General features: G+C 45.5%; 1 protein-coding gene across 1 annotated transcript; it reads left to right on the top strand.

Annotated features, from left to right (window-relative positions):
- Window positions 1-37,986: 37,986 nt before the first annotated feature.
- Window positions 37,987-63,337, top strand: PNOC (prepronociceptin). Its single transcript, XM_077811501.1, has 2 exons — window positions 37,987-38,112; window positions 62,771-63,337. The coding sequence occupies exons 1-2, from the start codon at window positions 37,987-37,989 to the stop codon at window positions 63,335-63,337; spliced, it is 693 nt and encodes a 230-aa protein (XP_077667627.1).
- The last annotated feature ends 8,752 nt before the right edge of the window (window positions 63,338-72,089 follow it).

Genomic DNA, 72,089 nt, shown 5'->3' with positions numbered 1-72,089 from the left:
AAATTGGGGTTGGGGTGCAGGAGGCGGTGAGGGCTCTGGCTGGGGGTGTGGGCTCTGGGGTGGGACCAGAAATGAGGAGTTCAGGATGCGGGAGGGGGCTCCGGGCTGGGGCATGTGGGTGGGTGGGGGATGAGGGCTCTGGCTAGAGGTGCTGGCTCTGGGGTGAGGCTGGGGGGATGAGAGGTTTGGGGTGAAGGAGGGTGCTCCAGGCTGGGACCGAGGGGTTCGGAGCATGGGAGGGGGATCAGGGCTGGGGTAGGGGGTTGGAATGTGGGAGGGGCTCAGGGGTAGAGGCTCCGGGCAGCGCTTACCTCAAGCAGCACCTGGAAGCAGCAGCATGTCCCACCTCTGGTTCCTATGTGGAGGCGCAGCCAGGTGGCTCTGCGCATTGCGCGCTGCCCCATCCACAGGCTCCGCCCCTGCAACTCCCATTGGCTGCAGTTCCTGGCCAATGGGAACTGTGGGGGTGGCTCTTGGGGCAGGGGCAGCATGTGGAGCCCCCTGGCTGCCCCTAAGCATAGGAGCCGGAGGGAGGACATGCTGCTGCTTCCAGGAGCCGTGCAGAGCAGCAGCATGTGCGTGCGGAACTGCCCCCGAGCCCGACAGGAGTGCAGGAGCAGGGCAAGCCCCAGACCCCACTCCCCAGCGGGAACTTGAGGGCCGGATAAAATCAGCTGGTGGGCCGGATATGGCCCGCAGGCCGTAGTTTGCCCACCTCTGTGCTAGACCCTGTAGAAGCAAGTAACAAAGACAGCCCCTGTTCCAGAGATGTTACAGCCTAGGGGTGGGAGAAGGGGGGGTTGAGAGACTTGGACTCCGGTGGGAGCTGCACAGAAGAGCCCAGGTAGAAGGGATAACACGCTCTGGGTACGTGTGGCGGCACCTGTGGGAGCTGATACACGGCTGTCGATCATTTCAGTAGAACATAAGGACTTTGTGAAGGAAACCCCCCCACTGAACTATTTTCTAGAATGCAGGAGAATGGGTTCGGGGGCATTCCGCATTATCCAGGAGAAGGAGCGCTGGCCTCTCCACTTCATTTGTTGCTTTAAAATCAATACAGAGATTCTTCATCCTGCTTAAGTCTAAATGGTGGGTTTTATAGGAAAAAGGAGGAAGACCCCCAGAGACATACCTTCCCTTGTGCAGGCTCTGCTACATACACATTTTCACTTAGCCAGCTACGGACTGCCTTAGGCATAAGACTTTTCAAACACAATTTTATGTCTTGTCCTCATTCTCTTCCACATGGTGTATCCCATCACCCAAAGTCCACCCAACGCTGCAGCCTTCCAGGACCTCTAGACCCGTCACGACAACCCACAGAACTGGCAAGTCCCGCTTCTGTTTTGAGCTATTTACACTACTGGGTCCACAGGAGCTTTGGTGATGGATGCTGAATCAGAGTTTCTCCTCTGGCTGCACCTGCCATGCCCCCTCCCAGCCAGCACTCCCGCTTTCTGGGCTGCACTTCCCCCCTTCTCCCCCGCAGACCTCCTGATGGCCTGGAGACTGGGACTGTTTTGCATCACTGCAGGCTCCCATCCCAGCTAATGTCCTAGCACCAGGGCCCTGCTGCTGGCTTATGGGGTTGAAACTGGCCCCGTGTGTCCCTTTCTGCATCACTGCCCATTTCCAATCCTGTGTATCAGGCTGCTACATGCTGCGTGGCCCTTTCGTTACAGCTCTCTCCCACAGTGCAGAGCTCTGGGTCTCAGCGTTCACTTTGCTCTCTGCATGTTGTTCCACGGAGAAGGGGATGTCTCTCCATTTCAATTTTTCCTCTGCCTGGTTAATGACACAGCCAGGCCTTCATGGCTCTCCTGTGTGCCTTCCACCGTCTGCCTTCTATTTCCAGGTTGTGATCATCACTGAGCTTATGTTTTGCTAAGAATCAGTCTGTCTCTTGCTCTTTTTTTTTTTTTTTTCAGGAATCCATAGTAATCTGACTCGGAGCGTTTGTGTTTTAATTGCCTTTCACCACCACCTCTCAGAGCATCTGCTTCTCTCTCCTCCAAAGCAGGTCGGTTTCCAGGCAACCCAAAGCATCCTCAGCATGACTTCAGTCATTTGTTTTGAATAAGTCCAGCTAATCTCCTAGGGCAAACGGAGCGGCCTCCAGGCCCCAGTTCCTTTTGCATGGACTTGAGTTAGACATCTTAGTTAAGACTCATCAATATCAGGAGCAGGGGAGGTAACACACAAAAAACAATCTGCTAAAGCTCTGCTCCTGCAAGTCCTTGCAGGTTGCTCAGCAGGGTGTGTAAAACTGTGGAGCTCCAGCAAAAGAGTGAGTGGAGGCTACCCTGTGGGTGCAACAGTCGTGCTACGTACTGGATGCAGCTGACACCACAGTCACAAGCCTTGCTTGTCCACATACTTACCCACTAGAGACCAGTACAAAAAGGGGCTGGGCAGCGGTGAGGATTTGTGGGTGTACGTCTGATCCCCATCATGCAAATGAGGCACATGCTATGTGATTTAGCTATCGTACACTGCTCGCTAGGTCTCTGCACTCCATTCCATTCCCATACCGTGCCTCTGCAGCAAATGGCAAAACTCCCATTGGCTTCAGTGGCACAGAACCAGAGAGAGTGAGAGAAAATCAAAGCCAACTGTTGCCTTCCAAGCGACATGCCAGAGGCACATATGCTAGTGAGATACTGCAAGGACAACATACTTACCAGGACATTGACTCTGTGACTAACTGGGATGCAGTGAAAGGAGGTTTTAAAAAAAGGTTTTGTAGGTTCCATTTCTATCACTCCAAAGCATCTTCCCCTTTCCCTGATCAATGGGGTGCCCTGGCAAAGGCATATCCCTCAGCCAAATCACTGTATCACTTCTGTGGTGTTTCTAAGTCCTAGGAATGAGCCACTTAGGGCTAGGGACTCAAACTTGGATTCCCCTGGTCAAGTGGTAACATGAATCAGTTCCAGACTGCATTGTAAAAGCCCTGTATGTTCACGAAAACAATGAACATCCCTCAGAAGGTCTGGCCAGTGTTTCACAATAATAATCTGGCTCCTATATATTGCTACTCAAAATAACTCAAGAGTTTCAGTTTCTTCCCCAGCAACATTGGATTGAAGAAGTCCGTTTCTACCTTCTGAGTTGGGCCACATGTGCAGAGCCCCGAGAATGTGTCACTAACCAATGCAAAGGACTTGTGCAACCCTTTTGTCTGCTTTCTGATGACAGAGCAATGAACACCTTGCCAGAGGATGTTGTGAGGGCCAACACTATAACAGGGTTCAAAAAAGAACTAGATAAATTCATGGAGGATAGGTCCATCAATGGTTGTTAACCAGGATGGGCAAGGATGGTGTCCCTAGCCTCTGTTTGCCAGAAGCTGGGAATGGGAGACAGGGGGTGGATCACTTGATGATTACCTGTTCTGTTCATTCCCTCTGGGGCACCTGGCATTGGCCACTGTCAGAAGACAGGATACTGGGCTAGATGGACCTTTGTTCTGACCCAGTATGGCTGTTCTTATGTTCTTATGTGATGCAAAGATACAAGGAAGTAAAGCAGTTTGCCTCTTTTTGAGAGAGAGAGAGAGTTCATTCAACATTTTTGAGCCTCAAAAAGAGAGAGGTGGCATTTAGGTCAGTCCTTACTGCAGCTGATCATGTCCACCCCTATCTAGAGACCCACTGCACTTACTTGAGAAACATATATAAAGCACATGAGACAGCTTCCTCCATGGGATGATGGGAGAATCACGGAGAGCCACCACTGCCCAAAGACAAAACCAAGGTCATTTCCCAGCACTGACCAGAAGGAATCTTACAAGGCCACCTCTCAGAAGTGACCCCTATAGTATATGGTAGGTTAAGTGGGAGCAGTTTCCTTCCCCATAAGACAGGTTGGCAGCTTCATCCTCCTGCATGAGTTAAAAAATATAATTTCATCACTGGAAAGCTCAAGCCTCGTATTTAATGTTGGAAGGTCTATGCAATGAGGGGCTCCCTTCAGGGTTGGAGATAATAAAACGGGCTGGATCATTGCTGGTAGAAACTGCATGACAAACAATACCAGCTAAGGAAAAGGAAGGGAAACTGATAAGACAGCAGCCATAAACCCCACACTGTCTCACTTATTCCCAGCCTGAGGCTTCAGGGTCGGCAGTGTTATGGGTGCCGCTCTCCAGGGGACTGCAGGGCTCCAATGGCCTTCTCTCACCTTGCTTGGCTAGCGCAGATTTGAAAGGGGGAATGAACTTTTTTCCATCACAATGGTAGAACTTGAGTCTCTCGAAGTCATCACCAACTGTGACTGCTGGGAAATGCTCCATCAGACCCTTTGCCATTGAATGCGTGGTGTGTGTCTTCACCTCCCAGTGCTGCTTGCTGCTCTGTGTTATACAGCTGTCAACAGGCTATTGCGGACACTGCAAGTGGCATCCAGTGGACCAAATTCCCCGCTCAGCAACACCACTGCAGCCTGTCACAGGATCTAACCCAGTCCAGTGCTGGACCTTGCTGCTGCCTCAGTTTCCCATGTTGGGGCATCTCAAAAATTGCACCCAGACTCTCTTGAGTCAAATGCTGCCCCTTCTTGGGAGAAATCTCATTTATTAAAGCAACATCATAGGTCAAAAGTCAGCTGAAATCAGAACAAGCCTTTCCCCCACTCCACATTTTCCTCAGCCCCTGGCTGGCTCAGCAGTTCTTTTCCAAAACCCAGGTTCTACTGCCTAGTGCTTCCTCCAGCCTCCTTTAATGGCTCCTGCCCCTCACTGCAGGTAACTCCAGCCTCTTCATGTGGCTGCTAAAAGGAGTGCATTCCCCACTCCTCTCTGACTGACCCTGGGTCATCGCATGTCTCTCTCCTCATTTATCCTTGTATCAGGGCTTCAGGGCCCAGCATTCTCTTCACTCCCTAAATGCTTCCGAGCAAGGGTGCTCTGCTGGGCTCACCCACATTCTGGGCTTCTCTAGAGCAATCTCTCCATGGTCTTTCTGAGACCCTCTCTCTCTTTCTTTGACGGAGCAGGCTCCCTCTTATAGGCCACCTCCACGTGATGCCTGGTCATCTGATCCAAACCACCAGCCCAAACCCATCAGCTGGGGTTGGATAACAAGGTACAGGTGCGGCAGAGCACAAATCTCTTAAAGGGCCAGCTTACCCTGACACACAGAACCATTAACATTAGTGAAATTACACCAGTTTCATCATAAGTAGAATTTGGCCCCCATCTAATCATTTCACTGAAAGGTTAATGTAAAACTCACCATCTCTAAGAGGAACTGCTGTATTTTAATAGGTTTCAGAGTAGCAGCCGTGTTAGTCTGTATTCCCAAAAAGAAAAGGAGTACTTGTGGCATCTTAGAGACCAACAAATTTATTTGAGCATAAGCTTTCGTGAGCTACAGCTCACTTCATCGGATGCTTATGCTCAAATAAAGTTGTTAATCTCTAAGGTGCCACAAGTACTCCGTTTCTTTTTGTATTTTAATAGGTTATTCTGACCACATGAAGAGTCTAGGAGCAGGATTTATACAGCCAACATTCATTGGGTAAAATAATTCTAGATGGAACAGAGAGGAGCAAATGCTCCAAGGAACGCTGCCCTATAAACCTGAATTTCAATACGTGGCGGACATAAGAACATAAGAACGGCCATACTGGGTCAGACCAAAGGTCCATCTAGACCAGAATCCTGTCTTCCAACAGTGGCCAACGCCAGCTGCCCCGGAGGGACGGAGTTAATAAAATCAACTAATGTTCCAGCTCAAGATATTTTTTCTTGGAAGGCACCTGGTTTTGTGCATATTTTAAATTCCTCTGGTTGACACATCTATAAGACCAACAGTCCCAGCTAGAGCCTTAAGAAAGGAACAACTTCTTATGCCTCACTTAATCAACTCCCTGCCATTGCAGTGGCCCAAGGCATTGGTGCACCTTAGTCCCACCTATTCTCTGCCTGTAGCGCATACTAGCTGAGCCACCCCAGGGCTGTAGTACTTCGGTCTAATTCGAATTGATGGGTTTGTTTGTCGGTTCTATGTGGACTGTGATGTACAGGAAGTCAGATGAGATACGCTGATGGTGCCGGGTCAGACCAATGGTACATTTAGCCTAGTATCCTGCCTTCTGGCAGTGGCCAGTATCAGGTACTTCAGAGGGAATGAACGGAACAAGGTAATTTCTAGTGATCCATCCCCTGTAATCCAGTCCAAGCTTCTGACAGTTGTACATTTAAGGGTATCCGGAGCATGGGGTTGTGTCCCTGACCATCTTGGCTAATAAGCTATTCAAGGACCTATCCTCTGTGGATTTATCTAAATTATTTTTTTAACACAGCTATACTTTTGGCCTTCACAACTTCTCATGGCAATGAATTCCACAGATTGTGCGTTATATGTATGGTTTTTTAAACCTGCCCCCTATCAGTTTCATCAGCTGACCCCTAGTTTTTGTGTTACATGAAGGGGATAAATAATGCTTCCCTGTTCACTTTCTCCACACCAGTCACGATTTTTTAGACTCTATCATATCCTCGCTTAGTTGTTTCTTTTCTAAACTGAACAGTGCAGGCTTTTTAATCTCTCCTTGAATTGAAGCTGTTCCATACCCTAGTAATTTTTGTTGCTGTTTTCTGTACTTTTTCCAATTCTAATATATCTTTTTTGAAATGGGGTGACCAGAACTGCATGCAGTATTCAAGGTGTGGGTGTACAATGGATTTATATAGTGACCTTATGATTTTTTGTCTTATTATCTATCTCTTTCCTAACATTCTGATAGCTTTTTGGTTTGCTGCTGCATATTGAGCAGATGTTTTCAGAGACCTATCCACAACGATTCCATGATCTCTTTCTTGAGTGGTAACAGCTAATTTAAACCCCATAATTTTATATGCATAGTTGAAATTATGTTTTCCATTACTTTGCACTTATCAACATTGAATTTCATCTGCCATTCTCTTGCCCAGTCACTCAGTTTAGTGAAATCCCTTTCATACTTCGCAGTCTGCTTGGAACTTAACTGTCTTGAGTAATTTTGTTCAGCTGCAAACTTTGCCACCTTGCTGTTCACCCCCTTTTTCAGATAATTAATTTTCTGATACTCGTAAGACAACTTAGGACATAGCACAGCCCTAGGTTGTTCCAGCTTCAGGCATCTCCAGTCTCAAGAATTTTCTGTCTCTCAAATCTTCCAGCTCTTGGAAGTGCAGCTTGTGGTTTTAATTGGCTGCTGACAGCCCTCTTTCATGTCCTCTCTCAGTTCATGCTGAGTTTCTTTCACCACTGAACGGCACAGAAAGGGCTCTCTACATTACACAAACGTGTCAGCAGAATAAGATAAACAATGAAAACAACCTTATAAAAATGATGTCAGATCACTCATATAACAGCCTTAAACCATTGTTCCAGACTCCATTTTTTTCACTAATGACTATTTTTCACTCAAATTATTCCGCAGTGTTATGTAGGGGATGGACTCTGTAGCAGGCACAGAGAGAATTCTCTTATGCCTCCTCCTCTGGAACAGCTTTAATGTAGCTGATCTTGCTGCTTGCAGAGCTCAGGGTTAACTCTTTGAGTGCATGTGACTTGTTCTGTCACAAACCGCTGAACTGAGTGCTGAGTGTTTTAATTGTTCTGCCAAATTCACTGAGGGATTAGCTGAGGGCTTGTCTACACTGAAAACGTTACAGTGGTGCAACTGTAGTGTTTCAGTGTAGATACTATCTATGCTGACAAGTGGGATTCTCCCACTGGCATAGGTAATCTACCTCCCCAAGAGGCGGTAGCTAGGTTGACAGAAGGATTCTTCCATCGACCTAGTGTTGTCTACACTAGGGGTTAGGACAATACAGCTTAGTCTTTCGGGGTGGATTTTTCACACCTCATAGCTATACCAATATAAAATACTAGAGTAGACCAGGCCGCAGTGTTTTAACCTATGCTACCTATGTTGTCTACACTAGGGGTTAGGACAATACAGCTTAGTCTTTCGGGGTGGATTTTTCACACCTCATAGCTATACCAATATAAAATACTAGAGTAGACCAGGCCGCAGTGTTTTAACCTATGCTACCACATTAATTGTAGAACTGAATGTTCTGAGGGCTTGACTATACTTGCGAGTTAGAGAACATTACAGGAGCCCCAGGCACCCTAGCTCACTACCCGTCCACACTGGCAAGGCACGTAGAGCGCTCTGACTCCACCTCAGCGAGAAGATTAATACTCGTTGCGCCTTGGCTGAAACGCCCGGGCGTCATTGTGAACGAGGTGTTGCATTACTGTGCTCCGATCAGCCTCCAGAAACATCCCATAATCCCCTTAAGTTAAGTGACCACTCTTCTCATTGTTTTGAACTCGCTGCAGGAATGCGGATATGCCCTTTGAAAGCTCCATTTCTGACAGCTGGCTGCTTATCTGCTGCAAAACAAAGCAACCATTACTGTGGAGTGCTGTGTGTGAGAGAGAGAGGCGGGGGACGGAGGGGGGTCTGGTGCTGTCTGAACTTACAAGACAGCATGCTGACATGCTCTCAGCCCCCCACAAAACCCACTCTCTCTCCCCCCACATACACACAACACACTCCCTGTCACACTCCACCCCACTCCCCACATTTGAAAAGCACGCTGCAGCCACCTGCATGCTGGGATAGCTACCACAATGCACTGCTCTCTGTGGCCACGCCCGTGTGCCCGTAGCTGTCAGTGTGGACAGACTGCAGCGCTTTCCCTACTGCGCTCTCCGAAGGCTGGTTTAACTCAAAGCGCGCTACATCTGCAAGTGTAGCCGTGCCCTCAGTTAGGTTTTCCTTCCATTTGTTCTCTCTCTCAAGAGTGGTTAGGTAAGGGTTAACAAATTTCCAGTAGTTGCTCTAGTTGATTGTTGTTAACTTGAATGTATCATTAAAGCTTGGCTCTCTCAGTGCAAGGATCATAGGAAAGTTATAAATAGTTAAGGGGGAGCTGAGTGACAGAAGGAAGAAAGATCAGCCTGAGGAAGGAAGATCTGGATGGTGGATCCCTTTCAGCTCACTGAGCTCCCCAGACATTGTAGGGTAAGACTTGCGTTGATTGTTACCGATAGCTAGCTTAGAGTCAGGAAAATGACTGTATGATTGCCCTTTGCTGTTAAATAAAGACATGAAAGAAGGCCTAGACTCTGTATATTCAGCCCATGCCACCACCAAAGGTTAAGTCTCTGGGAGAATCCTGAGTGAGTTGGTAAAGACTGAAATACTGATGCAAAATGGTTATTAATAAAATTATTATCATTTTATTCTTCTACGTTATTACAAACTTATCTTTGCCTTTTCTGAAACTTTTAAGAAATACTTAGTTACATTCATAGGCATGATGCTTGGAGAACATAACAACTTACATGCTTGTGTTCTAATTGCTTAATTAATTATATGAAAGATGTAAGCTAGGTACTTCCTAATTCCTAGGAGGTCTCTGCTTTCTGTCACCCGGGACAGGCTCATGGACACTATGTTTAGTACCCTCAGTGTGTTCACAAAGACTCTGAAATGCAGCTTTTATAACTTCCATTTTGTTTTAACTTTCTGATAGTTTGTAATATTCTTTGAAAAATGTACATGCACGTTGGTTATTGGGATTTGTGCTTTGTTGAGAATATTTGCTAGATGTCATCTTTAGTTGCAAATTGTAAATGTACCACACATAGCAGATTGTAAATCTACAAATCATTTGATCTAGAGCAAACAATTCATCAAGACTGGTGTTATGGATGACCAGAGCACACCCCTGTGGCATAAGATATCAGCTGGTATAGATATGAATTTATTTGACGAGAACAAACTTTATAAGATATTTATGTTTTAGAAAGGGTCCTAACTTAAAAAGAATGTAAGGAAGCCTTGTTCAGAATCAAATAGAAATAATGTTTCGTGATATGTTATCAAGAGCCACAAACTATGTCATAAAAGTGGGTTTTTCTTTACACCCCATCCCTACTTTCCCTTGCAAAAGGTGCTGGAGATTTCCTTATTAAAAGTGATTTCTCTTATAAGCACTGTATAGTCTCCATTCTTTAAACTTTTCAGAGAACACTGATGACTGGAAAAAGTTTTACAAAACATTTTTTTTTTTTTTTACATCCAACCCATCATTCCACTTTAAGGAACAACCAAAGTTTGCGCCTTTAAGGCTTGAGATAGTATGAGCTGCTTTTGAGATGTATATTGCAGACATTTTGTATGTAAATGCAAACCTTATAATACTTTTTTGATACCACTGGCTTATAAAAAACAAAATATTTTAGGTATCATTAGAGGAAGGTTATCTGATACCAGAACTAGTTGCTAAATAAGAAGCCACTTGAGTATGGACTATTTATACTGGAAAAAGAAAAGGAGTATTTGTGGCACCTTAAAAAGAAAAGGAGTACTTGTGGCACCTTAGAGACTAACCAATTTATTTGAGCATAAGCTTTCGTGAGCTACAGCTCACTTCATCGGATGCATCCGATGAAGTGAGCTGTTCACGAAAGCTTATGCTCAAATAAATTGGTTAGTCTCTAAGGTGCCACAAGTACTCCTTTTCTTTTTGTGAATACAGACTAACACGGCTGCTACTCTGAAACCTATTTATACTGGGGAATTAGTTAGTTACCTGGCAATGGTTAAACAACTCCTTGCCCAAGACAAGAACCATCTCTTTAAAGTTGTTAAGAAGGAGGGACAATAACTTCTTTGATGACTTTTTACATCAAAGACTCTCTTTAAGAAGTATTTAAGTTTTTTTTTTTAAATTATTTTGAGAGCTGAAAGACCTTTAATGGGACTTAAGAGTGTCTGGACTTGTTTGAAGCAGAATTTCATCTCCTATTAAACCATGATGGAACTAAAGGGAAACCTCAGAAACAGACTGAATAAAAGAAAGAATGTAAACTCTCAACTGTAAAGGTGTTCTAAGAGTTCCCACCACAAAAGTAAAGGCAATCAGAACTCTGTTGCATATGCATTAACAGATTGCATATGCATGAAGTGAAGATGCTTCCAAAATCAGCCCAGGAAGGTGCTGAGCCAATGAAAGGATGAAAGCAGCTGATCTCCAAATCCAGCCAACACCTGAAGGAAGTGTGCTTGCCTCCTCCAGTAAAACTGTGGAAGGAGAAGCATATCAAATCTCTGAATTCAGCAAACCAAACAGCCAATGCAATCTGCTCCTCTCTCCGCTGTAACAAGCTTATCTCATCTCAAGCTAACAAGTGGCAACAGCAGTAAAAAGGCAGCAAGAACAAAGACTCATCAACTTTCTAGTTCAGTACTGTTTCTGCAATATGATGACATCACCAAGACTTCAACATGCAAAAGAGAGATGGAGTTTGCAAAAGTGCTGCCAAGAGATTAGATTTAAAATTTTCTTGTAATGATTTTAATGGGATATCGAAATGCTTTTGTAATTTAAGATACTAACAGCTTCTTCTGGGACACATCAGATTGATAGACTATGTATTTCTGGAGAGCTAAAAAGAGAAAAATAGCAGATTTAATTTGAGTTTAAGAGTCTTAATATTCATTGTTTGTCTCAAGACCACTCCTGGAATGGCTTCTTTTAAGTAACTGAATTTAAATCCTTTTTTCAGTTTCATAGGACAAATTAAGTCCACTCACCTTTGCCCCTTTATAAACTGTTCAGGTTATCCATGAAAAACCAAATAGGACTCTCACCTGCCTGGAAATGAAATTCCCTTGTCTTGTTTCAGGTATCTATGATACACTGAGACAGAATTCACTTGTAATTTTGGTCCAAAGTTGTTTAGAGAAGAGAACCCTCACCAGGATAGACTCTCTCTTAAGGGGCAATCTGTTGCAAGTTCTCCACAAAGAAGAGATTACAATTGAAATAGCCATTGTTTGTGTTCTTTCTTTCTCTCTTTTTGTCATAGTTAATAATTGTGACTATTTTGCTTGTCTTTGCTCGTTCTTGGGCCTGGCAAAGAATTCCATGTGGCCAAAATAGCAGGAGTCACATCCCTGAACTGGCCTTGAAAGACGATTATTGAGATTTGGCCTCCCATTTCTTGTTTCTTCAGACTATACATTTGAGTAATTTTTGGGATAAAATAACTTGGCACTCAACAACTTGAACGACCAGTTTGTACCCCACAGTCACCTTCATGTGTTGACTGGTGCACATTAGAGCAAAGCTTCCAGACCTATCATAGTTACACAGTTACAGTACAATCTTGGAGGGTCCTGCCAGCTAGTCTTAATAAGATGTTGTTAGTGTGCTGAGCATTTGAATTGTCATGATAATCATAGTCTTTAAAAACATCCCTCTCATATAGTCTTGCTTTAATAGATTAGCAGTGAAAGGTTACCCTTGTCATGCTTCAAAAAAACATTGAAAAGCAATTACTCTTTTCACAGCTAGAGCAAATCCTAGCTTTCAGAGACTGAGGAAGACAGCCACAGGCTGCCTTCCAAGGACCTCCTCACAAGTCCTGGTATAAGGTATATGGGTGGGACTTAGGAAGGGTGTTGTTGATGAGGCCAAGTGCTGCAGCCCTTAGGCAGTTGCGAAGGCTTCTATAACTTAGGTCCACAGGACTTTCTAAAGTGTGCTGGGGGCCATGGAGCAACCCAGGATCAGGAGGGGGCAAAGGTGGCTTAAAACTATCTCAGCCCCCCCCCTTCACCTTGGGCTTCAAGTTCTGGGCTGCACCTCTTGGAGTCATAGCACGGAATCTCACCCAATTATTTAGTGGGCCCATTCATGGGGTAATGTGCTACTCAGCATGATAAGGGCTGGTCTACACTAGAAAGGTGGGGCAACCCAGCTACCCGGGAGAGATGTAGTTAAACCAGCCTATGCCCTAGCATAGACAATGCTAGGTCTTCAGAAGATTTCTTCTGTTGACCTAGCTACCTCCTCTCAGGAAGGTGGATTTGCTACAGTAAAGGAAGAACCCCTCTTGTTGCTGCAGAAAGTGTCCACACTGAAGTGCTACAGTGGTGCAGCTGTGCTTCTGTAGCATTTCTAGTGTAGACATAGCCTAAGGGTGGCAGAGTCTGACCCTAATGAGAACCCAAAGAAACTCAGGAAATAAATGTTTGAGAGGAAAGGCTCACAGCTATACTAACAAGCTGGCTTTCATGGTAAGTGGCTCAGCTAAGCAAGCACACCCAGTGTTCTTCAATTAGAATTCAACTGAAGGCTCAAAAAATGATGAGACCACCTTTGTCAGCTTGTCTATTTCGACAGTCAGCTCTTGGAGGCAGGGACCGTTTCTCATTAAGAGTATGTACAGCGCATAGTACAATGGGGCCCCACTCTGTGCTGAAGTCGCTAGGGGCTACCATAATACATTAATAATACCAATTTATATTCACCACAAAATTCACCAAAGAAACCATTTTTAGAATTACAAACAAAAAGTGTTTTGTTTTTTTTTTAAAGTTCTACCTCAGGGTCTGGAAAGTGACTATTTGCCCCACATCTGCATATTTATTTCCTTCAGAATTCCACAGTGATGACAGGAGTGTCAGAATTTAAGATTCCCACCCTCTGCTCATACATGTGTAACCCATGCTCACTTGGTGTGGTGCTCTGTCCCCGTCAGGTGGTGGTGGGGTCACATAGAGGTTGATGAGCCTGCAATAAGCTAATTTCAAGCACTAGAGACTCATCCATTCAGATACGGAGGTCCCATCCCCAATAACGATGACCCACCCAGAAGCATGGCATTACACATGCAATGGGTAAGCGCCAGCAACGAAAGTTTCCCTCATGCTCCCTGATGACACAACCTGAGCTGGACTGACTACCTTCAGCCACAGCTCAGTCTCCGTGGCTCATTCATTCCTTAGCCTCTCTCTTTGAGGGTGACAATTAGTGCCACCCTGAGATGGTGGCTTCTGTAGCCAAGGCACAGACCAGACTACACTTATTCCTTTAAAATAATTTCACAGCCATCTGGTAATAAGAGCTTTCAGTCACTACAGCCCTGGGCTGGATTGGAGCTTGCCATTTAGCAGTGGAAAGCCCCATATTGCAGTCCTGTCCCAAAGCAGCACAGTCATAGGGAGCCTGAGTTTCAGCAGCACTGAGCAAGAGCTTCTTCAAGGAGTTTAGGTAGAGTTGTGGGTGCTCAGTGCTTCTGAAAATCCGGCCTACGTTCTGGGATCTAGTCAGCACAGATGCGGATAAATTGGAGAGGGTTCAGAGAAGAGCCACGAGATGACTGAAGGCTTAGAAAATATCTCTTACCAAAGAGCTCAATCTATTTAGTTTAACAAAGGGAAGGTTAAGGGGTGACCTGATCACAGTCTGTAAGTACCTCCATGGAGAACACATATTTAATCATGGGCTCTTCAACCTAGCAGAGAAAGGGATCACATGATCCAATGGCTGGAAGTTGAAGCTAGACAAATTCAGTCTGAAAATAAGGTGTAAATTTTTAACGGTGAGAGTAATTAGCCATTGGAACAATTTACCAAGGGTCATGGTGGATTCTCCATCACTGACTATTTTAAAATCAAGATTGGGTGTTTTGGTAAAAGATCTGCTCTGGGCATTATTGTGGGGAAGTTCTCTGGCCTGAGCTCTACAGGGGGTCAGACTAGATCAGGGGCGGGGAACCTTTTCTCTATCAGGGGCCATTGACTCACAGAAAAAAATCAGTCATGGGCCACACACAGCCCCGCGGTGGCCCCCAGAGGCTTGGGGCTTCCCCTAGGCTTCCTGGGTGGGGCCAGAAAGGAGGGGTTCAGGGAGCTGGAGGGGGCTCTGGGCAGGGGCAGGGGGTTGGGGTATGGGAGGGGGTGTGGGCTCTGGGTGGGGCTGGGGATGAGCCATTTGGGGTGTATGAGGGCGTTCTGGACTGGGGCCAAGCAGTTTGGAGTGTGGAAGCGAGCTCAAGACTGGGGCAGGGGTGCGGAGGAGGCTCGGGTGTGGACTCCAGGAGGGAGTCTGAGTGCAGGAGGGGGCTCAGAGCTGGGGCAGGGGGCTGGGGTGTGGGTGGGAGTCTGGGAGGGAGTTCCAACCTGGGGCAGGGGGTGCGGGAGGGGGTTCCGACCTGGGACAGGGGGTTTGGGATGTGAGCTCTGGCCGGGCGGCACGTACCTCAGGTGGCTCCCGGTTGACAGCGCAGCAGGGCTAAGGCAGGGGAGGGGCCAGGTGGCTCTGCGTGATGCATGCTGCCTGCACCTGCAGGCTCCGCCCCCGGCCATTCCTGGTCAATGGGAGCTGCAGAGCCGGCGCTGGGAGTGGGGGAGGTGTGCGGAGCTTCCCTGATTGCCCCTGCACCTAGGGGTTGCAGAGACAGGCTTGGGGCTTCCGGCCCACGGTGCCGGATTAAATGAAGCAGGCCGTAGGTTCACCACCCCTGGACTAGATGATCACAATGGTCCCTTCTGGCCTTGGAATCTATGAATATGAATGACCACCATATGAAAGGATCTGAGTTCAAGGATCAAGAATGGTGCAAAGGCAGCATGCTTAAGCAGAGGAAGGGAAGAAGGAGGACCTCACATTGATCCCCGTCCAGTGGATGCATGAAGCAGCAATAAGTGACTCAGACGTTTTGGCTCCTCTTTCCTGGAAGGAAAGTCACAGCATGGGGCCTTTTAAGGAGAGTGGGAGGAGGAAGCTAAGATTTACCAGACTCAATGAAAGACTTGGGGAAGCAGCAAACCTCCGGGAAAAGGGAGGTGGTGAGAGGACTGGCTAGAGCCAGGCAAACTGCAGGTGAGGTCTGTACAAGCTTCCTACACACAGCAATGTCAATGTACCTCAGTCCTAACACCCCCCTGCTATTCCAGTCCTGGCCCCCTCCCCAGTTCTGCCAATGCACCTCAATCTTAACTCACAGTCCCCTACCCCTGCTATTCCGGTCCTGACCCTTTCTCCCATTCTGCCAGTGCACCTCAATCCTAACTCGCAGCCCCACTGCTATTCCAGTCCTGCGCCCCATCTCTGCCAGTGAACCTCAATCCTAACCCACAGCCCCCCTGCTATTCCAGCCCTGGGCACCCCATCCCCACCTCTCTGCAAATGCACTTGTGCTGCAGGTCTACTAGTTTCATCTTTAAAAAAAGATTTATTTGTGAGATGTAAGACATAAAATCCAGTCAAGTAACACCAAAAGCAATGTGGAAACAAAAAGGTTTAACACACAAATACAAATCCTTCTCGGTCTGTCTGATGTTCAGACCTTTCTAAGGTGTTGTTACAAGAAATTACACAGATAAAATCTCACCACCACTGAGCCTTTTGTTGTCTAGTTTAAAACACTGAGCCGAGGAAGTCTTTTCTCATCTCTCTGACACTCAACTTGGGCCAGATCATGGTCAAACTTGAGTTACCTGCAATTTTGTCATTGATTTCAGTAGAAACAAAAGTTTGACCCTTCCAGACCAGTTTGTTTAGTCTTCAGGAGCATCCTTTGTCGGTGTTGGGTTGCTCGAAAAGATTAGTTCAGAAGGACCCACCCCCACCCTGAACTATCAGAAACTCTGAACATGGAGAGAGTGGTCTGGTGGCTAGCACAGGGGTTGAGCATCAGTACTCCTGAGTTGTTTTCCTGGCTGTGGGAGGGAATGCATTCTGGTGGTTAGAGCAGGTGCACATTCCTATATTTTATTCTTGACGCTGCCACTGGTTTAGCTGTATGACTAGTTCAAGGCACTTGATCTTTGTGCCTCAGTTTCCCTGCCAGTTGCCTGATCTATGGATTGTGTATTAATTATATTGATTGCTTAAGAATTCCAGTTATCACTTTGAGGTTTGACAGGTACTTGTCCCAAGATCAGGCTCTATGGGCTACATGCAGAATGGGATTAATACTTCCCTATCTCACAGGAGTGTTGTGTGGGTTAGCTAACAAATATTATTATACAAATGCTATTGCACTAAGTCAGGGGCCACAATACTTATGTTCACAAAGGCTAGATCCAGTGCATGACTTTAAGGGGGACACCCTGTACCAGTCTGACCAAGACTACAGGCATCTGGCGATGGAGCTATGCAGTATTTGGCTTAGTGGTGAGATTCACTCTACATTCCCTCTTCTCAGTTTCAGCCTGTTACTCTGGCCCAACCTGCGCCCCTGCATCTGAGCTATTCTTATAGAAACCCCAGCCTGACCATCTGCACAGAAGGCTGCACAGCTCCTGCAGACACACAGCCCCGCCAGAGCGCCTAGAGTTTCTTTGCCCTTTGTTTGCGATGTGCCTCGGCAGCCACCTCCCTCCCTTGGTGCCATTAACCCTTCCACCATAATCAAAAAGAGGATCCTCCTATTTCAGGCATTGTGCGGGAAAAAATAGAGGGAACACTGCTCACACTGCTCAGGGAGCATCACAGGGTACTGTGAGATTTAGTGTGTTCATAGAGAATAAGGATGGCACAGGGGTTAGGAACTTGCCTAGGACTCAGAAGAACTAGGTCCAGTTCAGTGCTTTGCCACAAACTCCCTATGTGACCTTGGGCAAGTCATTTAGTCTCTCTCTGAATCAGTTCCCCAGATGTAGCATGGGAATAATAGTACTGCCCTTCCTTACCAGAGTGCAGTTAGAATACATACATTAAAGAATGAGAGAAGCTCAGATACTACAGGAATGGAGGCCAGATAAGTACCTAAGAATAAAGGATGTTGCGTTCTTTGTGTGTAAAGAGCTACAGCAAATGCCTCCGGAATGGATCTGAAATAAATGGACTGAGAATCCAGATAATCTTCCTCATAGGATTATGTACTATTTTAAGAAGGTCAAAGTTTGGGATGAAGATATTTGATAGTGACTCTCTACCAGATAATGTGTGATCCCCCTCTAGTTTGAGGTTCAGTAAATATGACCTATTTAAAGCATAATAGCTCATATTTATAGTATCTTTCATCCTAAAGGAGCTCAAAGTGCTTTCCCAACTTCCCACAAATACAGTTCCTAGATCACTTCATCAGCCTCTGATGCAGCCACCTCTAGTGTGGTGGTATGTGGCAGCTGTTTCACAACAAACAGTAATACCAGTTAATACAGGAACCAGAGAAAAATCTTATTTCCAACTAAGACTGCAGAGTGGGGGATCGGAGAAAGCAGAATGTAACTGCTGGAATTGGAATTCAGCAGGGAAATGGGACTAACTCGCCTGCTCTGGGAATCACTTCTGCAGGACCTTTGCTGATCAGGAGTGGTTAGGTTCTTGTTTCATCTGACACGCCAGACTGACATTCCTTGTCTAGCTCTTACTGCTCTATGGGTTTTGTTTCCAGCACCACCACTCTGAGTGGTTCAGCTTGAGTGGCCAGTGACTCACGCTGATCCCTTTGCTCTCTGACTTTCAGTTGTTGTTTAGCATACACCGATTCACAGAGCAGGGTGACATACTTTCCAAAGGTCCTGTCTGGAGAGGATGTTCGCTGGTGTCTCTCATATCAGTGGTCAGCTGCCTTTGCAGCTTCTTAGGGGAGAAAAGGATTTTAGTTACCTTGTGCTGCTCTTCGGGGTCTAAATTTTGAGGATCAGATCCATTCACTACTTTTGCACAGAAATTAGTGGCTGTCTCTTCACAATCCATGGTGATCACTGCTTGATTAAATAATCCAGGGCAGGGATTCTCTGCTGGATACTGCAGCCTCTAGTCAAGGTCAGCCAGAAAAATAAGACAACCAGGTAACTGCTCAGAGACTTCTTGTTTAGCAGCTTGCCACCCAGTAGACCTCAGATGAGGGGCAAGACCATGGGAGAGGCAAGTGATGGCCACATTTCCCTATAGAGCAAATTGGAGGTGGGGCTTCACACTCAGTTGGTGCTCTGCAGATGCAAGATCACTTTGTCCTGAGCACTCACCTACATCTGGCTAGCAGGACCCATTCATTTGCTCTCCCAGGAGGTCTGCACTGTCACCTATCCACATGGACACAACCACATCAAACCTCAGAGATCTCCACCGCCTCCCAGCACTCTGAATTCCCACTGCATCTCTACACATGGCTATGGCCCCTCCTATGCAGCCCCACTCCCTCCTCCTCCCCGCTAGCAGAGGCTATTTCTTTGCCCGCTGCTATTGCAGCAGGATGAAATTGGGAACCTGACTCCCAACCCTTGTATGACACAGCCCTGACCCCCAATGCTTCTCCGTTACCACCTCTTTTCCTGACATCCCCACCCACATTCTCCCTCCTGCCCTCCAGCGTAGTGTTTCTGCTGTTGTCACGGCTCTATATTGTGAAAAAGCTTCACGAATGGCCTGTTATAGATATTACATGCTGGTGTAGCAGGGCTGGAGAGTGGGCTAAGGGGGTGGTGCTTAGATTTTAGAATGGCCTGGAATGGGAGATCTCCAGAGAGCATCTAGGCGATGCAGGAAGTAGTGCTGGCAATTCCGTAGCTCGCACTCCTTCCTGAGTTAGTACTGAGCCAACACCCCAGCAAGGTGCAGGCGGGGGAGTGTGCTGTGCTGTGGGAGGCACCATCTTTCAGGAAAGGTGGAAAACCCAGGGCCTATTCATTTGGTATCTTGGATCTCCTGGTACTTTTCATATAAAAATGCCACTTAATCCCGATGTTCTGGCAAAATTCTAGCTAGCGTCTTCCTAAAATTCCCCTTTGCAGTTTCAGTGGGAGCCAGAATTCTCCTTAGCACTCTGGCTTATACTGTTGGGTAGGTTCAGATGTGCTTCTAAACAGCTGCTGAATTCCATTCCAGCACTGCCTGTGTTTCAGTGGTGGGTGGAGTGATCCCTCTCGATCTTTTTCCTACTTCACAGGGGTCTTGTGAAGCTTAATACATTGAGCTTGTTGGATGAAAGCTGCCAGTAATTTCATATAAAGGCAAAGAATTATTAATAATACTCTCAAACTCTCCAGAGCGTACAAAAAAAAATCACAAAGTGTTTATCTAGCACTATTCATCCTTAGATCTCAAGACACTTTTACAGAAAGGGAAACTGAGTCACAAAGCAATAAAGTGACTGGAACAGAACCCGTCTCCCAGTCCAGGGCTCTCTGCACATCACCACACAGTCTCCCTGTCAGTGTTTTTTCATATGCAATGATACAAGCCCTGGGAAGAGAACAAGAGGTGCTACATGGTCACACCTCATCCTTCTGGATTCAGCTGAAGTGCTTTGTGAGTGAGGTGCAGGCCAGGGGATTGGGAAGCTCAGTCCCTTCCTGACTGGAAACCCGGGATTCTCTTGGCTCGTTTCTGGGATGCCGTGGCTCTGACTGAGCTGCTTTGGGGTTCTGTGCTGCAGTTAGCTGGCACCGGGAGGTCTGAGCATCAGTTACTGCTGCACCTCCTAAGAATGAGTAATGCTGTGAGGTACTGCTTGTCCGCAGCAGGCCGGTGTCACGGCGTGTACGTTAAAGGGTTCCGGTAAAGAGATCGCGAAGTGACACTGTTTCTGGAAGGGTTTTGGGGGAAGTGGGGAGGGGGGGAGATGCTAAGGGCACAGTGCTGCTCCCCGGCTGTTAGTTAGCGTGTCAGCCAGCCAGCATCCTGGGGGTGGGCTCATCGATGCACGTGGTGGTAGGCTGGGGAGGGAGATACGTGGATGTATGTGTGTGTGTGTGTGTGTATACTGTATATATATATATACACACACCACTGTGACAGAGACACTGTGGAAGAGTCACATATCAGAGGAAGCCTTGCTACTGACAACACACCCTCAGGTAGGTAATTGCTTGATAATACCAGCACTGCTCTCTTTGTGTCGTTGGGGAACAGAGGACCACAAGGGCTCTCTCTCTCTCTCTCTCTCTCTCTGCATGCAGGTGCTTCTTCAGATCAGGACATCCTTTTAGTATAAAGACAATGGGAGAGGCTTTTGGTTTTACTGAGATTTCCCCCCCATTTAAAGGGTTACAATAAATACATTCTCTTTAAGGAGTTTCTCTGGCTGAAAGGGACTAAAAGATCAGACCCTGCTTAAGATGCTAGTTTGGGTGAGTGGTTCAGAAAAAAAAAGTTTTGCCTTCACAATCCAGCTGCCTAGAAAATCTTTCTTGGACCTAATTACATGAAAGACCAAATGTAACTGAAGATGGAATTGCTCAGTGTATTGAAATCTACTAACCCTGTGGAAAAACCACATCATCTTCTTAGTAATATGTTTATTGATTTCTACCCTCCCTGTTATTTCTATTGATATTTATTAGACAGGTATCATTTACATGACAGCTCATTCTAGACAAATATTTTGCAGGTGCCTGATCCTCAGTTGAACAAAATGGGGGATTTTTTGTTTGCTATCTTTAAAAAATAAATTGCTATGAGCTTTGTGCAGTTATTCCCAGGAGAATTTCTTTGACCCAGGCTCAGAATTCCCTCCGGCACTGCACCATTATTTCCCCCATTCGGTATTTCTATCTCATCTAATTTAAAGCAAGAACAAAAGAGATCACTAACTTTGGAACTTGACTGGAAGGTGTTCTCAAAGACATCTGAATTAGGGGCGGTGCCTTGATCTTTTTGAAAACACACAAAAAGGTAAACAGAGTATTCTTGCAGTCACCCGTGCAGGACAAGAAGGGGTAGGAAGACTGAGATTCAAACTGGGTTATACTGGAAGGAGAACGGCAAGGAAAGCTTTTCCCAACATTGCTCTACCTCTAAATTGCATTTCTGAATCTATAGATTTACTCCATCTTATAATTTGGCCAATTATGACCAATTGAACAATTTAGTGAATTAACAAGAGAATACACTTGCTTTTCTGCAAGCATCAAATAAACTAGAGGAATCTATGGCCAATAAAAACCCTCACTGAAATCTCACTAAAGACAGAAATAAAATTTTCTTCTTATCCGCCCATTCTTGCAAAGGAGTGTGATTTCAATAATGTTTGTGAACTGCTTTAAGATACTCTAGACATGTTAAATATTCTTATTAGTTTGTATACATACGTCTTTTAAAACAGCATTTTCTGTTTTATGAATCAGATTCTTCCTTGCTTACAGACAGGCTAGTCATAACTTTATACTTAGCATTGGAAGAGAGATTCAGAGAGCAAAACTGCCAATGTTTTAACTGTTGCCAGTGGGGGGCACTATGGGACAATGTTGTGGCTATTTGCTGAAATCAGTTGGACACATTCCCTGCGACTAACATCTGCTAGCCACAGCGTGTTCAGACCAAAGGCCTGATCCAAAGCCCACTGAAGACAATGGGAGTCTTTCCAATTGGGCTTTCGCTCAGGCCCCACTTTGGTGTGTGTGCATGAATGAATGAAAGAATGTTATGGATGGATTAACTTTATAAATGAAAACTTTAAAGAATGCAGGGTACAATTCTTTGTCATTCCCTGGTATGGAAATCACCCTTTTCCTTGTCTGTTAGCTCAGTAAGAGCATGACTGATTCAGTATCACTTCACCCACAGAGCAACAGCTCCATACACACCAACAAAGCTATAGAAAACTGATCATATTGTCACCGATTCTAACTTTTCTGGCTATTGAGTCTACAGAAGGAAAACTAGACCATCCAGCCCATCCCCTCTCCCCGCTGTGGGATGGTTCCCTCCTAGACATTGTGTCCAGCCTCATGTCCCAAGCAATGGGGCTTCTGCTACGTCCTTTAGGAGATTGCTGAGCAGCCAGTGGGTGGGAGGGGGAATTAATAATTCTGAGCCTGCTCTCACAAACGCTCAGTATAAAAGCATCAGTACCTTTTAAATTAATTTTCCAAAGACAAACAAGAGGGCAAAGATCCTGCCACTGGTTCTCTGCCTGGATAAAGTGCTTTAGTGCAATAGAAGATGCCTATGAGAGGAAGTATTCGGTCTTTAGTACTGCCAGACTCCAGCATTAGGCTTATCTGCAGCATGAAGTAAGACTAGCTCTGAGCTGAAGAGTTGGCTGGCTTGGATACAGTAGGTCACAGGAACAGGTTCAGTCTTGACTTCTTAGGTTGTTTCACAGCAGTATTACCAAATGGCAACATGTTTTGACCGACAAGGTGCTTTCTGCAGTGTTATCTGATGGGAAGGAATTTCTTCCTAGTAGCCTGCTACTGATCAGTTTGTGCCCTGATGCATGAGGACTGATGGGCCTTGTAGTTTTTATTCTAACTGGCCGGTACTATTCTTAGTCATCTAAATGTCTAATCCATTTGAAAAACCCATTCAACTAACATTTACTAACCCATTCAACGCAACATCCTACAGCAGCACGTTCCACAGCTTAATCATATGCTGCTTTTTAAAAATAGCACGTTCTTTTATGCCTCCCTTTCCACTTGTATCATATGGAAAAGGGTTATTAATGGACGTGCTTGACTGATCTCATGAGTTGTGCTCAGTACAAGTGGCCTCAGTATTATTCATAATTTTATATACCTCCAACATGCTCCTGTCTGGAACCACAGATATCCCTCCAATAGCCAGACTCCTAATATCTGAATTGGTAGGCTGGATTTCCATAGTGCTTTACAGCTTGGCTACTTCACAGTAGAAATTGAGCACAATTAAGCTACACTGAGTGATAATAATTACCAATATTTTATGCTTCCCTAACACATTCCATCCAGAGATCCCAAACACTTTACAAAACATGAATGAATCTGCATACCCCCGCCCCTCCCTGTCAGGTTGGAAGGGAGAGATGCCTTGTTTCCCCCCCTCCCCCTTCCCCTCTGGAAGCTACATCAATACCCCTATTCCAGGCAGAGATTTCTGCTGAGCACATATTTGTTCTGGGGAAAAAATCTTTACAGCTTCGTCTATACTTTTTGCTAATTCCGTGAATAAGGGTACATTCTCCTCTTGACACCCTGTGGGTGGAGATGTGATGACTATAGGCTAGAAGAAAAGGAGGACTTGTGGCACCTTAGAGACTAACCAATTTATTTGAGCATAAGCTTTCGTGAGCTACAACTAAGACGGCTGTTACTCTGAAACCTGACTATAGGCTAGTACGTTCGAGTGTCTTACGCCGCTATTTGCATTACTGGAATGCCTCTCACAGAAGCTATCGGCATCTCTTTGGTTCCCTGCCTTCACACTCATTCTTCCTCCCATGCTCCCTGCAGTTTATAAAGCCTCATAGTTCTGACCCTGCAGTTCTGTTGATTTCAACATGAAGGAAGGGCTCCAGGGCCTGGCCCTGTGTCATTGAGCATTCAGAAGACAAGTTCAAATCCTTCTTCATACCTTGGTACCTTAAATGCTATTTCTATTGGAGAGGGCAGTCACCAAGCTGATGCCCAGAGAGGGAATCTGGAGAGAAATTCTCCTTTTGCTCACTGCTAGACTTAGACTGGCATATTTTTGGCTGCATTTAATGACACCAAATTTGGAATTTGAATGTTATTACAAGTCTATGGGCCAGAACCTCATCTATGACCAGCAGAAGGGTGTGGGTGGGGGTGGCTTCCCAATCCTGGGGCTGGTTGCAAGTCCCACCAGCCCTCGTATAACTTAAGACAACCTAGGGGCTGCTCTGAACTACCCTGGCTGGCTCTGGGCTCCAAAGGCTATACACCAACCAAGATTGCCAGAGTGCTCTGGCCATGTGCCCCTACACCTGGGGCTGCATGGGAGGTGGGGTGGGTGAGGCCAGGGTAGGAACTGTTTACGCTGGCTCTACATTCACTAGCTGGGGACTTGTGGCTGCTTCTTGACCATATCTCAGCCCTCTGTGCCCTTGCTCAGATCTCTGCCCTCCATCCCTGGGACCCCCCATCACTTTCTGACTGGGCTGATTTTGGGAAGTTTATGACAGCAGGAAGGTTCATAGCTGCTGCTCTGACCCCACCTCACGGTTGATCTCTTGAGAGCCACAAGCAATTGTGTGCCAAACCAGGATTTCACATTGCACAGCTGTACAAATCAGCTGCTTCGCTTATCTCTCTAACCAGAACATGTCTGTCCTAGCCAATTCTCTGTGGTGCGTTTCATTCACTGGGTGATGATTGCTAGTGCCTGGAGAGACTGGGCTGATAAAATCTTTCAATTAGCAGGAAAGAAAAGACTCAATGGTAGTCTGTGTGTCTCCCTCAGTCACTTTGTGACAGCCAGTTGCAATCTGCCTTTCTAGGGCACAGTGAACTTGAAACCTCTTTTGGGGACAAAAGGAGTGTGGTAAGCTGCCTGGAGGGCCTGATCCTGATCCCAGTTACTTTGGTATGAATCAGGATCAACTCTGTTGCAGTTACATGGTTTACACTGTGTGAGTGTGGTCAAAATCAGGCTCACTGGAGTTTTGCCCTTTGTAGTACTGGGGAGAGCACAGCCTTTGTCTAGTTAGTCTGGGAAGCAGCAAGAACTACTGGGTCTTGAATATGTCCAGCAGCTGCCACAAAAGAATCCCCTTTATATTAATTACAGCCAACACCTGCCTCTTTCCCACTGCCTTGCATGAGAGCAGGATGGAAGCCACACACTCTCATTGACGTCAGTGAGTGTGGTGCCAGCCGTTCTGGGCTGAAATAATAATTAATAAAGTCAAGGGAAAGAAGAGGTCTTAAACATTAGACTCCAATAAAAGGGTTGTAAATGAATAAGTATTGGTAGGGTGTTGTTTCTTTATCCTAGTCTTAATTCTAAAATAACCACTGCGCTTTGTAGAATGATTAACAGATTTCACAGTCAGAAGGGCCATTAAGATCATCTAGCCTGGCCTGAATGGCCAGTGTAAGAGCTTCATAGCACTTCCTACCACTACAGCACTTTTCATTCAAGGATCTCAGGTGCAGCCCAAATGTAAGAGTTGAAAAATGAGAACAGGCTTTAAAACCAGAGCCTTGTAGACCAGGTAAAGAAGCAGGAGATGCCACAGACAGAGAGATGCTGCAGATAGTAACAGTTAGCACTTCTACAGAGTTTTTCCCATCTCCAAGATATTCTATGCACTTCAGTAATTAGCCCTCATAACACTGTGTGAGACAGATCAGCCAGAACCAGTAACCCCCATTTTACAGATGGGGAAACTGGGGCACAAAGGGGTGACACAATGTGCATAAGGACACCCAGGGAATCAGTGGCAGCAGGGGTTAGAACACAGCACTGCCTGGCCCTCTAAACCATGCTCTGCCCTTTAGGTCACTCTGCCTCTGTGCATCGTGAGAGAGATTAATCCAAATGACTTTTAGGGGTGAGTTGAAAGGGTGATTGCCATTCCCAGCCCCTCTTCTGGAAGCTTTTGCCAATCCTCTGACTCATTCTGCCATCCAGCTTTAATGAGACTCAGCAAAGATTAAAGTAGTTCCAAACCTTATCAGCTCTCTCCCTTATACAGTCGGCAAACAACAAACAAGCTACTGAGATTAACCCTTCCATGCCTTCGGCATACTCTACTCCAGCCAGAGAGAAACTGTGTGTGACCCTGGTACCAAAGTGCTATGAATCTGATACTCCAGACTTTATGGGAAGCTGGGTAACACTCCTACACTGCTGGTAACACTGAATTAAGGAAACTTTGTATGAACCAGCCCTTCATAGCATCACTTCCAAGCAGAAAGAAGAAGCCCAGCTTTCATTTCTTTACTGCCTTATGTGTTCCCTGTACTCAGCCTGGGAAAAGAATCATGGTTTGAGGATCCTGAGGGCAGCCTTTTCCTCTCTACATTTGCCACTATCACAAGCCCCAGAGAAGTTAACTAGGTCAGACCAGATCAGATTGGAACCAGCTCAAATGTTTCCCCAAGTTAGAGCTGACCCTGGCCCAAACTGAGTCTTTGTTCTCAGGCGTCAGAGCTTTGGACAAACTAGTTTTTCATGGCACTGCAACCTTGATTTTCCAGTACTAGACGGATGTTCCCTCCTATGCCTGTCCAATCCCCCAGCTTCAAACTGTTTACACTCAGCTTGCTTCCCTCTACCCAAATCCCCTTTTTCTCACTTGGGTTCTGATCAACCAGTGAAATGAGCATTTACAATAGGACGAGAGTCACGGGACCACATTCAAGAAGGCAACCTGGAACAAGCAGCTGCAACATCCATAGATATCTCTGGGCCAAGTTCAGCAGTGACATACACAAGGGTGTGCTCAGATGCCGGGGTGATGGGTGGCGGTAGAAACCCCTAAGGTAAACAAACCACATGTTAGCTCCAAATCTCAGAACTGCTCTGATTACTTTGCCTGGTCTTGTACGTGAGATGGCATATTCATGCCCTGCATGTGACTGCACCTGTTTCCGCCACGAACTGCTGGGAAAACATGCCACGGCCCCAACACCAGCCAGCAGAGCCAGCTGGAGACACCAGGGCAAGACATGCTGTACCATCCTAAGGTGCAGCAGAGGCCCAAGGAGCCATAATCCTTTCCGCAGCTCCCTCTGGGGTAGCGCTGAGACACCAGCTCAGGGCAGCGCTTATCAGGCATGCTTGGGCCCTAATGGATTCCACACCCTGACATCCCTCTGAGGAAGATGAATGATCCCCATTTTGCAGATGGGATAAATGAGTCACAGCAAGGTAAAGTGACTTGCCCAGGACCACACAGTGGCAGAGCTGGGAAATGATCCCAGGTCTCTTACCTTCACATCCAAACCCCAAATAAATCCATTTTACTCTGTATAAAGCTTATACAGGGTAAACTCATAAATTGTCTGCCCTGTATAACACTGATAGAGAGATATGCACAGCTGTTTGCTCCCCGGGGTATTAATCACTTACTCTGGGTTAATTAATAAACAAAAGTGATTTTATTAAGTATAAAGAGTAGGATTTAAGTGGTTTGAAGTAATAGCAGACAGAACAAAGTAAGTTATCAAGCAAAATGAAACAAAACACGCAAGTCTAAGCCTAATACATTTAAGAAACTGAATACAGGTAAATCTCACCCTCAGAGATGTTCCACTGAGCTTCTTTCACAGACTAGACTCCTTCTTAGTCTGGGCCCAATCCTTTCCCCTGGTACAGCCCTTGTTAGTTCCAACTCAGGTGGTAACTCAGGGATTTCTCATGACTGGCAGCCACTTTGTTCTGTTCCACCCCCTTTTATAGCTTTGGCACAAGGCAGGAATCTTTTGTCTCTCTGGGTCCCCACCCCTCCTTCTAAATGGAAAAGCACCAGGTTTAAGATGGATTCCAGTACCAGGTGATATGGTCACATGTTCTGTGAGACCCCCAAGCCTCCGTTCTTTCCGGCCTGAGTCACACAATAACAGGAAGGCTTACAAGTAAACAGAGCCATTTACAACCAATTGTTCTAGTTAATGAGAGCCATCAAGATCCTAAGCCACCATTAATGGCTCACACTTTGCACAGTTACAATAGGACTTTAGAGTAATACTTCATATTTTTAGCTTCAGATACAGGAATGATACGTTCATACAAATAGGACGAACACACTCAGTAGATCATAAGCTTTGTAAAGATACCTTATCTTTTGCATGAAGCATATTTCAGTTACATTATATTCATACTCATAAGCATATTTCCATAAACAGATGGAGTGCAATATCACAACCCCTTTCAGGAGTCTGACTTGTCTTGCGTACCCCAAGTTTGACCTCACTTAAATTCTACTTATTGACAAAATCAGACATAAAAATACAAGTGTCACAGCACGCTACGACTGAAAAATTGCTGACTTTCTGATTTTTACCATATCATTCTAAAATAAACCAATTGGAATATAAATATTGTACTTACATTTCAGTGCATAGTATACAGAGCAGTATAGACAAGTCATTGTCTGCATGAAATTTTGGTTTGTACTGATTTGGCTAGTGCTTTTTATGTAACCTGTTGTAAAACTAGGCACATATCTAGATGAGTTGATGTACCCCCCTGGAAGACCTCTGCGTATCTCCAGGAATAGGCGTACCCCTCGTTGAGAGCCACAGATCTAGTCCATCCCTCAGATGCCAGTACAAGGTGATTCCCTATGTATATACTCCAGTGCATTGTCCAGTCTAGTTTTCCCTTTGGGAGATTCTTCCACAGGCTACATGCATATGTGTGCCTGGATTAGCTATACACTGCAAAGGTGCCACGTCGGGTGAATGGGGCAGCACCCCAACCTCAGATCTGTGCTACGTGAGGCAGCTCTGACAGGGATCTGATCACTTATTTTCGGTAAATTGATGCTGCTGCAGCAGGTGGTTAAGTAACATTATCCTATGACCACATTCCAACCCACTGACAGCATCGCTGCAGTAAACTGTACCCAGGGGAATGATTTTAAAGAGGATTCACAATGTAATATGCAACCCTTCAGTTATGCAGGTGGACTCATCTCATCTCTCTGTAACAAAGCCCCTTTTAAATCTCTTCCAGTGAGGCACCCTGGGCTAAGTTCTGTACACCCTTTTCACTGAAGTCAAGAGAGCTCTGCATGCAAACTCTATACATGAGGGAGTTATGCCCATCCTCTTGGCATGAGCTAGGGGCCTGGATTCTCATCCCTGTCTGGAATGAGATAGCTGGCACAAAGGGAACAGAACCAGGATTTGGCCCTAAGTCTCAAAGTATCTTCTTCTCCAGCCTTCTCTGTTTTCCCACCTCCTCTCTCTCTCTCTTTCCCCACAAAGACTTTTAGGGGTTGCACTAGATCCTGTTTCACACAGCAACCACAAGCAGAAGCAAAAAGAAATGTTGTGGTCCGAATCCTGGTCTTACTGAAGTCAACAGGCCCAGTTCTGCTCTCATACCAGTTTGACACCTGCTGAACTCCACTGACTTTGACCAGTTTACTTTCAATTTACCCTGGTGTGAGCAAGGTCAGAATCAGGTCCAACTGGCATTGTGCCACTGACTTCAACTGCATCAGGATTTGGCCCTCATTTATTAGGTCTGTATCAAACATCTCACTTTTGCATTTGTTCAAAGGCAATTACAAGCTGGATAGCACGCAGAGCAACAAATGCTGCAATCACAAGCACTATACCTGATTTCTTATTGCAACAAGGAGTTGGTAAAAAGCATACTCAAGTGCTTAGTTAACCTTGTAGCCTCCCAAATCATCCCAATTAGACAGTTTCCTCTTAGAATTTGTTTATCCCTTACTATTGTCATCAGAAACACCCTAAAAAAAACTAGTTCACAAAATGTTTTTGATTATACAGGTGAATGGGAATTTCAGCTCTGAGCTGCTAATCATTTGAATAAAAGCTGTTATCCCCACTGTGGAGAACAACACTGTGACAAATAAGACCAGTGTGGAGGGAATTGCCTTTCCTTACATAAAATGATTCATTATTTTTGTTTTTGAATGGTGACGTGCGCTAAGGCTAAAGACCTTGCTCAAGCTATTCACCTAACTGAGTAATGGCAAATGAGCCTCTGGAATAAGATTCACGTCTGCCTCTTCTAAGCTAAGTTTATTCACAGTGACAAAAAAATGGTAGTCTTAAGGCACAGGTTACAAAAGTGAGGAATGAGACAAGCAGCTTCTTTAAATGCTAAAGGCACATCTCAGACCTGTCATGGCATTTTTGGCTGCCCACTCCTTCAGCAGCCTGGGGCCAGTTCAGGGAAGCCCTGGCTAGTCTAAACTACACCCAGATGGCCATGATCCCAAAGAATCATCTGCCATCGACTTGCCAGAGCACATCATGTTCTGGTTATGCCATCTTCCCCTCTGCCACCAAGAATGACTTGACATGCCCCCTGTACTATGGGCTGCAGAAGGTGCTGGTGTAGGAGTCAGTTAGCCTGACTCTCTGCCGGTGGAGAACTTGTCCATGTGGGGGGATTTCCCAGCTGGGGAGATCTGGCTGCTTTCTAACTTCTTCGCACCAAGACCAATGCCCAACAGGGCCAGAGCGGGGCTCAGGATTGAATCCCACTGTTCTTCTGTTCATCCACATCCACTGATGTGTGAGTGAGTAGAATTTGTGCTGCTCTACACATCGTCTCTAGATCCAGTCCTTGGTCTCTGATCAGAAGGAGCTCCTGGCCCTCAGTGTATTGCTCAGGGAGAACAGTGCCATCGAAAGCAATGCCCCATGCTGTCCCAGCTCATGTCCAGTTCATAGGGCGGACCCCCATTCATGGATTGTCACCTCTGAGCAGAATCTTACAGTGTCAGGGAAGGAAATGAAAGTCACCGTGCAGGGAGGGGGCCTTCCGAAGCCTGCCAGCTTCGTGCCACACATGCAGAGATTGCTTGACACTGAGGACGGGAATGCGAATCACAAACAGAACATCTCATTAGACAGGAGACATAATGCTGAACATCTGTCACACCACCCTGCTTTGTGGGAGTCATTGCCCCATACAGGGGAAATGCAGATCAGGAATTTCACAGAAAGCAGAGAGACTGGCATCCCCACTGTATTCAGCATAAATCACCCTGGTGACAGGCACCCTGCCTGCTCCTGGGCTCTGTTCATGAGTAATTGCATGTCATGTCTCCTCTCTTACTGTCATGCAAATAAGAAAACCTGCTTCTCCTGTGTGCCAGGACCCAAGTCCTTGTTCCACTTCTCCCAGCCCTGCTGATTACATACAACAGCTCAAGAGAGAGCTTTCAGATAGGTCAGACCTCAGCCTATATGTACTTGTACAGCACCTTGCACAGTGACTCTCAGATCCTTGACCGGGGCGCCTGGGTGCTGTTATAGTACAAACAATAAACAATAATATATCCAGTGCTGGAATTGCAGTGGTGAGAACTTTGGGGGACAAGGGAAAAGATGGTGGGCCACCTGCTTTACTCACTTTTGTTTAAGTTGATATCTTAATTTGAAATGTACCAAGTCTCCTTAACAAGGGGAGGAAGGATGGTTAAAAGAACAAGCCACTGGCAGGAGTCCTGGGTACCACTTCTTCAGGCCTGATTCACTGCTGCACCTTGATTTTGTCATTTCACCGCTGTTTGCCTCAGTTTCCCCATTTATAACATGGCAATAAACAACCCCAGTCTCACAGAAGTGTGAGTCTTCATTCATGGCTAAAAGTGTATTCAGATCTTCAGATGAAAGGTGCTTGAAACAAGGTAGCATAGTCTTCTATTGGCCCATTTCAACTATTCCCATATTGACTGGGTACATGTCATCTCAGGATGGGATGCAGAGATAAAGTTTCTTGACACTTTAAATGCTTACTTCTTGGATCAGCTAGTCCTGGAACTCACAAGAGGAGAGATTCTGATTTAGTCCTAAGTGGAGCACAGGTGCAGGTCCAAGAGGTGAATATAGTTGAACCTGTTAGTAATAGTGATCATAACATAATAAAATTTAACATCCCTCTGCAGGGGAAAACACCAATGCAACCCACCCTGGTAGCATTTAATTTCGGAGAGGGGAACCACACAAAAATGAGGAAGTCTGTTAAATAGAAATTAAAAAGTACAGCGCTAAACATGAAGTCCCTGCAAGCTGCATGGAAACTTTTTAAAGACACCATAACTGAAGCTCAATTTAAATGTATACCCTAAATTAAAAGACATAGTAAGAGGACAAAAAAAGTGCCACCGTGGCTAACCAACAAAGAAGAACCAGTTAGAGACAAAAAAAGCATCCTTTAAAAAGTGGAAGTTAAATCCTATTGAGGAAAATAGAAAGGAGCATAAACTCTGGCAAGAGTAAAAAAAAACATAATCAGGAAGGCTAAAAAAGAATCTGAAGAACAGCTAGCCAAAGAGTCAAAAAGCAACAGCAAAAAAAATTTTAAGTACGTCAGAAGCAGGAAGCCTGATAACAACCAGTGGGGCCACTGAATGATCGAGATGCTAAAGGAGCACTCAAGGACAATAAGGCCATTGCAGAGAAACTAAAACTAAACTAAACTAAACAAATGAGGCCATTGCAGAGAAACTGAACGGATTCTTTGCAACAGTCTTCATGGCAGAGGATGTGAGGGAGATTCACAAACATGAGCCATTCTTTTTAGGTGACAAATCTGAGGAACTATCCCAGATTGAGGTGTCATTAGAGGTGGTTTTGGAACAAACTGATATATTAAACAGCAATAAGTCACTATGACGAGATGGTATTCACCCAAGTTCTGAAGGAACTCAAATGTGAAATTACAGAACTACTAACTGTGGTTTGTAACCTATCATTTAAATCAGCTTCTGTATCAGGTAACTGGAGGATAGTTAATGTGACACCAATTTTTTTAAAAAGGCGCCAGAGGCAATCCTGGCAATTACAGGCTGGTAAACCTAATTTCAGTACCAGGCAAATTGGTTGAAACTATAGTAAAGAACAGAATTATCAGACACATAGATGAACTTGATTTGTTGGGGAAGAGTCAAGATGGTTTGTGTAAAGGGAAATTATGGCTTACCAATTTACTAGAATTCTTTGAGGGGGTCAACAAGCATGTGGACAAGGGTGATCCAGTGGATATAATGTACTTAGATTTTCAGAAAGCCTTTAATAAGGTCCTTCACCAAAGGCTCTAAAGCAAAGTAAGCAACCATGGGATAAGAAGGAAGGTCCTCTCACGGATCAGTAACCAGTTAAAAGAAAGAAAACAAAGGGTAGGAATAAATGATAAATTTTCAGAATGGAGAGAAGTAAATAGTGGTGTCCCCCAGAGGTCTGTACTGGGACCTGTATTTTTCAACATGTTCATAAATTATCTGGAAAATGGGGTAAACACTAGTGAAGTGGCAAAATTTGCAGATGACACAAAACTAATCAAGGGTTCAGAGTAGCAGCCGTGTTAGTCTGTATTTGCAAAAAGAAAAGGAGTACTTGTGGCATCTTAGAGACTAACACATTTATTTGAGCATAAGCTTTCGTGAGCTACAGCTCACTTCATCGGATGCATTCAGTGGAAAATACAGTGGGGAGATTTATATACACAGAGAACATGAAACAATGGGTGTTACCATACACACTGTAATGAGAGTGATCACTTAAGGTGAGCTATTACCAGCAGGAGAGTGCCGGGGGGGAGGGGTGGGGAGAACCTTTTGTAGAGATAATCAAGGTGAGCCATTTCCTTAGAACAACACTTCCTCAGCTCTCGTCCCCTAATGCCCCTACTCTACTTGCGCTATATTGATGACATCCTCATCATCTGGACCCATGGAAAAGAAGCCCTTGAGGAATTCCACCATGATTTCAACAATTTCCATCCCACCATCAACCTCAGCCTGGACCAGTCCACACAAGAGATCCACTTCCTGGACACTATGGTGCTAATAAGTGATGGTCACATAAACACCACCCTATACCGGAAACCTACTGACCACTATTCCTACCTGCATGCCTTCAGCTTTCCTCCAGACCACACCACACGATCCATTGTCTACAGCCAAGCTCTACGATACAACCGCATTTGCTCCAACCCCTCAGACAGAGACAAAGACCTACAAGATCTCTATCAAGCATTCTTACAACTACAATACCCACCTGCGGAAGTGAAAAAACAGATTGACAGAGCCAGAAGAGTACCCAGAAGTCACCTACTACAGGACAGGCCCAACAAAGAAAATAACAGAATGCCACTAGCCATCACCTTCAGCCCCCAACTAAAACCTCTCCAACGCATCATCAAGGATCTACGATCCTGAAGAACGACCCATCACTCTCATAGATCTTGGGAGACAGGCCAGTCCTTGCTTACAGACAGCCCCCCAACCTGAAGCAAATACCAGCAACCACACACCACACAACAGAACCACTAACCCAGGAACCTATCCTTGTAACAAAGCCCGTTGCCAGCTGTGTCCACATATCTATTCAGGGGACACCATCGTAGGGCCTAATCACATCAACCACACTATCAGAGGCTCGTTCACCTGCACATCTACCAATGTGATATATGCCATCATATGCCAGCAATGCCCCTCTGCCACATACATTCGTCAAACTGGATAGTCTCTACGTAAAAGGATAAATGGACACAAATCAGACGTCAAGAACTATAATATTCAAAAACCAGTTGGAGAACACTTCAATCTCTTTGGTTACTCGATTACAGACCGAAAAGTGGCAATTCTTCAACAAAAAAACTTCAAAAACAGACTCCAACAAGTGACTGCTGAATTGGAATTAATTTGCAAACTGGATACAATTAACTTAGGCTTGAATAGAGACTGGGAGTGGATGGGTCATTACACAAAGTAAAACTATTTCCCCATGTTTACTCCCAACCCCACCCCCCACGGTTCCTCAGACATTCTTGTCAACTGCTGGAAATGGCCCACCTTGATTATCACTACAAAAGGTTTCCCCCGCTCCCCTGCTCTCCTGCTGGTAATAGCTCACCTTAAGTGGTCACTCTTGTTACAGTGTGTATGGTAACACCCGTTGTTTCACGTTCTCTATGTATATAAATCTCCCCACTGTATTTTCCACTGAATGCATCCGATGAAGTGAGATGTAGCTCATGAAAGCTTATGCTCAAATAAATTTGTTCGTCTCTAAGGTGGCACAAGTACTCATCTTCTTTTTGCGAAAACTAATCAAGATAGTTAAGTTCCAAGCAGACTGCGAAGATCCCTTTCTCACAAAACTGGGTGACTGGGAAACAAAATGGCAGATGAAATCCAATGTTGATAAATGCAAAGTAATGCACACTGGAAAACATAATCCCAACTATACATACAAAATGATGGGTCTAAATTAGCTCTTACCACTCAAGAAAGATCTTGGAGTTATTGTGGATAGTTCTCTGAAAACATCCACTCAATGTGCAGTGGCAGTCAAAGAAGCCTACAGAATGTTGGAAGTCATTAGGAAAGGGATTGATAATAAGACAGAAAATAATACATTGCCTCTATATAAATCCCTGGTACATCCATATCTTGAATACTGCGTGCAGATGTGGTCGCCCCATCTCAAAAAAGGTATCTTGGAATTGGAAAAGGTTCAGAAAAGGGCAACAAAAATGATTAGGAGTATGGACCAGCTTCCATATGAGGAGAGATTAATAAGAATGGGAATTTTCATTTTGGAAAAGAGACGACTAAGGGGGATATGATAGAGGTCTATAAAATCATGATTGGTGTGGAGAAAGTAAATAAGGAAGTGTTATTTACTCCTTCTCATAACACAAGAACTAGGGGTCATCCAATGAAATTAATGGCAGCAGATTTAAAACAAACAAAAGGAAGTATTTCTTCACATAATGCATAGTCAACCTATGGAACTCATTGCCAGGGGATGTTGTGAAGGCCAAGACTATAACAGGGTTCAAAAAAGAACTAGATAAATTCATGGAGGATAGGTCCATCAATGGCTATTAGCCAGGGTGGGCAGGGACAGTATCCTTAGCCTCTCTTTGCCAGAGGCTGGAAATGGGCGACAGGGGATGGATCACTTGATGATTACCTGTTTTGTTCATTTCCTCTGGGGCACCTGGCATTGACCACTGTCAGAAGACAGGATACAAGGTTAGATGAATCATTGGTCTGACTCTGTATGGCCATTCCTACGTTCACATTCTCAGCAGCTGCTGACTGATTCCTGCTAACTAGTTTTGGCACTTGTGGAGGTGGAAGTGGGATAGAAAATTAGGATCTGAGGTACAAAGGTCCTTCAGGTAGAGCCCTAGAGCCAACCAAACCTGGGGAGAGGGCTCGGGTTGTCATATTGTCAATGACAAGGGCTATGGAAGCACTTAGATAGAAGAAAAGGAGTACTTGTGGCACCTTAGAGACTAACAAATTTATTTGAGCATAAGCTTTTGTGAGCTACAGCTCACTTCATTGGAATGCATCCGACGAAGTGAGCCGTAGCTCATGAAAGCTTATGCTCAAATAAATTTGTTAGTCTCTAAGGTGCCACAAGTACTCCTTTTCTTTTTGCAGATTCAGACTATCACGGCTGCTACTCTGAAACCTTAGATAGAAGAGAAACTTGTATTCTAGTTGTGTTGGAAATAGAGAGAGACTAGAGAGGCAGAGAGAAGTGAAGTGAATACAAACAAGCTGAAGCTGGAGAAGAGGATGGCTCCAAGAACTGGGAATGAGATGCAAACACGTTCACTTCTAGATTACTAGCTTAGATGGGAGGTGGTCTCTGCTCAGCTCCTAGCAGACAGGATCTACATCCCACAAACTACATCCCTAATTGGCTTTAAATCAGCTGCCTTGGCTGGCAGCCTCAGCTCAGAAACTATGATGGGTCACAAAAACTTACTTCCCCTCACAGCCAACATGTGATCACTCCAGGGTCGAGGTAAACTTCACATCTAGACAAATTCCATCTCCAGCCAATCCTTCATCAACATAGAATTAACTTTTAAAACCTGTTTCAGTTACACTGAAGCTTAACAGAACTTGCTTTGGGTTTGAAGAGTGCCACAAAGAAGGGCAGAGCTGCACCCATTGATTTTAATGGTACACCCCTGTAAGAGTGACAGTACAACTTGGCCCACTTTAGCTCACTGATATGCAGTTTTCCTCCAGCACCATCTCAAATATAAAATTAATGTACCAGACAAGTACATCTATCACTGAAGACAATGTGAATTGTATGAATGTGTCTGAAAGCAGAATTTGGTCCCATATGTTTGACAATATCTCCCTTACATGTGTCACTAAGAGCTGATGGAGTATTATGAGTAATACGGTTTGTTATGGATTTAGCTGCTCTTTAAATTATCAGATTGTTTGGAAGCCAAATTTGGTCGCCTATGAGTGTATTCATTACTCACGTTTGCTGAATAGTTTCGACAGATACATTTTCAGACCAGAGGCTCTTCATTAACAGTTTACTTTGACTATTTGCACCTTTTGTTCCATGATCTTAAAGTGCCTTACAAACAATTAAGTCTCACACTGCTCCTGTGGAGAGACACAACCTGCAATTTAATGATGGGAAACTGATCTGAAGAAATTAAATGATTCATCCAAGGTCACATGGGGAATCAGTGGCAGAATTGGTAACAGAACAGTGGAGTCCTGACCATTAGTTTTGTAAAATCATGGACAGTTTGGGGAAGCACCAACTGACTGGGGCAAAAGCAAATGCAGTATCTGTTTCCAAAAATGAAAGCGTGATCCTGGCAGTTACTGACCAGTCAGACCACATGCACCTTGTTAGTATACTGGGAAAATAATCCGGTTGCTTAAGAGCTTTTGCGGCTCTGGTGACTCAGCAATGGAGAAGTTCTCTTTCTAACAGGGAGTGATCTCTTCAATGTGCTACTTGTCTTTGTTTCTCTGTTCTCTAGGTCTTGCAACTGCCGCCATGGGGGCTCTGCTGTGGGATCTCTTGCTGCTGTGTTTGTTTGCCCACGTGCTCGGCGACTGTCAGAGGGACTGTCTGAGCTGCAACAGACACTTGTACAACCAACAGGACAACTTCAATGTTCTCGTAAGTCAGTCAAGGCCATAGCCTCACTCACTCTCCAGCGACCGACATGCAGATGTCCCAGGTGCACCAGTAACGCTGCCCTGTCCCGATGTCACCAGCATTAGGAACAGATAACACAAGCAATCACCTAGAGCCACATCAGGAGATGGGGGGCAGTAGAATTGGTAAAGTGCTTCACGGGAATAAATGAGCCCTTCTGTCAGGGTTTCTTCCCCACTCTGAACTCTAGGGTACAGATGTGGGGACCCACATGAAAGACCCCCTAAACTTATTCTTTCCAGTTTAGGTTAAAAACTCCCCCAAGGTACAAACTTTTCCTTGGCCTTGAACAGTAATCTGCCACCACCAAGCGTTTTAAACAAAGAACAGGGAAAGAGACCACTTGGAGACGTTTTTCCCCAAGCCCTACACACCCCCTTTCCTGGGGAGGCTTGAGAATAATATCCTAACCAAATTGTTACAAAATCATCAAAGACCCAAACCCCTGGATCTTGGAACAATGGAAAAATCAGTCAGGTTCTTAAAAGAAGGATTTTATTAAAAAAAATAAAGGTAAAAATCATCTCTGTAAAATCAGGATGGAAAATACTTTACAGGGTATTCAGATTCAAAACACAGAGGGCAAAACCCTCTGGGCAAAACCTTAAAGTTACAGAAAACAGGAATAAACCTCCCTCTTAACACAGGGAAAATTCACATAAAACAAAAGATAAACTAATCCGCCTTGCCTGGCTTACCTATACTGGTTGCAATATTGGAGACTTGGCTTAGGATGGGTTGGAGAAGATGGATTTCCATCTGGCTTCTCTCAGTCTCAAGAGAGAACAACCATGTAAACAAAGAGCACAAACAAAAGCCTTCCCCCGCCCCAAGATTTGAAAGTATCTTGTCCCCTTATTTGTCCTTTGGGTCAGGTGCCAGCCAGGTTTGCTGAGCTTCTTAACCCTTTACAGGTAACAGGATGTTGCCTCTGGCCAGGAGGGATTTTATAGCACTGTATATAGAAAGGTGGTTACCCTTCCCTTTATATTTATGACACCTTCTATCCCTCTTTTTTTGTTGGAAATATACCAGGGTCATCTTGTACCCCATAGTGAGATCCCCACCTGCACCCATCCACTCCAGAATCCTTTATTCCTTGCATTAGCAGCCAGGGCAGCCCCATGCAAAGGACTCTCAGGAGCGTTTGGAAGTAAGGTGGGAGATCAGATCCGTTCATCTCCTAGGGCTTCCAGGGACAGACCTGGGGGTTGCTTTGCAGGAGAGCTATATCATCTATGAATGTGTGAAACATCCAGCTATATTTTTATGGCTACAGATTAAGAAGATCAATGGCTAGAGGGACAGTCAAGTAAATAAAAAGCATAGAAACAAAGGCCTGATTCTGAGCTAGCATGCCCTGGTGTAAATCAGGAGTAATCCTATAGAAGTTAATGGAGTTACACCAGTGTAAAACTAGCATAGCACAGTGGTGAATCAGGTCCACCCTTCTCTTCTCTGAATTTGTTAGGAGCCCTGGAAGGCACCTCCTAAAGCTGGAATACTTTGTGGGACCTCTATGTTTGGCACAGGGACCTATAACATAGCACCGTGTACAGCTATGGCATTATATACATGGCTAGCAATGGTAAAGGCCTGTGTTTTAAAGCAGCAGGTTACAAGTTCTCACCCAGATGTCACCTGTGTGCAGGTCAGTTAGACACTGAGAGGTCTTATTTCCACCCACAATCGTAGAATTTCTGAGATTGATTACATTAGGACACTTGCTTCTTGGACTTTCGACACTATAGCAAGGGGTGCATTAAAAATAACGCAGAAAGACAGGCTTGCTGGGGCTATGGACACACAAGTAGGGTGTTTCAATCTGATATGTTGAGGGCCCCCAGTCAGAAAGCTGAGATCTTGGTGTTGTCAGCTTCCCACCCCCGAAAATACAGTTGCCAGGTGTCTGGTTTTTGACCAGAAAGTCCAGTAGAAAAGGGAACCTGGCCGGGTCCGGTCAGCGCTGCTGACCAGACACTAAAAGTTTGGTTGCCTACAGTAACCAGCCTCTGACACCAAGGCTGCTGTAGCCTGGAAGAGCGCTCAGGAAGGGCTTGCGTGGAAGGAGGCACCAGCGGCTCCCCTGTCCTGCCCCGAGCATGGCTCTGCCTGTCCCACTCACCCACCCCCAATCGCCTGCGCCCGGAGTGTGGCTCTCCCTGCCCCACTCAGCCCCCCTGCACCCCACCCCTGGAGCACAGCTCTCTCTTCCCTGCCCTACCCCAGTCACCCTCCCACCCTCAGAGCCTGGCTCTCCCTCCCGTGACTTGTCCCAGTTACTCACCCCTGGAGCCCGGCTCTCTCTCCAATGTCCTGCCCCAGTCACCTCTAGAGCCCTGCTCAGCTGGGAGTGGGAGGGTGGTGGAGATAGCAGCGAGCGATGGGGTGGGGCCTCGAGGGAAAGAGGCAGAGCAGGGGGCGGGAGAGGTTCCAGCACTCAGTGTCCAGTTTTCACAAATGCGAAAGTTGGCCACCCTACCCCAAAACAATCTCTAGGCCCAAACTGCTCATAGATAGAATCTGAGCCATTTCCTGATGTGACTTTGTTCTGAGGACAAAAGAGTTTTTCGAAGTGTCAACCCTCGAGTCAGCCCAGACAGAGACAAGACTGTTGGGAGTGATAGGGACACTTAATTACAGCACCTAGATCACAGCTGGCTTGAACCATTTCACTGCTCCCCCCACTATTCTACTGCAGCTTTAAGCCCATAGAGAAGAATAGTCCTGCTTTTCTTCTTCTTCACACCTCCTTCTCTCTCTCTAGCACAGTGTTTGTTAGGCAGTGAATCCTGACCAGTTTTATTGGCAACAATGTGTTTGAAAGGCCTTGTCTGGCTCTATAAATTTCTGTTGAAGTTTATGGCCCACAAGAGGTACCACAGAATGCACCAGGCAAAGGAGCGGAAAAGCCCAGCTCATAAAAAACAAGTCTCAGTAACTGCACCCAGGAGAAGGGTTTGCAGTTTGCCTAGGGAGTTACAGCTGGACTCTCAAGGAGAGTCAGGATTTGATTCCCGTCTGGTGCATATTAATAATCAGTGGGAAGTGGCTGATAGAATGCCCATCTGTGTGGGTAACGGTAGCTTCTATTACTTGGTGTCCTGTGCAGAGGAAGAATTTCCAAGGATTTGTATTTACACTGGAAGAGGTGGATAAAGGGCCTGAAGTAACCCCCACCCCCTCATCACAAGGTTGAGGTGGCAGAGCTGGGGGATCTAATGCACCAGCTTTACTGTGTCTCTGACTTCACACTGACACAGTCTGCTAGGATACCTGCTGCACTGCGAGTCCTGATCCACAAACACTCATGTAACCCTTCTGCCTGTCAGAGTTGGCAGCAACAAGGGCCGGGTTCAGTATCTGGGGGTTCCATTCCAATAACACAATGCAAAACCGGCTCGAGCCCCCACCCAGTGACAAATATATACCACCCCCACTGGGCGCCTCCAAGAGGCAATACTTCCCCTCTTGCAAGCACATAGTCCGAGTGTAGCAAAAAGCCTTTTAATAACAGAGAGAAACAATGTGGCATTATGTTGGGGAAACACCACCAACAGGATTCATAACACAACCCATGAGCAAAAAAACCCACCCCAAGCAAATTGGGGGGTGTCTTTTCCCTTTGGTTCTTGAGTCCACCAACCCAAAATCACCCAAAGTCCCAAAAGTCCAACGACCCAAAAGTCTCTGTCCCTGGTCAGGGCAGCCCCAGAGTTCAAAAGTTTATCTGCAGAGTTTTACCTCCCAACCTGGGTGGAGATTGCGGGGGGGGGGGGGGAATTAAGGGGCACTTTATGTGGTCCAAAGCTGATGGCCCCAACTCTCCATGGGGCTCCGCTCTGCCAGCCGCCCCATGAGCTGCTCTAGGCATCTGACAAACTGCTCTGCTTGCCATCCCACAAACTGCTCCACCATATATCTTCAGGCTCCCCCACTACTTAACACAACACTCAGTGATTTCAGCTCTTAGTAAGTTTAGCTCTTTTGTGATTGCAGCTTGTAGTAGGGGAGCCTCAGTGCTGGTGCACCATTAGCCCAAAGTGAATTCATCTCTGTAGCCTGTAACTAGACTCCTAATAGAATCAAAATTAGCTCTGATATTCTACAGCAGAAAGAGAAGAAAGTGAAATTAACATGTAAGGCCCTCACCAGAGGGCCCATACCACCAAACATTAATACCCATCCCCAACCTCTCCTAATTCACAGAGTTTTGGAACCCATGTCCCTTGCCTAGCGAGTGCTACTTAGTTGATGGCGAGTCCCTCCATCATAACAAAAGGCCAAGTACAGTTCCACTGTCCTTGATTCCCATAATCAGGGTAATAACAATTTATTCTTCCTGCCCCAATAACAGAGACACTGAGGATCCCACAGCAGCCAAAGTGACCATTTGGGCAGCTATGGCCTCATTCTAGGCGGGGTGGGTATGCCTATGCAAATGAGATTGGCCCCTGAAGTTCTTTTCCACAACTTGCCACACCTCACCAACAGATGTCAGGGTGGAGCTCATCCTGACTCTGCTTACATACTCATGTTCAGGGCTGGCTTTAGATGCCTCCTGGTACTGTTTGAAGTGTCAGGAAAAGGATTTACAAAGTTGGTCACACTAATCTGGGCACATGATGATGACAGATTAGGCCAAATGAATCATATTGCTGAATGCAGATTGGCTGTGGTTAGTGCTCTTATCCATACAACTGTTTAGATTCCATCCAGTCTCCTGCTTCCTGCATCAGTGACAGTAAGGGGTTGTGCAGGAAGGCTGCTCAGCCACTCCCATTGCTTAACAGGGACCACTCTGGCTGGTTGGGCTCTGAAGAGCAATTATTCATATCAATTTTAGAGTGCAATCTGCCTTCCCACTCCAAGCTAGGGCTGGACAAGGGTTACAATAAGGGAGGTGTGGGGATACACAGCTAAAAGCCAAGGGAGAAATATCCCTCTTCTACCAGGCTCAAGGGAGCAGAACTCCCCACACGTCTTCCTCAGTTCCAGTTGGGTTTGGGCGAACTTTGCCATCCCTATTCTGTTTCTTTCATACAACCTTCTGCACTGCAGCTAGAAGGGAAAGTGCTAAATACTCAGAGAAAAGCAGTTCTCATGTGATTTCCAGCCTCAGCTGTTTAAATCCAAAATGTCTAGATTATTCTTCATTATTTGTATTACTGGGATGCCTAGAAGCCCCAGTCATAAACCAGCACCCCTTGGCAAGGTGCTGTACAAACCTAGAATAAAGAGACAGTCCCTGCCCCAAAGAGCTTACAGTCTCAGTAATGTAAGCCAAACTTTTGGATGTTCATCTGAACCTCTGTACCCTTTCGGAAGCTCAGCCACTGCTAATGCAAACCACCATTTAGAATAAAGGCGTTGGCCACATTATAGTTTCATGCATGAATATTACTCTGAAGGATTTTAAGTCTCATCCTCTCTTTTACATGTAAAATAGTGCATTGAAGACACACACACAAAAACAAACACCTCTGGCTGAATCCAGCCTGGGTTGGTAATAATCAAAAGCAGCTGCTGCCTGTTTGGTGGCCTCTGTGAAACACTCTTGGTGTCTTTACACCCCCTTTCCAGCACCCAGGTACCCCTAACATAATGGACAATAGCTAGTCCCCTTTCTCAGCATTCTCAACACAGACACCAACAACTACATGGTCCATGGAGGGTGCGTGGCCATCTGACTCCCAGAAGTGGTCTCTCCTCCTGGGCAAGGTTGAGGCATGGAGAAGGAGGAAGCTGACATGATCACTCCTCCTGTTGTAAATGTTCTGGGGATAACAAGAGGACTTCAAACTCCAGGGCTGTCAAGCTAGCAGTAAGTGCATTCAGAATGGAAACTTTTAATTGGAAAGGAATGAATCAGCATGTCAGACCCGACTCCCCGACCCCAACAGACGTGAGCCTTGGGAGCTGGCGCGTAACTTTATAATCTAGTCTTTAGACACATTTTCAGAAACCATGCTAAGCTTTGCTAGTCTCCTGAATCACTCCCACTCTAACTCGTCGCAACAACTCATCCCTGTTGCCAGCTGTTTGTCCCTCAGGACTCAGCCTTACACGTACAAATGAAAACTGTCTTTGTCAAGACCAGCGAGGCTCACTGTGCCAATACAAGGCGACGTTCTGATCTGATTCAACATGTAAACTGATTAATGAGCATTACTTAGTTCAGAGCATCTCCTGATGCAGATCACACATGTGGAGAGGGGCAGAGCAGGACTGGAAGGTTAGGAAAAAGGACATTTCTATCCTCCCTAACTTATGATGGAAATGAAGGGCCTGATCCCGAGAGGTGATGAGTAGCTGCATCTCCCATGGAAGTCAATAGGAGGTACACTTGCTGACCACTCTCCGGATCAGGCCCTAGCTTCCCTAGGGAAGTTTGGGTGTCTAGATCAGTATCTTCTCATTCCTTGGTTATCACTGCTCCGATCTTTCTAGCCTGTTGTGCAGGAAAATGAGATTTGCCTTCAGCACTTGATTAAAGAGCACACAGGGATGAGAGCCATTAAAGACTCTGGCCAGTACTTTTTCACAGTTCATAATGCTTTCTTTTCCTCTCTATTGATCCTCTGTGACAGCCTTGGTAGGCGCCTCTCTTTCCCTATTGTTCTTTTCTCCTTGGTATGTATTGATTTCCCCTCCCCCTTTCTATTTCTTAACAAGCCCAAGACAGTACATCACGGTGTTTTACTTGAGTTTGTCATGGTGACAAGTCCTGAGTCACTTGGGTACATTTCACAGGATGCATCTTCTGCACTGAATGCCCTGCAGGATCCATCACCCTGCAGCAGATGGGCCAGACTTGGCCTGCAGAAGGCACCTTCTGCATCAGCAAACCTCCTATAAATGTGCTGAAGAAGTTAATTCCTATTGTGGGGGGTTCTTCTAGGGACCCTCAGTGCACCCGTTATCTGCAGGAGTGGGAAGCAATATGGCCCAATGGTTAGGGCACTACCCTAGGACTCAAAAGTCTTGCACTCCCATCCTAGCTCTGCCATTAACTTGCCAAGTGACCTTGGACAAATTATTCTCTGTGCCCAAGTTTCCCCAATTGTAGAATGGGGATAATAATGCTTAGATGATGATTACCAGATACTATGGTGATGAGCACAGTGTAATTGCCTAGCTACAGCCAATCAAGACATCAGCTGATCATGGTACCGCCACATCACCCAGCCCAGTGATTTTGGAACCAAACATGGATCTTCCAAATCTTTGTGTTAGGCTTATGTTTTGTAAGTGTGATTCTGGCCAGTGCCAACCTGGAAATGCAGGGGGAGAGGGAGGAGATGGTTGGGACAGTAGGGAATGCACTGCACTTCTCTGGGTATGCCTACATTGCAAATTAAAACCCACGGCGCTGAGTCTCAGAGCCCAAGTCAATTGACTTGTGCTCTGGGCTAAAAATAACAGTATAGAAGTTCCCACTTTGGCTGCAGCCTGGGCTCTGAAATCCCCCCAGTGGGGTGGGACTTGAAGCCCGGGTTCCAGCTCAAATTGGAGCATCTACACTAGTATTTTTAGCCCCACAGCACAAGCCCCACAACCCCCAGTCACTTGACCTGGGCTCTGAGACTTGGTACTGTGGGTTTTTCTTTGCAGTGTAGACATACCCTCTGAGCTGGCTGGCTCTGTTTGCCAGGAGAAGACTCACCATAAACTGCACATGGATTGTCTTTTAACATACATGGATTTTACAGTTCTCTAAATGAGAGAATTATTGTGTGCAGTGCATTCCAGTAGCACCAAGAGGCCGCAGCGAAGATCAACGCCTATTGCGCAAGGGCCTGTCGATTTAGATTGCGAGTTCTTCAGGGCAGGGACTATCCCAAAGAGTTTGCAGCCTAAATATATACAGACAAAGGAAACGTCTTTGTCCCCATTCTATAGATAAGGAACAGAGATTAAGTAACTTGCCCAAAGCCACAAAGATTCTGTGGCAGAGCAAATGACTCAACCCTTATCTCCCAATCCCTCCCCCAAGGCCTTCACCACAAAACTAGTCTTCCTCCCTATTCTCCTGCTTAAAAAAACATGGAATAACAGTTGCGTTTTCCAGTCTGCACTCTTTTAGACCTGGAGAGCAGCAACAGGATATTTAATACCTCACACAGCTTAACAGCTCTCAGAGGGGCAGCACATATAAATAATTTACCATCTTGTAGAAAGAGTGCTACCACCGGGAAGATGCCAGAGACTATAGGGCACAGTGCTTGGATCAACTACATGAGCATTCAGCTCAGTCTGAATCTGCTCAGACGTCTAGAGACATCAAGTTCACACAGGACATGCTCAGAAGTACTCAGTCCCGTACTGGTAATTGATCCCTCTCCTTAGTCACGTAGTGTAAATCCAAATGACCACTGATGTCAATGGAGTTACTCCAGTTTGTCAGGAGCGTAATGAGAATTTGACTTAATTACATTTATAGCTCTTCACTTGTTGTTACTCATCCTATCACTCAATCTACTAGAGCAGTAGTTCTCAAACTTATTTGATCAGGCCCCTCTTCTTTGTGTCTGTAGTCATTTATGCCCCCTCCCCAAGTACATATATCACCACCCAGCTCTGAAGGCAGAGCGGAGAGCAGCGGCTGCTGGTTGGGTGCCCAGCTCTGAAGGCAGTGCTCTGCCAGCTGCAGCACAGAAGGGTGGCAATGTGAAAAGTGATATTTGTCAATATCACTTTTCACAGCAGACTTAGCGCCCCATTGCCACCCTTACTTCTGCACTGCTGCTGCCATCCTGGGGCTGACCAGGTGAGGGATTGGCAGGGGAGGAGATCCTGAGTCTGGGCTGCCTCCTAGTGAGGGATTCCTGCAGAGGGCGGGAAGGAGGAGAACCAGGTGTGCACAAGCTCCACCATCTGAGCTGACAGCTGGAGCTCTTTTAAAAAAAAAAAAAAAGAAAGGCACACAGCTCGTGGTTCCCTTAACACATTCCTGTGCCTCTCTTGGGAGGCCCGCCCCATAGTTTGAGAACCGCTGTACTAAAGCAGGGGTCCTTAATCTTGTCTGAATCACACCCCACCATAGAAATTTTTTTTTAAACTTAGAGCCCCGTCCCTTTTTCCAATAGCAAAAATGATACCGCTACATAACCATGTACTCCTCAGACAAGGCACCCAAACTACCCTAACTCTGCCCTCAGAGAGATGCCAGCTTATCTTATTCACACGTCCAGTCTTGAAATTGTGTGTTTCAGGATATTAGCTTTCTAACATCTCATACATGGCTCTGGTAGTAAATGTGCTGCTTTGACACCACGGCAACCTTTTCCTTTTTCATACAAGTGCTCTACCTTCATGATCTGACCAAATAAAGTTTGCATACAGAGACATATTAGCCATGTGTCTAATGACACTTGGAGAGCTGGCCACCTGATTCAGCAGGTTATGCTGAGCACCAGCTGAATCATAGGACTGGAAGGGACCTTGAGAGATCATCTAGTCCAGTCCCCTGTGCTCATGGTGGGACTAGGTATTATCTAGACCATCCCTGACAGGTGTTTGTCTAACCTGCTCTTAAAAATCTCCAATGATGGAGATTCCACAACCTCCCTCTGCAATTTATTCCGGTGCTTAATTATCCTGACAGGAAGTTTTTCCTAACGTCCAACCTAAACCACCCTGGCTGCACTTCAAGCCCATTGCTTCTTGTCCTATCCTCAGAGGTCAATGAGAACTTTCCTCCCTCCTCCTTGTAACAACCTTTTATGTAATTTAAAACGTTTATGTCCCCTTTCAGTCTTCTCTTCTCCAGACTAAACAAACCCACCTTTTTTCAAACTTCCCTCAAAGGTCATGTTTTCTAAACCTTTAATCATTTTCGTTGCTCTTCTCGGGACTTTCTCCAATTTGTCCACATCTTTCCTGAAATGTGGCATCCAGAACTCAACACAATACTCCCATTGAGGCCTAATCAATGCTAAGGAGAGCAGAAGAATTACTGCTCATGTCTTGCTTACAACATACCTGCTAATACATCTCAGCAGGATGTTCGCTTTTTTTGCAGCAGTGATCCACTATGACCCCCAGATCCCTTTCTGCAGTACTCCTTCCTAGGCAGTCATTTCCCATTTTGTACATGTGCAAATTATTGTTCCTTCCTAAGTTGAGTACTTTGCATTTGTCCTTATTGAATTTCATCTTACTGACTTCAGACCATTTCTCCAGTTTGTCCAGATCATTTTGAATTTTAATCGTATCCAAAGCACTTGCAACCCCTCCCAGCTTGGTATTGTCCACAAACTTTATAAGTGTACTCTCTGTGCCAGTGGTTTTCAAACTTTTTGTATTGGTGACCCCTTTCACACAGCAAGCCTCTGAGTGTGACCCCCGCTGATCCATTAAAAATGGGAGGGGTAATTTAATTTAATGGAGGCTGGGAGCTGTCAGTCCCAAGGAGTTGACAGCTTGCGATCCCCATGTAACCACCTTGTGACCTCCTGAGGGGTCAGGACCCCCTGTTTGGGAACCCCTGCTCTATGCCATTATCTAAATCATTGATGAAGATATCGAACAGAACCGGACCAACAACTGATTCCTGTGGGACCCCCACTTGATAGGCCCTTCCAGCTTGATTGTGAACCACTGATAACTATTCTCAGGGAACGATTTTCCAACCAGTTATACACCCATCTTATAGTAGCTCCATCTAGCTTGTATTTCCCTAGTTTGTTTATGAGACAATCATGCGAGACAATATAAAAAGCCTTACTGAAGCCAAGATATACACATATGCTGCTTCCCCCCATCCACGAGACTTGTTACTCTGACAAAGAAAACTATTAGATTGGTTTAACATGATTTGTTCTTGACAAATCCATGCAACTATTACCTATCATCTTATAATCTTCTAGGTGTGGACTGATGTGGAGAAAGTAAATAAGGAATTTACTCCTTCTCATAACACAAGAACTAGGGGTCACCAAATGAAATTAATAGGCAGCAGGTTTAAAACAAACAAAAGGAAGTATTTCTTCACACAACGCACAGTCAACCTGTGGAACGCTTTGCCACAGGATGTTGTGAAAGCCAAGACTATAACAGGGTTCAAAAAAGAACTAGATAAATTCACGGAGGATATTGGCTATTAGCCAGAATGGTCTGGGATGGTGTCCCTAGCTTCTGTTTGCCAGAAGCTGGGAATGGGCAACAGGGGATGGATCACTTGATGATTACCTGTTCTGTTCATTTCCTCTGAAGCACCTCGCATTGGCCACTGTCAGAAGACAGGATACTGGGCTAGCTGGACCTTTGGTCAGACCTAGTATGCTGTTCTTATGTTTGCAAATTGATTACTTAATTATTTGCTCCATTATCTATCCAGATACTGAAGTTAAGATGACTGGTCTGTAATTCCCCAGGGTTGTTCTTATTCCCCTTTTTATAGATTAGCACTATATTTGCCCTTTTCCAAGTCCTCTGGAATCTCACTCATCTTCCATGACTTTTTGAAGATGGCTCACATATCTCCTCAGTCAGCAGCTCCTTGAGTATTCTAGGATGTATTTCATGAGGCCCTGGTGACTTGAAGACATCTAACTTATCTAAGTAATTTTTAACTTATTCTTTCCCTATTTTAGTCTCGGATCCTACCTTATTTTCACCGGCATTCACTATGTTAGACATCCAATCGTTATGAACCTTTTTGGTGAAAACAAACAAAAAAGTCATTTAGCACCTCTACCATTTCCATATTTTCTGTTATTGTTTTTCCCCCCTCACTGAGTAACAGGCCTACTCTGTCCTTGGTCTTTCTCTTGCTTCTAATGTATTTGTATTGAGTATCCTCAGCACCTTGAAGGATCAGGCTCTTAATAAGGTGTGGGGAATTACTGCCTTCTGTGTCTAATTAACAATTTGTAAAATGTTTTGGTGTGTGCTATGTATGGCTTTAAAGACGGTTGTGAAGTAGCTCAGCCACTGTATGATTAGGATTGTTTTTTTCACTGACAAATGGAACTCTTTGTTGTGGATGGATAAGGTGGGCTGAGTTCCCTACACTCAGGGCATAGCTGCAGGAGCAGAGCTGAAGTCATTAGAGTGCCTAGTTTGAGAAGTGCAACCTGAATTCTGTGCCAGGTCTCAACACCACTAACTCAAATTTGACCTGGTTCACTGCACTCCCCTAAAGTTTGATGCCCCCCAGTTGAGAACCTTGAGCACAACAGTCCCCCAGTTAGAGTTACCTCCTCTTGTACGCTCTACCTTGTAACCATGCACAGGACATGCAGTGCAAATGACTTGGTCCTAGGAAGGTACTGGTTTATATTCTACACCAAGCCCTGGATTCATTCTGAGGGCAAGTCTACATTTCAAATGCTACATTTGCACAGTTGCACCACTGTAGCACTTTAATGAAGTCACTCCTGCTGGCTGACTTGGTCTGTGAGAGGAGCTTTTGGAACCTCTACAGCTCTTGACTCTCCACCCCCAATTTTCCTGTAAAGGACAACAGACAGTTAACACAGCTGATGCATCATTACGGTTAGTTTTGAACACCCATCACCATCCCATGCTGCGCTCTCCCGTGGTCTCTGTGCTTCAGCACTATGACTAATCCCTGCCATAACATGCTGCACCTTCAACAGCCCTTCAAGGGCACAGCAGAAGGGAGAAGGCTTCTGTGAGCTCTTGCTGCTGCTGTGCTTGGAAGCAGCGATGTGATGGCCTCGCAGCGAGGGATTGTGCAGATGGTCACTTTCTGGCTCAGTAGCCCAGGCAATCACTAGGGATGATGAACGAATGCATGCACTGGAAGAATCCGCGTTAGCAGCTGGCGTCATGAGTGGCCCCTGGCAGGCAGCTAAGCGAACGGGTATTTGGAGCAGGAGGGAGGGTGGCAAATGAGTACAAAAGAATGGACTGCATGGGGAAGTAAATAAGAACTAGAAGGTGATAAAGCAAGGCTGTTCCTATGATCCTGTTGCTCACTTATCATAGTTATTAATATAGGACCAATCATTTAAAGGGAAACAGGATCAGGACCATAGTCTGCCCAGGAGGTTGCTCTCCCTTTCTGTATTAATAGCAATAATTTGCGAATCAGCTACTATAAACCCCCATTATCATATGCTCAGATTTCTGACACGTTCCCAGCTCAGGCTAAGATTCAAGACTCAAAGATTTATTTTTTTCCTCTTGAAAGTTAGAGCAAAGTCCCTCCAGTTCCTTTTTTTATTGCAAAAAATTATTTTCCCATCACTGGCTCTAGCCCCCACTCCACCATTTTTTCACAGAATTACCTCAAAAGGCTGAAGCTTGAAGCATGCTCAGTTCTTCCCATCTCTGCTTTCCCCAGCATATCAGGTCTTCTCTGTGTCAGTAAACAGCTTATCCATAAGCTCGTCAGGCAGCGCTCCTTATTGCTGTGGCTCGTGCAGCACCGAGCACATAGTTGAAGCTCCCTTTTATAGGAATTGGGGAAACTGATCCAGGCTACCAGTTCTGTAGAGTGACAGGTCAGATTCAGCTCTCAGTCACACTTGGACATAACTACTGAAGTCAAAGGAGTCATCTGGTGTAAGCGAGATTAGGCTTTTCCCTGAGAAATATAGACATATTCTGTTTTGGAGAGGATCTGGTTCTGTCTAGTCTCTCAGCTACACTTTTTGCTGGTGCACTAATAGTGAGGACTGTCTCCTTAGCCTTAAAGGCCAAGAAGGTTAGTGCATGGTTGCCCTAAAGAAACAGAGTTTAATAGCAAGGATGACAGGTAGTTAGATCTTATGCCCATTGAGTACTGAGAGTTGGCCATGTTGGGAATATTTCCAGGCAAGATGAAGGGAAGTGAGATGTAGGCGAGAGCTCAGATTTCCTGCTAGCTCATGATTCTGGGACACTGCGTGGTGTCCAGTACAATCTCACATTTTGTCTCAAGCCAGATGTAAGTTGAGCACCGAAGAAGAGCATTTTACATTATGACAGACTTGATTTGCCCTGCAAGGAGCTAAGTTTCTTGTTCCACTTGAGAGTGTGGCAGGACGGATATGAATGATAGCTGGCATGCAGCCACCAGCAACAATGACCAGTAAAATGTAGGTGACTAGTGGCATTGGAAATAATTGCTTCATGAGAGGAGATGACTGGCTGGTGGTGGGCCAATGTGTGACACTGAGACACAAGCAGAGGATGACTTGAATCAGGGAGGCTCAGATTCCACAGTGATAGGCACAGTAGACTTAGAAAGAAGATTTGGTTTTGACAGTGAGAACGTTATACTGAAACCTGATATGGGATGCCTACATTTTCTAAGCATCAGCCAACTAATTCTCATTCAGTCTCATGGGCAGGTGAAGCCCCACTCGACACTTTGAAAATGTAGGAGTAGTTTTTCAGTGTTGTGACCTAATTGGCTGGCTGGTTAAGACTTCTTAATGATGCCCTAGCCAGCTTCAGATCCTGCAAAGTTATGGGCATGACCTCAAGTCCTTCGTCATCATATCAACTTGCTGTCAGTGGGGGCAGGAATTTGGGGTGAGGTGTAAAGGACTGGGGGGAGAAACTCTGTGGAGCAAATGTAGATGAGCTGTTCAGTCTAGTTCACTCTGAGCCAGACCCACACCTGGTGTAAATCAATGGGGCGCTATTCACAGCTCAGGATCTACCATTATGGCTCTGGGAAATTAAAAACAAAGGGGTGTTAGAAACTGGGAGTAGGGAAGTGGATCTGGCATGTAACATTCATTCGGACAGTCCCAACCCTTATCTCCCACCCCCATTCCAATCCCTGGCAGTGTCACTGTGTCAGCCTTAATCAGTAGGTGCCTGTGTGCCCTGGAAGGCACAAGTTAAAGAGAGAGAGGAGAACCCTGACAACGAGGGCCTCTCGCTCCATTAGAGCTCCATTGAATCCTCCTGAGGAAGCCATGTCTAGCATGTAATGTTCCTAATGTAGACACAGATCAGTGCCTAAACGGCAAGTGGAAACCCATTTGCAAGTACGCTTGAGTGGCAACAAAGGAGTTTCATTATCTTTTATTGGAAATGAAGCATTAAAAATTGCACCTGCTCTCATTCTGACAGAGAATAGTCTGGGGGCAGCAGGGTGGGGGAAGGAGAGACAGATGTCATTCCCCCTCCCCGCACCCATCAGCTCAATCAATAGCATTCAGGACCTCTATTTCTGCTCACTGGCTTGGAAGTGAAGCGGTGGCACGGTACGGGGAGGCACAGTTGATAGTGTCTTTTAGCTGACTTGTTAAATGGACCGTTAGCATGATCTTTGTGGGGAAGTAATGCTCTACTTGCTGTCCGCAGTGTGTGCGCTGCATGGTCAGGTTTAAAGCAAAAGACAGGGAAAGGCTGCAGTCCTAGGCGCCGGTGGGACAACTTCCTGTGGCCATAACATTTGGGGCTGTGAGCTGGCCAGACAGCATAAACTAAGAGGGGCTGGCTAGGAGACCTCCAAAGGAAATCTCACTGCTGTAGGACGTGGATGCTCTTTCCTTTGAGTCAGTGCTATGTTAATGCATGAGGACAAGCGGCACTAACTACTAGCAGTGCTGTCTTATGGATGAGCTACAGAACAAAGGCCACTAAAGCCGGGGGCATCAACCCTAATGTCTTGACTAACTTCCCATTGTGCCTAAAATTCCTCTGTAGCTCTAACTGGATAAGGTACCCTAACTTGAGCCAGTGTGTTTGAATCTACCACAGTGCAAAGTGCGGTGCAATGTGATTTCAGTGAGTAGAGAGAAGGTACAAATGTTAAACACTTCCCAAACATTTCAAAAAAAAAAAAAAAAAGGAAAAGAAGACTTAATTCTTCTTCTAAATTATTTTAAATTAATTGTGATTAATCGCAGTTTTAATTGTGCTAGTAAACAATAGAATAGTAATTGAAATTTATTAACTATTTTTTGATGTTTTTCTACATTTTCAATTATATTGATTTCAATTACAACACAGAATACAAAGTGTACAGTGCTCACTTTATATTATTATTTGCACTGTAAAAATGATAAACAAAAGAAATAGTATTTTTCAATTCACTTCATATAGGTACCATAATGCAATCTTTTTATCGTGAAAGTGCAACTTACAAATGTCAATATTTTTTGTTACATAACTGCAAAAACAAAACAATGTAAAACTTCAGAGCCTAAAAGTCCACTCAGTCCTACTTCTTATTCAGCCAATTGCTAAGACAAACAAGTTTGTTTACGTTTACGAGAGATAATACTGCCGGCTTCTTATTTACAATGTCACCTGAAAGAGAGAACAGGCGTTCACATGGCACTGTTGTAGCTGGCATCGCAAGATATTTACGTGCCAGATGTGCTAAAGATTCATATGCCTCTTCATGCTTCAGCCATTGTTCCAGAGGACATGCTTCCATGCTGATGACACTCGTTAAAACAATAATGCGTTAATTATATTTTGCTGAACTCCTTAGGTGAGAGTAGTATGTCTCCTGCTGTTTTACCTGCATTCTGCCATATATTTCATGTTATAGCAGTCTCAGATGATGACCCAGCACATGTTGTTCATTTTAAGAACACTTTCACAGCATATTTGACAAAACGCAAAGAAGGTACCAATGTGAGATTTCTAAAGATAGCTATAGCACTCTAAGGTTTAAGAATCTGAAGTACCTTCCAAAATCTGAGAGGAACGAGGTGTGGAGAATGCTTTCAGAAGTGTTAAAAGAGCAACACTCCGATGCAGAAACTACAGAACCCGAGCCATCAAAAAAGAAAATCAACTTTCTACTGGTGGCATCTGACTCAGATGATGAAAATGAACATGCATCGGTCTGCACTGCTTTGGATCATTATTGAGCAGAACCTGTCATCAGCATGACGCATATCCTCTGAAATGGTGGTTGAAGATGAAGAATCTTAGATTTCAGAGTAGCAGCCGTGTTAGTCTGTATTCACAAAAAGAAAAGGAGTACCTCTCTAAGGTGCCACAAATACTCCTTTTCTTTTTATAGAACCTTAGAATATCAGGGTTGGAAGAGACCTCAGGAGGTCATCTAGTCCAAGCCCCTGCTCAAAGCAGGACCAATCCCCAACTAAATCATCCCAGCCAGGGCTTTGTCAAGCCTGACCTTAAAAACTTCTATGGAAGGAGATTCCACCACCTCCCTAGGTAACGCATTCCAGTGTTTCACCACCCTCCTAGTGAAAAAGTTTTTCCTAATATCCAACCTAACCTATGAATCTTTAGTGCATGTGGCACATAAATATCTTGCAATGCCGGTTACAACAGTGCCATGCAAATATCTGTTCTCACTTCCAGGTGACATTGTAAGCAAGAAGCGGGCAGCATTATCTCCTGCACTTGTTTGTCTGAGTGACTGTCTGAATAAGAAGTAGGACTGAGTGGACTTGTAGGCGCTAAAGTTTTACATTGTTTTATTTTTGAATGCAGTTATTTTTTGTACATAATTCTACATTTGTAAGTTCAACTTTCATGATAAAAAAATTGCATTACAGTACTTGTATGAGGTGAATTGAAAAATACTATTTCTTTTGTTTTTACAGAACAAAAATTTGTGATAAAACTAAACATAAAGTGAATACTGTATACTTTGTATTCTGTGTTGTAATTGAAATCAATATATTTGAAAATGTAGAAAACATCAAATATTTAAATAAATGGTATTCTATTTGGTTCCAAATATTTGGTTCTATTTGGTTCTATTGGTTCCAAATCCTACTGCCAATGAAGTCTGTTGACATTCATGTCAAGGGCATTTTTTGCCAGAGGACTGAGCCCCAAACTATCCCTCACAAAAACACTGTAAGCAAGCAAACTTATTAATGATCTAATTTCTTCAAACACAGCTGGTGCCTGGGCTTGCAAGGAGAGGTGACTATAAAAAGTTTGAAGGGATAGTGTAGTAATCAGTCTGCACTAGAAGGAGACAAAGGAATGTTAGACCATTTTTTTTCAAATCTAGGTATTTATTGACCAGTCAGTCACTTAGACTGATTTTCTTCAAACTTTGCAGAAACAGTCCTCCGTTGTTTCAGACTAAATGTGGCACTTTTTAGTTTAAAGGAATTTTCCAAACCAAAGCTGTAGGGTGTTAAAAATAGGATTTTATAACAGAAGCTGGCTGCAACTAACTACTGTATGGACAGGCTGCCCCCTTTTCATAATGCCAATATAACAAGGGTGAGCCTTTACTGTGTTTGTAAAGCACTTTGGGTTCCCCAGAAGCAAGATGCTATAGAAATGCCACATGGACCAGAGTAAAAGCATACCACCACATAGGAGTTACAATGAAAGTGGCATACAGTTCACCAACAGGTCTATACTTACCTCTGAAGAGAGCATTCACAACTCAGGATAGATCTTACCAGGAGTGCTGAGAATAGCATTCCATACTCCTAGAGCCCTCTGTTTTAATGTAAGGTGTTCTCCCCATTATTAGATATACAAAAAAGATGGTCACAACCAAGACTCCAGGTCCAGACACCCCTGGACTTTGGTAAGACAGGCCCATGAGCTACATAATTAATATACCTACTGGTTTCTAACATGGGTGTGGTTTGGCAGGGCACTGGCAGGCACAGAATTCCACCCCCCTGACCCGCAAACGCAGCCCCACTGGCCTGACTGCAGCTGCTCCCCCCTCCCCCCCACAAATACAGAAGTCACACTACACCTATGGTTTCTAAGGGTAGTTCCCTCCTAGAGGGCCCCAATCTGTAAAGGTGGTGTAGTCCCTGATTCCACCCCCCTTGGTTACTCTCAGACCCTCTCCCTTCCCCTTAGGACCCATGGGCTCTGGGTCCAGGTGACAGGTGCCCCCACCTAAAGGCAGGCATACACAGGGCTAATACCCAATGACCTCTTAGATAAAAACTAACATAGCAAATCTAAACCACATCAAAAATAACAACAGTTTACGCCCTGGAACAGGAAAGGAGATCATTAAGGGAGGAGAAAGGGACAGGAGACGGAGCTAGGGATGGTGACTAAAAGCTGCAAGCAATTTTACAACACCTAGTAAAAACCCATCACGATACCAGTACATAAGAACATAAGAACGGCCATACTGAGTCAGACCAAAGGTCCATTTAGCCCAGTACCCTGTCTTCTGATAGTGGCCAGTGCCAGGTGCCCCAGAGAGAATGAACAGAACAGGTAAATCATCAAGTGATCCATCCCCTGTTGCTCATTCCCAGCTTTTGGCAAACAGAGGCTAGGGACATCATGCCTGTCCATCCTGGCTAATAGCCATTGATGGACCTATCTTCCATGAATTTTTCTAGTTCTTTTGTGAACGCTGTTATGGTCTTGGCCTTCACATCATCCTCTGGCAAGGAGTTCCACAGGTTGACTGTGCATTCTGTGAAGAAATACTTCCTTTTATTTATTTTAAACCTGCTGCCTATTAATTTCATTTGGTGATCCCTAGTTCTTATGTTATGAAAAGTAGTAAACAACACTTTCTTATCTACTTTTTCTACACCAGTCATGATTTTATAGACCTCAATCATATCTCCCCTTAGCAGTCTCTTTTCCAAGCTGAAAAGTCCCAGATTTATTAATCTCTCCTCATACAGAAGCCGTTCCACACCCCTAATCATTTTTGTTGCCCTTTTCTGAACCTTTTCCAATTTCAATATTTCTTTTTTGAGATGGGGCGACCACATCTGCGCATAGTATTCAAGATGTGGGCATACCATGGATTTATATAGAGGCAACATGATATTTTCTATCCTATTATCTATCCCTTTCTTAATTATTCCCAGCAGTATTAGGAGAGAACCTCACCTCTCCCCAAAGGCCATCCGCAGCCTGATCAAGAGAGCTGTTTGAGGGGCAGATAGGTATCACTGTCTGAGCTGCAGGCAGCTTCTGCATGCAGCTGGTTGATGTCCCAGTCGAATCAAGGCCCGGCTGACTCCTGGCTTCCAGTGTGGGGAGTGGCCCATGGGCTCTCTGGGGATCTGAGGCAGACTCAGGCCCTCTGACTGGGACAGTCAGAAAACGGCTCCCTCTCCATGTGGTGGTGGAGGTTAACAATCACCCCCCCCTTCTCTTCTGGGTCTCTCTTGCTCTGGTCATGCAGTCCCTCTGACAGTACCTCCCAGGGGAAACCCAGGTTGTCAATCACACTTCTGGTGTGTCCACTCCCCAGCCCAGGTAGATAGTCTCTGTGCGGCCCTGTTCCCTGTGCGAGCTACATCTCTGGAGCCCCCAAACTAGCAGGGTCTACACACATTGTTTAGGTTTCAGAGTAGCAGCCATGTTAGTCTGTATTCGCAAAAAGAAAAGGAGTACTTGTGGCACCTTAGAGACTAGCCAATTTATTTGAGCATAAGCTTTCGTGAGCTACAGCTCACTTCATCGGATGCATTCAGTGGAAAATACAGTGGGGAGATTTATATACATAGAGAACATGAAACAATGGGTGTTATCATACACACTGTAAGGAGAGTGATCACTTAAGATGAGCTAATACCAGCAGGAGAGCGGGGGGGAAAGAAAACCTTTTGTAGCGATAATCAAGGTGGGCCATTTCCAGCAGTTGACAAGAATGTCTGAGGAACAGTGGGGTGGGGGGGGGGGGGAAATAGTTTTACTTTGTGTAATGACCCATCCACTCCCAGTCTCTATTCAAGCCTAAGTTAATTGTATCCAGTTTGCAAATTAAATTCCAATTCAGCAGTCTCTTGTTGGAGTCTGTTTTTGAAGTCTTTTTGTTGTAATATTGCAACTTTTAGGTCTGCAATCGAGTGACCAGAGAGATTGAAGTGTTCTCCGACTGGTTTATGAATGTTATAATTCTTGACATCTGATTTGTGTCCATTTATTCTTTTACGTAGAGACTGTCCAGTTTGACCAATGTACATGGCAGAGGGGCATTGCTGGCACATGATGGCATATATCACATTGGTAGATGTGCAGATGAACGAGCCTCTGATAGTGTGGCTGATGTGATTAGGCCCTACGATGGTGTCCCCTGAATAGATATGTGAACACAGTTGGCAATGGGCTTTGTTACAAGGATAGGTTCCTGGGTTAGTGGTTCTGTTGTGTGGTGTGTGGTTGCTGGTGAGTATTTGCTTCAGGTTGGGGGGCTGTCTGTAGGCAAGGACTGGCCTGTCTCCCAAGATCTGTGAGAGTGATGGGTCGTCCTTCAGGATAGGTTGTAGATCCTTGATGATGCGTTGGAGAGGTTTTAGTTGGGGGCTGAAGGTGACGGCTAGTGGCGTTCCTTCCCCCCCGCTCTCCTGCTGGTATTAGCTCATCTTAAGTAATCACTCTCCTTACAGTGTGTATGATAACACCCATTGTTTCATGTTCTCTGTGTATATAAATCTCCCCACTGTATTTTCCACTGAATGCATCCGTTGAAGTGAGCTGTAGCTCATGAAAGCTTATGCTCAAATAAATTTGCTAGTCTCTAAGGTGCCACAAGTACTTCTTTTCTTTTTACACATCGTTTAGTTTGATCGATCTGTTGCTGCAACCAGTGTGTCATTTGGGCCCAGCCTGCGTCATACAAGGAACTTTGGTGAGGACCAAATTGGTTTCTTTCTGAAGATAACAAAAAAATACTATTTCTCTCTGAACCAGTTTTCCCCGTTGGCTGGTTTAGTCATCAACATGAGGCTTACTAACCATGACTAATAGCAAAAGCTGTGGCCACATGGCCCATTGTTTGATCCGCATCCTAGCCTGGGGAGAACTAGGTCTGATAAAAGGAGGAAGCACGCGGATGATGCCTGGATTAAGGACAGAGCGGTAATAAGCAGAGGGAGAGTGGAACAGAAGCACAAACTTCAAAGGGAAACGTGAATCATTTTCACCAATGAGTGGATATTGTTTTTTGAAGCAGTTGCTGTCTGCTTCCCCAGTAGTCAGACTGAGGATGTACAGATAAGTCCTTGCGAAATGGGGGTGAAGTGAACAGTCTTGAAGATCAGTTTGGATAATTAATACATTGTGCACTTCTAAAAGGCATTGCATTTCTGTGGCTCTTTTCAACCCAAGGGAATCTATAGTGCTTTACAAGCATTAGCTGCCCCCGGATAGGCAAGTATTATCATTCCAAGCTGATGGATGAGCAAACAGACATATGGCAAAGTGACTTGCTCAAGATCACACAGTGAGACAGTGTCTGAGAACCCATAAGTTCAGATACTTACTTGACCTATTGGAATCTCTCAACTCTCCTATATTTGGGGTGGAAGCCTCTCAGGGTCAGACTTGTTATTGTAAAGATAACCAGTAATGTTAAGTCAGACATATGGTGAGAACAGCATCCCACATGTGTATTTCATAGTGGGGATGCCAGAACCAGAGACCAGAAGGTTTTTAAACAAATGAAAGCTAAGGGAGAGGGAGCAGTTCCAAAGCTCAAAAAAGGATCATTTCAGGCTAGTTAGTTCTGATTTTGGGTAGACTAGTTCACCCGATGCAAGTCAGTGGAGTTACTCTGGCTTTGTACCAGCATAACCCAGAAGAAAATCTAGCTTTGTGTCTACAGTGTCTAAAGGGATGCCTGCTGGGCTGTAAAAGGTGCCCAGATACTATTACCCAGGTACTATTACGATGGATGCAGTATGATAATTCCAACATCAGGTTTGAATATTGTCTGTGAATCCTCTGCACAGACAGTTCAGTGCTGCCAAGCAGCCAAAGCAGAGAAAGGAAGGAAAAACGTGGAAGGGTGTTAACTATACAATTTCCAAACATGCTTCAGTGAAGGATTACAGGGCTGGCTAGATAGCCCCATTGTGAGCACAACTGCTTTCCCCATAGATCTTTTAGTCACTTACAAAAAGCTAATTAAATACCATTCTGCAGATCAGAGGGGCTGCTGTGCAGTATTATAACCTCAGCATTACACAGTTGCGGGCATTTTACAGGCTGCTGTAATCGGACAGTTGGGATGAGCATGAATGGTATCTAGCCCCCTCAGCGGGGGGGAGGGGGGGGGGGCTGGCTCTGCACAACCTTCTACAGCTGTGGCTGATGGGAATGTATTTTGCCACGAGGCTGAAACAAAAGATTTGTTTCAAAATGTCCTCCAGCAGAAGGGTGCATTTAACGCACACACTCTGTATTTTAATGCTGCTGTTATGAACTGGATTAAACCTTGTGATGAGTGAAATAAAAACCTCATTGAAACTGATGTGCGAATTCACCCTTCACTTAAAATAGCTGTGAAGCGTTTCGGGTGTGGCCCCTTAACTAAGGCCTAAGAGAGCCCACCCAGGGGCTCTTTGACTGAGTGGGTGGAAGGGTTTTGCTGAGTATTGGTTGTAGGGGGGGTGTTCATGTGTAGGCAGAACACACAGAAATTGAGAGACAGAACAAAGAAAGAGAGGCGGCGGGGGAGGCAAGAAAGCCCAGCAGTAGTCAGTGAACACAGTGTGACCCTGGAAAAGGCTAGAGAGTATGCAGCTGCTTTTGTTCGTGGTTCCTACTGCGTTTGGGGAAGCAGGTCCTTGTTCACTCCTTGTAAATGAACAAGATTGTATCAAAGCTAAAGACCAGATTCCATCAATTTCTACTTCCAGCTAGAACATCCCCATTACCTAGGGTGACTAGATAGCAAGTGTGAAAGACAGGGGCTGGGGGATAATAGGTGCCTACATAAGACAAACTCCCAAATATCAGGACTGTCCCTATAAAATTCAGATATCTGGTCACCCTATTGTGGCCCCAAAATGTAACTAGTTGCCTAGGTCAAAAAAGCAACACTATGTCATGGGCATCCCAGCTAGAAAAGCAAAGTCATGCCATTCCTCTGATGTGCAGAACTCCATGCATACCAAAATTAGCTCTGCCTGCAGGCCTGGGAATTAGCATAATTACTTGCTTCAATTAATCCTTATTCTGTGCAGCCCTTTTCAAACATCTTGGGATTACTGGTTCCCTAGCAGTTTAGGCAGAATCCTGGAAAGACTCTGAGGTCTTTGCCAGATCTGTACAATGGTCTACAGCTATTACTTGTTGGCTAACAAACAGCCAGCTTGGGAAACCCAAGTGTAACACCAACAGACCCTGGCTGTCGGCGGGTGGGATCACACCTGGGACCTCTGAAGCTAAATGCATGAGCTTCTACTGAATGAGCTAAAAGCCATATGGCTGTTAGCTAAGGCTGTAGAGCAGAATCATTAATCTCTCTCTCTTTTTCTAAGTGGTCTCAGTACCACTAGATGGAACAGAACACCACACCCAGCAGGTGTGTGGGTTACACTTCTCCTAGCTGAGGAAGCGCGTCCCAAGCTTCAGAGACTTCCCAGTTGAAATCCTAGATGAGCCCTAACTTGTAACACTAACAAACCCCAGTCCCGGTGGGCGGGATCGAACCTGGGACCTCTGCTAAATGCATGAGCCTCTACTGCATGAGCTAAAAGCCATATGGCTGTTAGCTAAGGCTGTAGAGCAGACTCATTAATCTCTCTCTCTTTCTCTAAGTGGTCTCAGTGCCACTAGCTGGGACAGAACACCACACCCAGGAGGTTACACAAGCTCACGTTGGTGAGCAATTGTCACTGAGGGCTTAAGTAGGGCTTGAAGCAGAGCACAGACCTTGTACTAGTGTCCTGCAGGAGGTTACTTCCACTTGCTGGAGAAAAGGTTGCATGGCCGATTGAAAGCCTCCTTGTTTTGTTCCTCTCTGCAGGTCTGCATCATGGAGTGCGAAGGGAAGGCCTTTTCGAGTACTACCTGGGAGCTTTGCACCAAAGTGGCTGGGAAGTCATCCATACAGGTGAGCACTGACAGCCTGGAAGAAGATTCCTACCAGCCATTAGAGATGGAAGACAGTGGCCTGTTCAGAGGCAGCCGGAAGCACTTCAATGACCTCACCAAAGTGGTGGATCTTAGCAAAGTGGAAGGTGAGAAGAGAGTTTCCAAGGTGAGCAGCCTGATCCACCAGCGGGAGGTGGACAAGGGTGTCAGCAATGGGAGTGAGACCCCGCTGGGTGACTTCCAAGAGCAGCCCAAGGATATTTCCAAGCGGCTTGGTGGCTTCCTCAAAGGAAAGTACAGTTACAGGCAGGTGCTGGAGCCCACGGGGCAGGGGGTGCAGAAGCGGTACGGGGGCTTCATCGGGGTCAGGAAGTCAGCCCGGAAGTGGAACAACCAGAAGAGATTTAGCGAGTTCTTGAAGCAGTACCTGGGCATGTCACCGCGCTCCAGCGAGTACGATAGCTTAACCAATGACCTGAATGAACAGAACGAGATCTAACTGGAAACTCTGTTTCACGTCACTGACACATAGTGAATCGGTTTAAGTCTGCTATGGCCAAAGAAGTCAACCCCTTCCCTGATCCCAAAGAGCCTGTGTTAGGAATGGTTCACCAGACACAACCGGATTCATTGCTGCTCAGAATCAAGGGGGGAAAGCCTTCTGGTGGTGGTTTCTGAATCATCCAATGTATTTATTAATTCTTCTACATTTTCATGGCACTTTTGACTGCAAATACAAGACAACTGTCCCTGCCCTGAGCTTACAGTCTAGGTTTATTAGAATGGGAATTTACTTGTGAGGGGAGAGAGAGAGAATCAGTCAGGTTTCTCTTTTCACATTCAAAATGGATTTCCAAGTGTTTTGGTCCCTTAGGATACGTCTACACTGCAATTAGACACTCGTGGCTGGCCTGTGCCAGCTGACTCAGGCTAGTGGGACTTGGGCTAAGGAGCTTTCTAATTGCATGGGCTCGGGCTGCAGCTTGAGCTCTGGGACCCTCCCACTTTGCAGGGTCCTAAACCCTGAGTTGAATGCCTACACTGCAATTAAACTGCCCATTAGCCTGAGCCCCCTGAGCGTGAGTCAGCAGGCACAGGCCAGCAGCCGGTTTTTAATTGTAGTGTAGAAGTACCCTAAGTCTCACAGGGCCACATGAGTAACTCAAAGCTCCACTAACTACAGAATCCACAAACCTCTGAGGCCTGTGACTTCCAGGGGCAGTGCAGGCACCCATTACCACCAAGGTAATCCCCCTCCAGAGCAGCCGAGGGAAATCCCATGGCCATCCCTCTCTACCTGGGACCAGCATGCCCTGGGGGATACAATTTCTAGCCCAACAAGATGGAGTTGTTTAAAATCAGTCACGTCACTCTTTCCTTCTTCAATCTGGGCTTTTGCTTTTAAAAATGTAGCCCTTCCAAACCTAATACCCATGCTGCTCTCCCTGCTCCACATGGGGACTTTGTTTGTTTATTTTAAATGCATTTTCTTTGGGTTAAATGTGCTGGATTAACATCCCTGGAGGCTAATCAACTACAAAACAAGTATGCCATGGGCCAGCAGGAGTGCAAGTCTGATGGCCGCCACACCACGAACTGAATCGGGAACCTCCTGAGCGTGAAAGCTTGAGCTGCTACAGCTTGAGCTAAAGAGACAGGCTCTGTAGCTCTGGCTGTGATAGACTCATTGTCTAAGCCCAGGCACAAACAGGGACCTGTAATATAAATTTCCCAGTGGTTACAGAAGCTTCAGTACAAACTGCCCCACCACCATGCCTGAGCCCTGCCCTGGGGGCAGAGAGGGGAGTTGATTCCCAATGCCCATTCATTCTTTGAGCTCTCTTCTGAGACTTAACCCACACCAGAAGGCTCCAGGTACACTCCAACTGTAACCTTGGCAGAGGACAGGGTTAGAACATGGTCATCACATAGCCCAGTTTCAACATGGATAAATCTGTAGTGTAGATGGGACCTATTTGTGTCCCCACACCAGGTTAACACCTTGGACTGATCAAGGGTTTAGTGACAAGGACACGGTTACTACAATTTTTATCTGTGTTGTAACCACAGCCCCCCCAAGCCACAGAAAACCTTTCCTCTCTGCATGAGTTCACCTCGCTCCTGCCCACTGCCCTCCTTCCTCAGTGAAGCTGGCAACCATCCTTTCTCTTTGACTTTATCCAGACACTGCAGTGTCACTTACAAGATGAACCCCCATGCTCACAGCTGGGGAGGAAAAAGAACTCTGACACCAGAATCAGTTATGTGGGCTAGGAGGATTATTCTGGGATCAGAGGATTGATTATGTACCTGCACCGCCTGGAGGAGAGTTAGGGCATATATACACGACAGCTGCATGGTTACAGTGCAGGGTTTCAAAGTAAAAAGGCGGCCTCTTCAGAGTTGGAGGTGAAAGAGCCATGGTAGGACAGAGGGAGAGAACTGTACACGATTAGAGATTCCAAAATACTCAGCTCTCATGAAACAAATGAGAGCTCACATACACACCTGAACAGGAGAGCCACTAGCGGGCAGCCTCAGCAGAGACTCAGGGCTGACTGGGCCATGGGAAATGAGCTCTACCACTAGAAGTGTCCCTCCAGGACAGACTCAAGGCACTTTGGGAGTGGGTAATATCTGATCAAAGAGAGTGGGCATTACCATTGCCTGTGCTGCACGTGCTCTGTGGTTAAAGAGGACTACAGTTTTCAGGACTGCTCATCCAGCACCAAATTCATTGCCTTTTTTAAAAAAAATTAAAGAAGCTTAATGGCCCCTTCACTGTGTGTAAATACAGACTCATTCGTGAGAACATTGCTTCAGTTTGTCCTTAGAAAAATCCTTTGGATTAAAATATCTCATATACATCTATATAGCATCCAACTCATTCTGGTGGATCCCAAAGCACTTCAGACTCTTATTCAGGACTTATTCAGGAATCACTTTACCAACTACCGCAATGCAGCCACCTCTATGGTGGGGCATGAAAGCTGTTTAACATTACAGTTTAACAGAACAATAACAGTTAAAGACAGGATGTAAAGAAGGGTGCATCCATCTGCAACTGGATTGTGAATTTACTGGAGCAAAGGACTATGGGTAGTACAACTGGTGGAGGAAACAGATTTTACAAAAGAGTTAACATCTGATTGGTCACTGAAAATACCAAACTAGATCTGTGGGTCTGGAATTTCAACAGAAATTTTTTTTCATCCCCCTGTAAAAAGCAATAGGCCATTCCAAGTGGTGATACTATGTAAGGATATTTAAAATGATACTCCTGTTATGTCCTCTGTGTCTCTAATACATGCTGGTTCTATTTTCAGCTCCACGACTGACTCACTGTGAGACCACAGGCAATCGCTTCCCCTCTTTGTGCCTCAGTTTCCCCCTCTGTATAATGGGGGTAGTGATCATATTTACCCCCTTACTACTCTGGAGAGTGCACTGAGTTCATTAGAGAACAAGTGCTATTGCAATACAAAGTGCTGTCATCTCCCTGTCTGAGTATTGGCAGGCGAGGTCCTGAGTCCTCCTCTTCCTTCTTCGCATATGCACATGGCTCAGGTGGCACATGACCAGGATTCATCACCGAATTTGGTCCACTGGTTGGATCATTAGCTTCCCTGGCTTGGGCCAGGTACTGACGGAGATGCGATAAGAATGTTGATCAATGCCCCCCCACCTCCCTGAGTCCTTTACCCAGCTGGTCGTTAATTGCCAGGAAATGTCTGACTAGGAGATCAATATTGCTATTAGAAACTACAGAAATATAAGAGCGTAAATGAAACCTGAGGACTGTATTCTGCTTCCCTTACTGATGTTAAATAATGCCTTACTGCATGAGTGGACCCACATATGGAGTAAATTGCTATTTTGTATGAATAAGGGCATCAGAATTTGATCCTACTGTAATTATTTTAAATGCCTCACACTTCTCTACCATCTTCCCCCAGGGGCCACAAAACACTTAAATTTTGATAGCATTAAGCCTCACATCACTCTTGGATTGTTATAGCTCATTTTACAGATAGGGAAACCGAGGCACAGAGAAGTCACATGACTTGACCAAGGTAATCCAGTGAGCCCAGAGGAGTGCTGGGAACAGAACCCAGATGTCCCAACTTTTAGTCCCCTTCTTTTGTTACCAAGTACTTCTCTTTCCATCCCAGTTAAGAGTTGAACTGTTTACTGCCATGAACACAGGTATCCATTTACTGTTCAAATCCAGTAAGGTATACAAGGGTTGTCAGAGTCAGCACCAGCCTGTCAGTTAAAGGCTGGTACAGGAAGCAGCAGGAAAACAAGGTTTCCTGGTCAGCATTCCTTGAGATTTTATAATCACTCCGGGGTTGACTTCTTTGCTCAGCGATACAGCGGTGTCTGTGTTTTCATTATGTCTCTTTCCCATGGCATGTATCTTGTCCTAGCTGCTGTCTCAGTGCTGTCACTTTAGAGGGTGTATTTTTGTAACTCCCAGGATGACAAATGGAGCCGGGCCTGCCGCTCTGCCCTATTCTGCCTAACTCGCAGACGAAAGCATGACCAATAAACAACAAGCCTGGGTCTTACCTGCGTCACTGCCGTTACTGTTTGTAAAAAGAACCAGTTCTTTTTAATTGTTTCATACAAATATTTCTCCATTAAACTTGTACATAGCAAAAAATGATTAATAAATTAGTTTACTATTTCTACTGTATCATTGTGATCGACACAATCACTGGGTCTGGCTTCCTGAGCACCCCCCCCACAAACGTCCACATAATACCACCTCCACTGCTAGGGTCCCACAGGGCAATATAACCAACCCCAAACTGTTCAAAAATCACCAATCAGACCTCAACATAATTATGAGATTAGTTTAAAAACCATGAAAATTTTTAATAAAATAAAGCATTTGGGTTATTGGCCTCAGAGTCTTTAGAGTGCATTTGGGTTCAGGTTTTGAAGCTTTTCTCTACTGCCACAAGGGTAGAAGTTTGTTGGGTTTTTTTAAAATGAAGGCTGAGATTCTCGCATCATCACGTGACTCCAGGTGTGGGGGCATTAGGAAAAGTACTGCTAGACTCATGACAAACATTGAGAGTTGCCATGCCTGCATGGAGGAAAGCAGGCTTCCCTTAGGTATGGAAGGAAGAAGAGACCAGGACCATGGGTCAGTTCCTTCCCACTTTGGTCTCGCTTCTGGGGAGGAGATAGGGAAGGAACCGACTTGTGGAACCGACTTGTGGACCCCACTCTGATCCTGCCTCTGGATCCTTACAGAGGATTGTAAGGCAATGAGCATTACCTCCCACTAGTCTCACACCCACAAGGAGAGACAGGGCCAAGTCTTCACAGAACTGTGGAATTCCAAGAAGTCATTTGTGCTCCATGCCATGCCTGCATCCACCTCTCCTGGACACAGGTGCAGACTTTCCAAAGTGCCGGGGGGTGCTCGACCCCCATCTCTGCCCAGGCCCCACCCCCACTCCACCCAGCCCCAGAGTCAGCGCCTATGCAGCTGGATCTTATCCAGCACCCTACCAACCACATCCATTTCGTCTGTCTAGTCACTTACACCTTCAGGACCATGAAGGATGTAACCGTAGCCGGCTGATGTGCAGCATGCAAGTGGAGCTAATGTAGACATAGGCTTGGCAGAATTCAAATTTTTTTTATAATTTTGACAGATAATATTGATGTTTATTTTTAATTATTCGTTTAGATTTTTATCTGTTTAAATGTTCATAATTGCACAAAATTATGGGGGGTGTCACACAATAGGGCAGTGGTCCCCAAATTTTTTAAGTCACCCCCCCAGGCCTAATGTAATTTACCTGCACGCCCTGGGAGCCACAGCTGGGAGGTGAGGCCAGGAGCAGGGCCGCGGTCAGGGCTGGGAGCAGAGCCCCAGCTGGGGCCGGAGCCATGGTTAGGAGCCAGGGAACAATGTTAGGGCTGGAGCTGGGGCTGGGGCTGGGAGTGGGGCTGGGTTGCTGCTGGGGTAGGGCTCTGGCCAGGAGCCAGGGGCCATGGCCGGGACCCAGGGACCGAGGTCGCAGCCAGGAGCCACAGCTGGGGATGGGGCTGCAACGGGAGCCAGGGCTGAAGCAGAGCTGGGGCCAGGAGGGCTGGCCCGGGCCCCGCTGCGCCCCCCAAATGTTCCTCCTCAACTCCTTGGGGGGGCGCGTCCCACAGTATGGGGACCATTGCAATAGGGGGATGAGACAATCATTATTTAATTAGAGTAGACATTGAGATTCAAATACTTTAGTTAAAGCTTTATAACCCTTAAAACACAAATTGTAAGATCACAGGTCAAAATACACAAAGTAAATATCCTTAAATCAAACGCTAGTAAGTTCTAAAGCAGCATTGCTCTTACTTTGCCTATCTCGACATTTCAGTCGACATTCACTGATAAAAATTCCAAACCGGTTTATACAAATGAACTAGCTGGCACGCTCTCAGTTTGCAGACACATGCATACACATTCTTCTGAGTGATACACAATCTTCTATCCATAATGAAAAACAGAGTTTTCATTTAGGCAAGAAAACAAAACAAAAAGTCTTTGTGCATAGCATGGGGGGTGGGGAGGGAAATTCATCTAGATCAGCAAAGCAAAGCTAGTCCAATCATGAGATCCCTGGGGTGGGAGGAGGGGTTGTCTCAGTAGATACTGGTGTCCACATCTCAGATCAGTCTGTATCTTTACCGGGAAACCAGGCCAAGTCTGATGGATATGATTACTGAATGGCTGTCTCACCCTAGGTTAGGGAGGAGATACCTGTGTAATGACCCCTCCATCAGTTTTTACCCTTCATTCTATTTGCATGCTAAGGGAGGACCTTCAGCACCACACCACAGATCTCTAACCCCTGAGGTACAGGATTAACTTGATTAGATGGTAGCGGCAGTCAGCTATTTCCCTTCAGCCAAGGACACTACGTACACTTTGCCAGTGTGTTTCATCTGTACTACCCACTGCCCGCCTTATGCCTGCCCTGTGGCTAAACAGGGAGCTTCCATCTTCCAATGCCATCAACCCAATGCCTTTAGTCAGCTTCAAATTCACCGGAAGAGACATTTTAACCAACTCCCACCATGCAAACTGTTTCGGGGGGATAATAACACAACTAATTTGCAGCCAGCTAGGACTTCACAGCAGCAGCTGTGCCGCGGGCCACGGCTACTCAGAATGTCACGGAGATAGCAAAGATAGAGCTGCACAAGCACTAGAAATACCTTACCCAGACAGATGGATCGCCACTCCCACTCCGTGCTGAGCTCCGTCTCTCTCTCACACACACACACACACAAATTTCCCCTTTATTCTTTTGGGCCTAGAGAGGATACACACTTAGCTCCTGAGAAATCTCTCCGCTGCAAAAGGCAGGCCGTGCAAAACAAAATTAAAGTAATGATTACAAAAGCAGTTGATGCCATCAGGACTCGTCTCTAGTGTTTATTAGAAATTGCCTCCTCCAGGCTGAGTGTTGGGATAATAATAAGGATCAGAACCAATTGTGCTTCTGACTCCCATCCTGCCTCTGAGCATTTCCTGAATACATGATCAGTTTCTTTCACTCGCTACTAGAAATTTTTAAACTTCCCTAAGGATACCGATATCCGCTCTGCCCCCCTCCAAGCCATGGTCATTCATGTTTGAATGTAAAGCCTGGATTAGATACACAGGTTTCTCAGGAATTTAACATTGTGAATATTACCTTTAACATTGTGTCTCCTGTAGCTCTTTGTGGCACATGGTATTAAAACATTGTGTGATTTAAGTGTTAACCAATCATGATGCTTTTACTATGTTATTAATCAACTGTAGTTAATAAAATAATACTTGGTGTAGTGAGGTGGAGTGGCCTCCCTCCCCACTTGAGAGCGAGGGACTACTACGCTCCCCGCGGTGGACAGAGCCACACCCTCCTTGCTGGAAGTACCAGGGTGGGACAAGAAGTATAAAGGGAGGGCTCTGCAGCTCAGTTGAGCGGAAGCCAGGGAAGGAGATGGATGCCTCCACTTTGCTGAAGCACTTTGGATCTGAATCTGTGCTCTGCCGCACCCTGCCCCCAGTGGAGACTGACCCTGAAGAGGAGTTGTCGGGACTGCCAGCAGCTGTGTACCCAGAGGAGGCAGAGGACCTGTGGATTACAGAGGTACCAAACCCCTGGGAGGTAGGCAGTAGCTCGGGGGCAGCTGACAACTGTCTGGCTAAATTGCTGACTGACTCTAGAGCAGCGTGTTGCGGCTGACCCAGTGGCAGACCACTCCGCTGCTGTTAGGGTCCTGGGCTGGGATGCGGTGGAGTTGGGCAGGCCCACGTCCCCTTACCCCCTGCCACCCCACCCCTAGGGTGCCAGACTCTCCAGCCTAGGCCAGAAGGGGAAATACAGGTACAGTGGCTCTGAACCCATAACTTTTCATTGTTTTACTGTATCAACTTTTCATTGTTTTACTGTATCAACTTTTCATTGTTTTACTCATACAAGAAGAGGCGGCCCAGCAAGGACACCCACTCTTAGGTTCCCAGCTTTTGCCTCTCTTGGGTGGAGGAGAGACACCTCTCCCTTCTGTCCCAGGTATTTCCAGGCTGCACAGTTCCCCACCTTCACTGTCTTCCCCAGTGCAGACAGGGTGCCCAAGCACATCTGCTGGCTTTCTCTTCAGGGATGGTTAACAGGTGTAATTGCTACAGTTATCAGTACCACACAGTTCTTTCTCTGCAAGCCTATTTTATTCTTCAGATAAGAAGCATTAGAGAGAAACCATATTAAAAATGATAAAAGAACCTACGCACATGCTAATATCAGGGGGTAGCCGTGTTAGTCTGTATCCACAAAAACAATGAGGCGTCCGGTGGCACCTTAAAGACTAACAGATTTATTTGGGCATAAGCTTTCGTGCGTAAAAAACCCACTTCTTCAGATACATGCTAATAAGCTCGCCAGAATTAACCCCAACCCTAACATAGATGCTGGTAGGATAAATCCTTCACCCGACTCTAGGGGTTTCTTTGTAGTTACCAGTTTGTCGGTACAGTTGCCCTGAACCATACCATGTGTCAATTTTTCATTGTTTTACTCATACAAGAAGAGGTAGTGGTACACAAACAGAAGTCGAGTTATCATCAGCTTTTCATTCCCCATAGGATTAGGCAAGGAGTTGGGGGGGCATGCAGAGCAGTTTGTTGATGTCCCTCATATCCTTCTGGGAGATCTCAATGAAACTTTCATGGAGATACTCTGTGGTCCTCT

The sequence above is a fragment of the Eretmochelys imbricata genome, chromosome 3 (genome assembly GCF_965152235.1).
Source record: "Eretmochelys imbricata isolate rEreImb1 chromosome 3, rEreImb1.hap1, whole genome shotgun sequence".
NCBI classification, from domain to species: domain Eukaryota; kingdom Metazoa; phylum Chordata; order Testudines; family Cheloniidae; genus Eretmochelys; species Eretmochelys imbricata.
Note: the sequence above shows the minus strand (reverse complement) of the source record. Positions and strands in the feature narration are given on the sequence as shown.

Excerpts from the sequence above, each read along its gene's own strand:
- PNOC (XM_077811501.1), top strand. The coding sequence starts at position 37,987 with ATGGGGGCTCTGCTGTGGGATCTCTTGCTGCTGTGTTTGTTTGCCCAC. Across the intron at positions 38,113-62,770 it reads AGGACAACTTCAATGTTCTC|GTCTGCATCATGGAGTGCGA; the intron begins GTAAGTCAGTCA and ends TCCTCTCTGCAG.